The sequence below is a fragment of the Perna viridis genome, chromosome 7 (assembly GCF_037379345.1).
Source record: "Perna viridis isolate PV_CMFRI_1.1 ecotype Kerala chromosome 7, ASM3737934v1, whole genome shotgun sequence".
NCBI classification, from domain to species: Eukaryota; Metazoa; Mollusca; class Bivalvia; order Mytilida; family Mytilidae; genus Perna; species Perna viridis.
In genome coordinates this window covers 9621387-9693475 of record NC_142451.1, presented here as the reverse complement: position 1 = coordinate 9693475, position 72089 = coordinate 9621387, and the positions used below count along the sequence as shown (strand labels likewise).

General features: G+C 33.8%; 2 protein-coding genes across 7 annotated transcripts; one reads left to right on the top strand and one right to left on the bottom strand.

Annotated features, from left to right (window-relative positions):
- Window positions 1-52131: 52131 nt before the first annotated feature.
- On the bottom strand, window positions 52132-65996 carry LOC148611248 (uncharacterized). Of its 5 annotated transcripts, XM_088591580.1 has the most exons (4): window positions 65867-65992; window positions 56606-56734; window positions 55754-55803; window positions 52132-53149 (listed from the first exon to the last, which is right to left on the bottom strand). In XM_088591580.1, exons 3-4 carry the CDS (start codon window positions 55773-55775, stop codon window positions 52389-52391), a joined length of 783 nt encoding a protein of 260 aa, XP_088447706.1. In that variant the 5' UTR covers window positions 55776-55803; window positions 56606-56734; window positions 65867-65992; the 3' UTR covers window positions 52132-52388. The 5 variants fall into 5 exon arrangements, with proteins under 5 accessions (XP_088447706.1, XP_088447705.1, XP_088447703.1 ...); XM_088591579.1 differs by having other exon boundaries at window positions 55754-56734; window positions 65914-65996; XM_088591577.1 differs by having other exon boundaries at window positions 55754-56734.
- On the top strand, window positions 55356-71663 carry LOC148611247 (uncharacterized). Of its 2 annotated transcripts, XM_088591583.1 has the most exons (5): window positions 55363-55497; window positions 58542-58621; window positions 67500-68023; window positions 68298-68411; window positions 70975-71663. In XM_088591583.1, the coding sequence occupies exons 3-5, from the start codon at window positions 67534-67536 to the stop codon at window positions 70998-71000; spliced, it is 630 nt and encodes a 209-aa protein (XP_088447709.1). In that variant the 5' UTR covers window positions 55363-55497; window positions 58542-58621; window positions 67500-67533; the 3' UTR covers window positions 71001-71663. The 2 variants fall into 2 exon arrangements, with proteins under 2 accessions (XP_088447708.1, XP_088447709.1); XM_088591582.1 differs by lacking the exon at window positions 58542-58621 and having other exon boundaries at window positions 55356-55497.
- The last annotated feature ends 426 nt before the right edge of the window (window positions 71664-72089 follow it).

Below are 72089 nucleotides of genomic sequence, written 5' to 3'. Positions count from 1 at the left end.
TATGAAAAGTTGTTTGTATGGATTCTTGTGGAGTTTAGGAATCCAGTACATAGACGGTAAATCACAATCATCGTCCTTGGTAGGGAGACCAAATGAAGATAGCACAGATTTAAACACTCTGGCAGAGAATCAATGTCCTCTTGTTCTCGTTTATCCATTTTCTTGCATAGTCCTCCACGGCATCCATAAGAAATTTAAAGTTATAATTCCAATTTATGGAGCGTGGTTCACGGTACTTGGGACCTTTAAAAAGGACGATTAAATCGCCCGTAACGACGTGACCAGAAGGACCATATTTGAATGGAGAGTTTTTGCTAGAACAGTCAGGTGGTTTAGTCTTGAAGTCCTCAATCTCGAGGTTCTGCAATAGCCTTTTATAATTGAAAATTTTGGATGCAATGGGAATGAGGATCTGATTTGATTTAATACTTTAATTTAGTATCTAAAAGAAACATTTTCAATATTTTTTATATATGTTTTCTGAATTACTTTTTGTAATTTACTGAATCTTATCGACTGGTTCAATATATTGAAAACTCAGAAAAATTGTACATTTCTTGTTTTCTAATCGTATTGCGTGAAGTCAGTCCAAAGCTGTCATGATATGTTATATCTAACAAACTGGTAAAGTATCAGCAAGTGTTCATAGTTAAAAAATATATATCCACTTAGGCGTTAAATACTCAGTAAATAACTTTTCATTAATGTATATCCACCGAAGCAGTTAGGCTTTACATACTCAGAAAATTATTTGTTATTAATGAATATATTATGTAAGACGTTTTTTTTTTAGTTTACGAGAAAACTGAATTATGTTTGTGCTTCCTATCAAATTTCACCAATGCAAAGAGTCTAATGTTTAAAAAAAATGATTGAAGTTTGGTGAAACAAACCAAAAACATAAGATATGCTTTTACTAAAATGTCACTAGTTTAAATGAATTAATCCTACAACAGACATTCAGTGTTCAATATAGCCCATCTTATTACCTTTCGTTGACTATATATCTTCTATATGACGAAACTTTGTGATTAGATCATAGAGAAAATGGGGTAAAAACACATGTTTAACTAATGAATTTTGTAAATGAGCAACATGAATGGTCTCTCAGCATGTTTATCCTTAGTTATATTACATTTGACACAAAAACTTTTAACCTGTTCTATATAACAGAAATTTCTGCGACAGAAAAATTATTTTGCGTATGTGTTAGGTGGCAGCAACATTTTCCAGATCCAAATACACAGGCTTCACCGTTGTTTTCATCGTGGAAATGAATGATTACTTTGCGTTTTAAAGAAATTGTATCTTATTACAGTCTGTCACTTTTTGCACCATTTCACATTTAAATGCCCTATTGTATGTAAAAATGTTGATAATATATATACTGTTTCTGCTGATACACTTAGATACAAGAGCTTCTTTCCAGAGCAATGCTTTATTCCTCCAACAAATTCAAAATCACCGCATATATTCTTCGATTGGATTAATCGCTGTTTTTTACGGATACAAAAATAAAATACGCCCCTACAACCTCATAAGATAAATAAAGAATTTTTAAGTACGTGTCAAAGGAGGAACACAGTCGAAAACATAAAAAAAACCTGAGCAAAGACGAAGAAAAGTAACACTGCTCAAATGACCAAAATAGTGTTCAAATAATGTGCAAAACCCGAATGTGTCCGTTGAAAATTCTGTTTAGGTAGTGCAATACAGGTCATTTCTGAAAATTTGGTCTCATTTTGTTGAAATAAAGCTGTTTTGAGGCAGTCCACACAGAAATTTCTAATGTTTTGTCATAAAAAATTGCATATTTTCTAAATCCTTGGTGTGTGGAGGTTCAAGTCATTTATAAGTAATTTAGGCTAGAAACCACTAATTCCACTTCCCATAGGCTTCTATGCTAATTTCACAATATTCAATGGCTTCTCTGGACTTTACCTTAACTTTAACCTGCTGAGGACTATATATCAGCATGATTCTACATATGTCAGCTCACAATCCTCAGAATGGCATGTGGGGTTAGCATACTTTCAGTGCAGTACTGGTCACCGGAAGTGAAGTGTCTATAAATAGCATGGGAAATCCCAGTGTTTTCACAAGATAGGGGTATATTTAGAAAACATTATGGAGATTAGGCTTCACATCACAAGAAGCAAAATGCACCTATAAAATGTACAGAAATGTTTTTCCTTGCAGAAACTGTTTTTTAAATGAGATGAGAACTTTTTTCACAGCACTATGAGGAACAGGGGTAATTTCTGCGTATGACTATTTTTGCGTACGTTCCAAATGCTCATTGGTTGAATTGGTGGTCTGTAACCTTCAGTGATTATTCTTATGAAATCCAGTACCCATGGTAACATACTAAACAAAAGTATTACTGAGTTTTAGTACAAATGAGGGGTCCCCTTCCAAACTAACAGCCAAATACTATGTTTTATAAAATATCAGGCACTTAGACACTACCACAGGATGAAAGGATGTATGGAGTAGGTGGAAAAAGGGTAAAAATAATAAGACCGTTTTCGATTCATTCTCTCACAATTTTAGTACCAAACGTTCGTGCGAAATAAGGTATTTTGAAAATCAGCAATCTGATGCTGAGGGGAGAACCTAATACGACAGGGGACTGAAACATTCCGGATACCATTTTTTAATTTAAATTACACCTGTTTACCACAACATATATTACGTCTGTCTATGTATAAATGCTTATCTACATGTAATCAATATATCCGCCAAATTTCAACTTTTAATTTTAAGTTAAAATTTGACCGGGGTAACTTGGTGTGCGAAACAGTGCGCCTTAATGTAACTATATAGTGCACCCTTACTGAAAGTAAAAGGTCTACAACAAATCGGTTGATATATTGCAACTTAAATTTTTTAGAGCGTACAAAATTATAGCGACGACTACAGTAGATTTTTCAAGCGACGACCTGAACGTGTTGACATCATAATCCTACCCAAGAGACTTTACCGTAACCGCTGTGGATGAGATTATTAGTACAAATAATTTGGTACTGTGTTAAACGGTTTCTTTCTTAATCAGGTTTAAGTCAAGGCGAATACCAGTCTGTATAATTTCTAAACCTTATGAGAATGAAATACAGTGACAAATCGCTATAATTATCTGCTTTAAAATAAAACTGACATTTCCTGGTTTAAAGCTTTTTATTCGGCCATTAGTGCCAAGGGCATGCCAGGTTTTTGACAGATCTCACTCATATTACTTTGCTCTTAATTTCACTCTGCTACATGTGTCGTTAGTAAACAGTGTAAAAGTGCAAGCCTAAAGGTACATTTTATGACGAAAAGCAATGGCTTCATTTTCCATAAGAGATTTGCTGAAATAACTTTCTCTGCAAGTCATTGGATTCTGCCATATCTATAGCATTGTAAGTTACGTAAGTCTGTGACAAAGGCTGAGGTTATAACATTAGATACATTGAAATGTAAAGTACAGGTTATAAACGGTAAAAATTTAAGACATCAAAAAATCAAATAAAACACATAATATACAATAATATCACTTGCAACAAATTGTGACGAAATCCGTCAAAAGAGAACCATGTTTTGGGGAGGGGCTTAGATAAAATGGTAGTAATTTAGAGTTTGGGCCTGCATATCGCCTTTAATTTTTTAAATGATTTCCTTTAAAGTTTGGTGTATGCTTAGTATCGATAAAAACTGGGATGGAATTGATTACACAGAAATCATTCAAGAGGTCCACGTTTTGGGGTATATGGGATTACATTTTCTTACGTGTAAATATGGACGCATGGGGGATTGGGAGCGTGTTCACCGCAAATATCTATTTTTTATAGTATTTTACACTTTTGATGCAAGGGTAAAATGTCAATTTAAAAAACAAAATTACATCAAACTTGTAACAAAGATTTTATTAATCTTCCTGATTTCAAGCACACTCCTTTAGTTAAACAAGAAGTTAATTGGATCTATAACGCTAGGGTTTGACAATGCTATGGTATTTATTCTTGGAAATTATATACAATTATAGAAAAGAAACCCTTGAAAGGCAAGAATATTTCTATTACTTAATGAAAGGGAACCAAGAATATCATTCTTCTATAATATAACACGATTCATCAGGGTGACAATGCTCTTTGGCATCACAATAACAAGATGGAACTTTTCATTGATTTTTGTTTCAAAAGTTCCCCCGAAGATGAACTTAAAATTGCTGCAATTTTTTCCCATTTATTTAAAAAAAAAGTCGATTCCTTAAGAAAACAATTCTGGATTGACCTTTTGGAAAATATATGTAGTAGTTCAATCTAAGTGAACCAATTGTAAAGTCTAATTTGACATACAACTGTCATCCCCTTTAAATATACTTTTTATCATGGTTATTTGTTTCTGCATTAAAAAAAATACTCACAATATCACCGATTATTGTATAAGAGCCTCATTCGTGATATACTTTTTATCTTAAGAAAATCTACCGTGGTATCATCCAACAATAGCATTACAATGGCAATCTTCATTTACCTTTTAGTATGAGATAAATGAGAACTAAAATTTAGTGAATATTTTTGATAAAGTGAGTTTTGACAAAGGATGCGCTATTATCGTTTTCTAAAGGATTGCGATAAAGGAGAAGGCCGAATGTCAAATGGAGGCAAACGTAATCGCATGGTAGAAGCAAAATTGTTTATTACAAACCACATATGGATAAATAAGCACAACAACTTGAAAGGGGTCACAGCAATTAGAGAAACTCGTTCTACCCACACACCAGAGGCCGCAGTGAGCAGGTCATTGATTTGATTTTACTATAAATATATTTAAATTTACCTTCTACAATTTTGTTTAACCCCACATTATTTAAAATGAATCACTTCATTCTGTAGAATTTTTTGGATGCATCGTTTAAATAAACGGACAAAAATAAGTATGTAAAGTCACCGTATTAAATGCCGCGGGAGTTTTTTTTATAATCTTTTATTGTGTTGAAATGAAAATCAGCCGAGTTTGTGTTTTAGGTCGAGTATTTAGTATCTATCTCCAATATTTCTGCATAGATTATTTTAATACCCCTTTGTTATGTCGGTATAATTTGTCAATTTCTGTGCTTCCGATTTGGTTCGAGTTGACATTAAATATATTTTAAATTTTATGCTAAAGATCACTATCAAATCGGGTTTATCCTAAAGTTGTAATATTTACATTGCAACAAAAGTGACATTTTGTGGTCGCATATAAGTTTTTATGTAAACCATATATGTATACATATTTTCTTGTCAGCAGAATCCTTTACTTTTAGATATGAGTTGGTAAAGAAGTGACAGGAATCTATTGTATTACACTTTTAACCCTATTTCCTTTTATATCTATTTGTGTAATTAAAACAATTAAAGGAAAAGAGACAAAATTTTCATGTTGTAGTTAAAAAATGCACTCTGATGTCGTATGTGATATTGCGATTCAGCATCTTATTTGGCTCTGAGTGATATATTTTCATACTTGCAATGTACAAAATGATGCATTTATAATTTTTGTAATGCATGAATTTCGTTATCAATTAGTTTGGCAAATGCTAAATCTTTTATTACCTTAATTATCATTCGACCCAAAAGGTATCATGCATGCGTTTTGTACTTCCTGCATGACAAATTATGTCGTCATTCATTCAGCTGTTTCCGGTTTAAGATTTGAAACTTACATCTAAAAACGATGTCCATTTTCTGTGTAATTCAATGATATTAATAATAGTATGGCGTAACAATAGTAAAACTTTCTGTGAATGATACGTTTTGTTTATATCCGTTGATATATTTTCATGAAAGTCACGTTTGATTTAATAAAACGGAGGTGATTGACTTGCTACGACGGTTTCTGGTGATGCTGATTTGAAAAAAAAATGTTTGCTTCTCTAACAAAGACCTGTTAATTTTCTTTGATAATCATTAAAGTTGTAAAATGCAATTTTTCAATTTGATTTACATTCCTTTGCCGTAATTAAAATTTCAAAACTACTGGACCTACATAAAAGCCATACCTTCAAATGAACAGTTCATACATCAATTATAAGCTTCTACAATAATTATGTTGTTAAAAAAGTTTACATTTAGTTTTCATTATGTAAATTTGATATTCATAACTAGTTCAATTAAATATTCAAAATACGAACGACGCAACCTGGAAGTTGATATGTTTCTATGTTTCTCTACACTCCTTTAATTATATTTCTTAGGCAAACGTTTGTTAGATAAATCTTAAGAGGATAAATCATTTAGCCAAATCTTTTATTTAAACTTCCTCTCTAATAATTGAGTAGATTCATGAATATATGCGTCCGTTTGTTATTATGACATTTTGGATAAAATCCAAGTTAAATCTTTTGAAATAATGAGATAAAAAGTGTTTATAATTTCATAATTTGCTTCAGTTAATGCGCTTTTCAATACCATAGAATTAATTTAACGTCATCATTAACTATTATTAACTATTGTGTTATTTGAATGTAAAGGTTTTTGCTGTTCAAAGTGTTGGAGTTACTCTTTTAACAGTCATTTGCTTAATATGGGACAGATGAATTCTAAAAACCCATCGAAGAAACATACATTCATACCACCTTTCATTTTGTTAGCCCTGTTAAATTCTCTTAATAACCTTTCGATACGGTTTTAATCCTCCAGATATACGTTTTGAATTGTCCTAATAAACGTTCAAAATTGTTATGGTCTGAAATGACTTTAGGCCGAATTGTCCGGCATTCGTATGGTAAATGAAATTAAATCCGTCATTTCCGTTAACATTTGGATACCATCATACTGATGATTGTTCTGCCCATACTTATCTCGAAAAAGCAATGATTCGATTGGTATTTGATCATCAAAGCTAGTGAATGTTTTCCGAGACTGGTTCCTTCCTCAATCGAATCTATAACAATACACGAAAATAATAATGCCACAATGGAACATATACTACTATTGAACTCCCAAATGAAGTGCAAACCGGGTATTGATACTTTTTCTGGATATCAGTATAGCGGACCCATTTCATAATACAACCATTAATGCTCCCATCTTGAAACGTTCATATTATGTCATATTTGCGGGATGCCATTGATCAATAAGGTACTTAACTTGAGATTGGAAGGACGTAAAAACAGAGAATGGCGTTTCTCTCTATCATTCTTGCAATGACACTAGAAATAATGTCTGTCTGAACCTACAAATTGACGTCAGTAGGACCACCACTAAGGAGCTAACACTGAACATCTGTGACCATGTAAGTATATGAAATGTTTCCAATCTATCATGTATTTTTGAATCCATTTCAATTTTGCACTAAAATGCCAACATGTCATTTTGTACATTATTATTAATTAACAATACCATATGCAGAGGTTGTAGCAAGGGCCAATAATAAGCACATTTCCTCATTGTTTGTCAATTTAACAAATAATATCCACTTGTTTTGAAACTACATACGATAACTTGGCGTTTAGTCTTCTTAATGGATATCTTTATACTGCTACAGGCAAAGTTGCGACTACAATCCTTAAATCATTCAAACGACTAAGCTGGGATTTAAACCTACAGATTCCTGCACTCCAAGTATGCTACTACCAGAAAAACTAAAATAGCATTGTGACGTCATACCTTACGATCAATTTCACACTTTCAACTTTTTTGTGAAATCGACGCCAGGTGTTGTTTCCATACCATGTTTCAACAACTGCCTGACTCTTAGAGAAACTGGCACTTTAGTCCCTGGAAAATATTACTACATTGACATTTTAAGAATTTAAAATTGACGTTCTGTAAAATTTATTAAAGAGTAATCAAGGGAACCAAGGTTATAGCGGTAATCAAAAGAATGTAATCCAGGGACAAAGACCAGACATGGAAAACAGACATACACAACAAAGAACATAAAGTAACTAAAATCATACATACTAAGTAACAAAAGCAAATGAGCAACTCGGACTCCACTAAAAAAACTGGGAGCAGGTGTATCGGTAAGGTAAGCGTCCTCTGCTTTTCTAGAAACACCTTATTAGTTTCTTCTTGTATCGCTGTTACCTGTTTGTAAATTGATTGACTGTGGTTTTACTTTCTTTGTCAGTTATTTCGATCCGTCGAACAGATCATCCTTTGCACTTGTCCGACATGCCGTATATGATTTTATTGTGCTAGCCCATAAAAGCGACAACCCAAACGTTAGACCTATTTTCCGGTTCGGAAACATTTTTTTTTAATTTTGGACAACCCATCGTCACTTTCTGTCCTACATAAAAAGTGTTTGGCGGAGAAACAAATGGTATATATAATGAAGTCTTTGATGTCACTTTATTAAAGAGGTTAAAAATACACAAATACTACTCTTACCGATATTAATAAAATTTACCAATTTAAATGCAAAGCCTATTTAACATATTAAAGTCGCAACATCTGATTTCATATCTTGAAAAAAAAAGAGAAATAGACTCGTGTTTAAAGAATATACAATCAAACACCAGTGTTCTTAACGATAATTTGCAAATAAAAGAAAATCCATAACATAAGGATAACAATTACTCTATAGTTGTTGTTTCTACAGTATTCTTAAAATTATAATTTTTATTGAACATCAGAAAATAACTATGTTACCAAAATACACCGTCAAATCAAATGTTCGTCAATTAGTCTACAGGAAAAGGAAAGGAAAATTCTAGGACATCCCCGGGCTTTTCAGCATTTTAAATTCAAGACGTTTTATTAAACCGAGCCAATATATTGCATGTCATTTTCTAGTTAAGAGATAGTTTCTATGCGACTTCAACAAACCATGAAATTTTGGGGTTTCTCTTATCATGACATATTCATCAACTTAAATAATTACACAGAAGAAAACACGGCTGTAAGGTGGCTTTGTGGCAGAAAGAAATGGCAACGCAAAGGAAGACGGTATTAACGACATTATGTAAGATGTGTTGTTATCAAATACTAAGAAGTTCACGAAATATTGTCACGCCAAGGATATATCCCTGACACCAAAACAGCAAACGATTTCAAACGTTAGAAATGTCATGGAATCAAAACACAAATCAAACATAAACAATCACAAAAGACCTTGAAAGCATGGAAGAGTAGTCATTGGAACCAAGGTTATAGCAGTAATCAAAAGATTGTAATCCAGGGACAAAGACATGGAAAACATACACAACAAAAAACATAAAGTAACTTAAATCATACATACAAAGTAACAAAAGCAAATGAGCATCTCGGAATCATCTCGGACAATAAAAACTGGAGCATGGACCAGGTGCACCGGTAAGGTAAGCGTGCTCTGCTCTTCTAGAGACACCCGCCGAGTCGTTCATAAAAAAAGTAAAGTCCGTGGTAGACGAAAGAGAAACGGAAAACTATGACACGTTGAACAAATCAGATTTCATGGTGCAGATGGATACACCGTAACGATCCACGAGTTCATGATGCCGACCACTTCGGAATAATCGGTCACTTTTTTAAAATTGACATTTGGCTTAATTGCAGCAATATTTATTGGAGAAAAGGAGGGGTATTGGCAAACAATACCAGTCTCGAGAATCAATTGTTTCCCCTTGACTGGTATTTTTCGCAAATAACCCTCCTTCCATGATATATCTGTTCAACGTTTACTTCAGCTGCTGTTTACTTAAGTAAGCAAAACAAAAAGTACAGTTTGTAAATGTTCCCAAATTTTCTTGTTAGAGGTATTGTAGATGTTTGAAGCTCAGCTATCGGGTCCGCTGCATGGGGTCTTAAAAGGTGTAACAAGTGTTCTGCTTTATGCATGTATTTTCCCTAATGTTGAATTTGTATGATGTTTTTCACTTTTCAATATCAAAATGTGCTGACAACTCGATTAATTTGATATAACTTTTTTGGTAATGTTTCAACATTTCGAATAACTGCTACAAAGTCACCAACCTTACTTAACAGAGGACATGAGTACCAAATTTTAAACAAAATGAAATTGCTTCGCTTTCAAACGCTTGCAAAAATATATGTAAAATATCTCGAAAAATTGAAACAAAACACATCATACAAGAGGAAGCGATGGTTGGCCTCTTGAACTTTCAATGTAATAAAAGAAAATGAACAGAATGAACACTCGAAAGATGTATTTCCCATGAATATAATTCTAGGATATATGACAACCAGTCATTTTACAGCACGCCATCTTGAAAGGAGTTATCATATCAATGACATCAAATTTATCCTTGGCCTTATGCTTTAGTTAATTCAACTAACTTGGTATTCTTACTTAAATACCGTTTGACGAGGAAAACATAACTACCAATACCGAGAGAGTAATTACTAAACGTCTTGATTGCACTTAGAATAGTTTCTGTTCACATTACCATATAAAATTGGCAACAGACAGTTGTGTCGAAAAAAAAAGAATCAGAAACGAAACAAATTAAGGCTACTTTAATTTGTAGGGGTACCTCTCGGTATAAATGTAAAAAAGACAAATTTTATGCGAAAATGTTTTGGACTATTTACAAGTTCATGTGTTTACCGTTTCTGATTACCCCGTGGCACATCATATCCTGCTTTGCGTACGGCGACCGTTACACTGCAACTGAATCCGAAAAGAATCTGATCAACACAAGGAAATTATCCTTTGTACAGTATAGAATAGAATCATAAAGTCAAAGTCTTTTTTTTATTGCAAATGTTTACGTACTACTTTTTATTACCAACTGTTTTAAATGGTGAGTTATGAACTTAATTAGTACCTACTGTCATTCTAGACTCAAATTGTGTACTGAAGTTTTAGAAAAAAAATTTTCATACTTTAGTCGAGACGTAAGTTGTCTTGTGAAGGCTCTTCACGAATTCAAAATGCTCTTCCTATACTTTTCATACTTGCTAACCCTTTGTTTTCTTCTTTTCTGATTTCTAACGAAAGATTAATATATGGTCTATTACCCGCAGTGATTTCCGATAATTTAAAATTTTAACGACTTCTTTGGTATAAAATGAGTTGAGAAATAAGATTAATTTAAACACAGAAGGAACCTATGTCATAACGTGGTTGTACCACAGTATCGGTATCATACACTTTAATGCAACAAAGCCTAGGCAAAGGCCGGACAACACGGACAGTAGAAGAATTTTTATATTACAACTGATTCGGTAATTGTAGCGATAGAAGTCAGTGCCATTAGTTTGGCACATGTCATACACAGAAGAACAAGCAACCACAAATTAAATATTACCAAGTTTTCCTAACGTCTGAAAAGGAGATTATAATGGGAGTAATGAAAGGATCACTGGACACATACAGCTAAGAGTTAAATCATTAGTCAACATAAAAACATAACACGCTGCAAGAGATCATACGTTAACATACACCAATGAGTTGTCTTGTATTTATTATTTCATATTGTCAATAAGATTTAAGAATGGGCAATAATAAAAATGTTATCTATTGAAAAATAACATAAATTTTCCATATGCATATTGTTTATTGCGCGAAGTGGATGCGCATGGAAAATTTATGTTATTATTCAATAAACAAAATTTTTATTATTGCCAATTCTTATAAATTAATTTAAAAACATATTTTTATCTTTAATCATGAGAAAAGTAGCTCTGAATTTAACTGAATATTTTTTATCCATTGAGATTTAACAAAATTATTTTCATCAATCAGATTACAGTATATATCACAAATTAATGTATATAAAAATATTGAATAACACAATAATATGAAGTAGTGCTCTATGAGATAAAGTTTGAGATGGAGATAACGTTAGGGCTCGTTTAAGTATACGTTGTATTTAAAAGAAACAAAAAAACATGAATAATGATTCAAGTCGTTTCATGGCTCCAGCAATTAGTCTATAACTCAATAGAATAAAGAACAGATAGGGTGAAAATGCACCAATCAAAATCATATACCCTTTATAAAAATAGTAAATACTTACAGAAATCACCAAAAGGTCTTCAAAAAGTGTAAACACATCTTTCAGTAAGCTCTGAGAGGCCCGACAAAAAAGAAATAAAATCCACGGTAACATAATGATGACACTTTTTTCAAAATAAACTAAAAAATAACGACAAGAAAACACTATAATGACAAATATCTCCTAACCTGACTGTGGACAAATGCATGTCTACTGTGTGTGTAAACTGGTTTTCTAAGACCATAACCATCCCCCTTTTATATAAGAAATAAATATAACTGAAACACCAAATAAACATACCATAATATTCACTCAGTAATATATCCGAATCCCCTTCATGGCATACCTTAACATACAAAATTAACAGCATTACTACAATACAAGTGGACTAGATTTGGAGTAGTAACGTCAAGTACTAAATAGGTCAGATTTGGAGTAGTAACGTCAAGTACTAAATAGGTAAGATTTGGAGTAGTAACGTCAAGTACTAAATAGGTAAGATTTGATGTAGTGCAAAACTAGAAAAAGAATGACTTAGTTACAATAAGATGTCGAATATCAAGGTTTAGAGAATAAACAATGATTGGTTTCAAAATCGTATTCTATACGATTAAATATATTAAAGGCAGTTGATAAATCCATCAGATATTATTTTTTTTTAAATAAATGGGCTTTGGAGACTATATTTCCATAAAAAATTGAGTGAGCAGCACCATTTTTTAATTAAGAACCGGGACGTGTTATTATATTTGTGTATCAAATCGGTATCTCTGTTGCAAAAGTTTTTTTCTGTAAGGAATCTGATACGTACGTTAAAATCTGTCACTCAATTACAACTACGAGCAAAATAGGCCAGTTATGAAATGTAAATATCATAGAAAGGTGTTTCAGGAATATCACCATCTAGGAATGGAAAACTTACAACAAGAAAATCTAAATTTTTGTTATAAATTTGTGTATGAAGGCTGTCATTTTCTAATGTTTTATCTAAATCAAGAAAAGGTGTATGAGTATGGTTGATGTTAGACAATATCATTATTACCCGAGATGACTGAATTAAAAGCAAAATAACTTATCCCGAAACTGTATGAGACACAGGTATTCTGTAAAGAACAATTATATACTTTTTTGCCTATGGTATGTATGCCAATTATATAATTAAAAAAAAGAACTGAAAATATTGGGATTGTACGTTATAATAAATGCATTGATGTTAAACTATCTATTGACATCATTATGTTCTTTCTCTAACAAAGCGATTATGGAAATATGAAAAATCACATTTTCTTTCAAGGCTTGACTAGATCAGCTTATAAAATATAAATTATATTTTCTGACATATGAGTTTCCCTTAAGGGACATTTTAGGAATACAAAAATACTGAATCAATATTAGAAAACAGCTGAGACGTTACTGCAATAATTGCTGCTTAACTGGTTGAGAATAATCTGATTTAAATTACTGATTTACGATCGTAAATTATTTTTTACTGATACGGTGTTAATCAAGTTGCTTGGAATAGCTACGTGTTATGTACAAGATTTATGTTTTCCGTTTGTGAAAACGCATAGCCTAAACCATTCGAACGGATGATAAATTCCAGATATTGTAAACCTGTATGACATTAAGAGGGTAATTTACATTATACACATATATTTTAGATTAAAAGAAAATATTAGTTACGTAAATCTTTCAGAAAGTACAACTCATGACGGTGAACGTAATTCGGAATAATTTCCTTATTTAGTGCATTTTTATAACGTTATCTTCTTGATTGAGTTTTCATTATATAACCGAAATGTCAGTTATGATAGCCACACCATTTTGATATAATATTAATGAAGAAGAACTAGGGTAAAATGTAGTCTGTACTTTTTAACGTTTGATCCTAATTTAGTACAAGTCAATCAGGCATGCCATGCCTGAAATTAACAGTGATACATACATTAAATACAACTCAAGAACAATTAATATGTACCTTGAATTGAAGATTTAGGTTAGTTACTTAAAATTAAATCATGTAGAAATTGATTGAAATGTACTGTAATTCCCCAATCTTTTTCATTTCCCTATAACCAACCAAAATCATTTCATTGCGTCATTTTTTCGAAACACTATTATATATTTCTCATCGTAATGAATTTATTTTAAAATTCTGCGATTTCTTAGGTCTAACAGAACTGCCTTGGTGGTCAACATAAAGAGTTTTCCTCTCGAATGTGGGGAATCGTGGATTAAATTCACGATAAAATCATACAGAAGACTTAAAAGTTTGTGATAACTGCTTCTCTGCAAACAATACCAAAATTATTAACCAATCAACGAAAACACTCATCAATAATTCAATCAATTTTAATTTATATAATTTGTTTTATTCTTTTGCTATAAAATGGCAGTTATAAATGCCTAAGAATTAAAAACAAAGTCCTACGTCATATGACGTGTGGCAAAAATGGTAATTATTTTCTTAATACATTTGGTGTACTTGTGACACCAAATGTATTAAAAAATAATTATTATTTTATGTTGGATAAATCATTTTTTGTAAAAACAGAATATCACCAAATTTATCATACTGCGTGGATGTGATACAGTATGTTAGAACTTAATAAATTATATATACAGTACCTAGGGACAGAAGAAAAACAAAACTATTGCAGGTCTTTTTTTTTTGACAAAATTTGCTATATGATATTATTAATGCCTCAATCTAATCTGAAATGTCTATATTTGGTAACACTAAATCTTTACAAATCTGCTATAAACTATCGTTTCAAAATTCACGTGTGTATGTATGTAAATCATGGGCAAACAATAGTTTTGAATTCCACTTCGATTTATCACACACAGACTTATCTTTGTTTTCGTGAAATGCCGTTTGACGTCATATTTTTAAACGCTTCGGCATTTTGACGATATGCACTAAACTAAATAATTTTCACTAGTTGTTGGTTACACACGATATCGGTTATATTTCAGAAATGTAAAATTATTTTGGGTGAAAAGAAAAAAGTGATATTAGAATACACGTTGCCAACAGAACGGGCCCATTGCAGGTGCGGGTGTTAAAAGAATAGGCCTGCAGCAGCGCTAAGCTTGTCGTAAAAGGCGACTAAATAGTGCTCAGAACCCTAGCCGGGGGATAAGGCGCTCTGCCCACAGAGCAACTGGGATGTGTGCCCGAGGTGTTGGAATGGGGTTTTCAGGTTATAATACGGAAAACCTGACCGCAAACCATAGTGGTGCACCGTTTCTCGCACGTTAAAGAACCCTACTGTGGTATTCTCCCGGAGTAGGAACCATAGGGCTCCGCCACAGGAGGCTAAACTGCCCGACCCTACCTACCTCTCCCTATTTTCAGTGTGGCAATCAAAATTTGTCGACCCTGTTGTCCTTGTGTCCCATCCCTTTTTCATTTCATCATCATTTCATGTTCATTTTATCATCAATGTCATGTTCATCTTCTGAATATAGCTGAAATATTGCTGCTCGGACCTTAGGACGTTACATCCCAACAAACAAACAAACAAACCAACAGAACGGCATCATATATCACTCTTTGGTGAATTATTTTCACACTTTGAACTCTTTATTTTACCTCCAGAAATCACAAGAAAATTCATTATTTTTGTACAGTGGATTGTACGTTTACATAGTTTAAGAACAGACAATGATAATTGTTACATATTGAACTGACCCTGCTGATCACATAACGATGTCGTGTTCAGGCAAACTTGAAATAGTGCTACAAGTGTAACGTAAGCATACTTGTTCGACAACGATAAAACACACCTCTTACGTTTATTTCTTTAAAAAATAAAATGCAAATGCTTATATATTTTTAAATAATTACTGAAATGATCTAATCATTCGACATTTTGTTAGCGGATTTATTTTGTCAATTTTCGGTTTTGTTTTCTATAAAATTGACATTTTAATACGAAAAATGAAGTCGTTTTTTTTCAACGTGTGTCCTTTTACTATATAAAAAACTTTTTCAAATTGTTTGGTGATCGGCATTTTAATGACCACTCATTCTTAATATAGATTTTATTTCTATTACCACAAATTCGTTTAATGTCAAGCAGGTGCCCAGAACATTTACGTATTTCAAAACTATGACGAAATATTTGGAACAAGATGAAAGAAATGGCGCTTTATCTCCCTTTATCTCCTGTTCATAAGTATACCAAATCTCTTGACTCAGATCTCAGTAAAGTCTTATCCGTAGGAAGGGTATTTTAGGGAACCAAGGTTATAGCGGTAATCAAAAGAATGTAATCCAGGGACAAAGACTAGACATGGAAAACAGACATACACAACAAAGAACATAAAGTAACTAAAATCATATATACAATGTAACAAAAGCAAATGTAATATAGTCTAAACTCGCCGCTCGAAAAGGACATTTAACTCTTGCACATGTATATAATTACTCAAAGCTCCATTAAAAAAAAGTAACAAAACAAAATCAGATCATAGCAATAATTTTATTGAAAAAGCAATGCAGATGATAAGTACAACAATTAGTAAAGGAAATTAGTTTAGCCATGTACTTGCCCAATATTTTACACAGAATCTATTTCCGGGTATTTACAATCAAAACTAACCAAGAACACACAAAAAGACATATATAAGATTCGCCTTTGACTCAATGCAAAAAGCTAGTCAGGGCGTTTTTAAGACACAAATATATAAGTTGCGAAGCATTTTCGCTGGAATAATTAACGAAAGATTAAAATGAATTATTCAAATTAAAAAAAGAATGCGATCAAACATTGTTTTAGTCGCCATAAACTTAAATAGAAAAGAGTAACCTTATGAGGGTAACCATAGAAACAATTGTTTTTTGCAACTGAAATCTCAGGCTCTTGATATAATACAATTGCAATTTTACCACAGAAATCCAAATCACTTTTTTAAGATTTGCATGTAAGAGAGAATCTTAGTATTTTAACATAAGTGTTGCATAATGACTAAAACAAGTAATTTAAAACAAACAACGACACAGTTGGTACCAAATCAAGTAAAACAAACAACGACACAGTTGGTACCTAAACAAGTTAAACAAACGACGACACAGTTGGTACCAAAACAAGTTAAACAAACAACGATACAGTTGGTACCAAAACAAGTTAAACAAACAACGACACAGTTGGTACCAATGGGAATATCATATATGAAATATAAATATTTATTCTCGAACAATTGAACACGTCAAAGAAATGTTCAAAACTAAGTTTTACATCTTAAATGTATTTTCATGTCAATTGAAGCAAACCTGCATCTGATAAGGCCATTTAATTTTCTGGGGACTATGAATTTTTGTCGAGAAAAATGTTTTTACCCAAAACTAATATATTTTTACCAAAAGATGCATAGTTCACGCCCATTATCACAGAAAACCAAAGGTTGCCACCTACCGAGATGACATTAAACATTGCAATTAAGTGTTAGAAACTTGTATTCCCAAAACCAGTAAGTAGAAAGATCTGATATCTACCATAAGTCCTTAAGTGGCTCAGAATTTACTGTCTATTTAAGTTGCAGTCTTTGTAAGAATCATACAAACCCTGTAAAATGTGATACACCTCATAAAAGGATACATATTTTCTTGGTTATTAGGTTGTATAAAGGTCTTTATGATGAAATGTATAATTATTTGTTCCATTCTGTCTGCTATTTGGAGATAATTCACTTGGAAAATCCAGTAGTTTCTTTTATATTTTAGTGTCATTTACAGAGTTATCTTCCTTAATTTTGAATTCTACAGTACATTCTATATAATTTTATCTCCTATGAACAAGGGTTGTATGAAAGCCACATGTTACTTTCTGTTAACTATGAAATTTTAAACAAAATGTTAAAAAAATAAATTATGAAGGCTTTCCAAGCACGAATCATATTTTCCATGATTCTTATTTGGAGTGCTACTTAACTAGAATTAACAAAACCATTACGAAAAAACCTTCAGTATGTTGTTACTGTAAACAGGGCACATTTTTTATTTATCGATTAATTGTATCTTTTCCTATAGAACAACTTTACGCTCATTTACTGAAGAAAAAAACAGGATGCAAAACGACGACCCAAAATAATATAAACAAATATAGAGATAAATAAGTAAACTCAAGAAACCAACTCACGGCTGGTTTTATTGTACTTTCAACGGTTTAAATAAAGAACTTAAAATAAGTTTAATTCAAATGAAATAGCAATCAACTAAAATGCCACTAAAGGAGAAAGAAAGACAACATACATGAAAGAACACAACCCTTAAAGCATACAAGGAGGAAAGCTTTTGTTTTAAGGCATCAAATTTTCTTTTGTATAACAATAAAAAGACTTCCTTAAAAATGCTACACAAAAGACAGTTTATTTACATCTCGAGAAAACAATGTTTTAAATAAATTAAAGAGTTTGGCAATATAGGGCAAATTACAAGATTGAAGTCATCACTACAAAAAGTTCATCCATGTATCCATCAGCACCATGAAAACAGATTTGTTCAACGAGTCAATGTTTTCCTTTCCTCTTTCATCTACCTTGGACTTGACTTTTTATAAGCATCTCGGCCTATGTTTTCAGAAAAGCATTGTATATACACGAATTAATTCCTGTATTTTAACTTCAATTCCATAACACTATGTGGTCCTTCTTTTACAAATTTTGATACAAGTTGCTTTTCATTTTTTTGTATATTTGGAATTTTATCTTATTCTTCGAAAGTAAACACAGAATTTTAAATAAAACAAAATATTTAACAAAACAAAATAGGTTCCTTGTTTAGTAAAGCCAGGTTTCTTCTTAGACGTTCCGTACGTTGTTGGTGACACATTCGACTGAAACGGGGCTGGTTACGAAAACTTAAATGTTGCTATTAGAATGTTGAGTTATCAAAGGCAATATAGATATTAAAATGTTCGAAAATGGTTGTTGTTTTAGGATTATAATCATAAATCTTTGCAAGATGCCATAAATTGTGGAGGGAAAGCACTATTCGATCACAAGAACGTCCATTTTCATATGTGGACGGATAACATCAAGAAATGCTTGCTTCCCATTTCACCAATATATCTAAGTTGTTTCTTTGCGTATTTTGATTAAACAAACTTTTTTGGAAAGAGCAGTTTGCGCTGCCCATGATGTCATATTTTTCATGACTTTATGATGAGATCAAAGCGTATTACGATATCACAAATGTCTCCCCTTTGATGTGGACATTGTAAAAACGGAAAGAAATCGATTTAAAGACAAAATGTTAGACATTTTTTTTTAGTTATGCGAACAGTTTTTTTTAATCGGGACTTTTATTAACTATATTTAGAATTTTTTACATAACCCCAATGAAATATTGTTAAATCAACGTATTAGATGATCGTCTTAATTACATTGTACCTCTTGACAATTATTTTAGCTATAAGATATAATAAGCTGTACAAATATTGCAAAAAATATTTTTTTGAATTATTTTTTTTCAAATGGGACCAGAAATTTACCCGAATTAAATAAAGAACACATTAAAAATAGAATAATTAAAATCGAAAAAAAAAACAATCTACATGGGTTTTAACAAAACACGTAGTTTAACCCTATTTGGTCCCCACCCCGTGCAGGTCCGGGTGTTAAAAAATAGGCCTGCAGCAGCGCTAAGCTTGTCGTAAAAGGCCATTAAATAGTGCTCAGAACCCTAGCCGGGGGCTAAGGCGCTCTGCCCACACAGCAACTGGGATGTGTGCCCCAGGTGGTGGAATGGGGTACCCCTGGCGTGTTACATGCTGGGGTTTTCAGGCTATAGTACGGAAAACCTGACCGCAAACCATAGTGGTGCATCGTGTTCGGAAAGATGCCACGTTCCTCGCACGTTAAAGAACCCTGCTGTGGTATTCTCCCGGAGTAGGAACCATAGGGCTCCGCCACAGAAGGCTAAATTGCCCAACCTTACCCACCTCTCCCTATTTCCAGTGGCAATCAAAATTTGTCGACCCCATTATCCTTGTGTCCCATCCTTTTTTTTCATTTCAGCATCATTTCATGTTCATTTTATCTTCCTTCGTATGTTCATCGTCTGAATATAGCTGAAATATTGCTGCTCGGGCGTTTAATCCCAACAATCAATCAATCAATCAATCAATCAGCCTATTTGGTCCTTTTTTCTAAAGCATCAGGGGCAACAAAGTCCAAATTAAATAGGAATCTTCTTAGTTGTTGGTAAAATCATACCAACTTTAAGAACAATTCGTCAACCACAACTAAAGTTATCGCCCGGAAACGAAGTGTCCCCAGACCACGACGCCAACAACGATGTCGCCGCCGACCACGAGACTGCGCCATAACATTATACGAGCAAGTTTTGTTTCGTCGTATAATAAAAACAGGAGATTTCGCTCTCAAATTTTCTCGAAGAGTGAGCCTTGCCAAGGTTTTGTTTTCTCGAAACGATTAGCAGTGTTTTATGTTGAGCAACAGACCTTAGAATTCCCAAACGAGTACATGTATTCGGAAATATCACATTACATCTACATTAGAGATATAAAACAAAATAGGAAAGAAATAAATTCACTTTATACGCTTCCACAATTTGATTAGTTGGGGGGGGGGGGGGGTGTTACTGACTTTTTTGCTTGTAGGCGTGTTTGTTGGCTTTCTGTTTAAGTGAGGGTGTTTTACTTTTTTTTAGCGAATTACGAAATTTGTTTTCATAATTCCTAACATTTTTCTCATAGGATAAAATTTTCTTCAAATCATTTTTAAATGGTTGATGCCAAACTATTTACCATATCAGGATGTAATCCGATCATTTCAATTGACCAAAACGTATGAAAAATTAATATCGTATCGGATAATTAAATAATAAAACATTTTAAATGTGTTATTTTATTTAAAAAATTAAATAAGCACACTTCTTTTTACATGTAACAATTATAGAACAATGTACGTCGCAACACAAAAAAAAGACGTCGAAATTTTGCCGATTTCGACGTTATCAAATATGACACCAACACCGTACGCTACGTCGAATCATTTAAAATATTTTCAAATAAGCAAAGGTGAGCAATACATAAAAGCCAAATATATTACTTTAGCAATATCATCCCACGTGATTATGTTGGAAAGTTTAATTATAGCTCGAGAACAAAGAAAGCAATCCTATGCTATTTCATTCAGTGCCTGTGCAAATTTAAATGACACACCATGACCTTTTTCTGAGAGGAGCCATATGATGCCTATAATCTTCATACTAGTTTTATACAATGTTCTAAGTCAGTGTCATATATGGAAGAGTTATAACCACAACATTCTTGACGAGAGAGAAGTCTGAGTATCAATGAAAACTCCCGCTATCGAGTTTATACAAGAAGGCTAAGATATTCTTTTATGCAACGACACAAGTCATCAATTTAAATATAAGGCAATACAGTATAATAGATAAACATGAAGTCGTTTTTAAAGATATCCATTAGGGCGACATACATGAGTGAAGATCCTGCGTTTTTCTTTACGTTATTCACAATGTCATAAAAATGTATTTTTTTATTTTATATTGCTTCATTTTTCAAAATAACATATTGTGTTTTTATGCATTGCATTTCAAAATTTGATAAGTTGCGTCATGCTTTCGCTAGCGTACGTTCTGTTCGTTATCTATGCGTTTTAATGCGTTTAGATCGTTTACGAAAGGCAAAATAGGTACGTTTGAGTCCGTTCAGTACTCGCTTTCATGTTCGTCCTTCATTCGTTTAAAATCGTTCTGAATGCACATTGTTCGTTATATATTCGTTCAAAATATCAAGTCTTCATCAGACAGGTAATTGACAGTTGATTTTGCTATTTTTCAATTCGTTAGCAATTCGTTCGTTCAATTACTAATAGTATAAGAGGGCCTTTAAATATTTCCTCCCATTCTTTTACATTTTTAATGTGTATATCAAATCCCATAGCAAGAAAAAAAATCAAATTATTAATACTTACACCATATATTAACTGTACATACAAATATCGAAACAAGCTTACCCCTTTTAATGACAGTATATTTCCTGAGATAATAGCTTTGAGATCATATCCAATATCCGTACTACTGAAGATTCTGATCTGATGAACAGCTGATATGATAAAGAACAGATCATTGATAGAAAAATAAGCCACTGGTAATCACAAAAATCGTTATGGTGACTGATAGACTGTGCTTAAACTACCATATTTGATGGGAACTCTTAACTACAACACCCGATTTGGCAAAATATTGAACTACTGATTGCATAAATTGTTCTGAACTATTCAACCTTATTTCATTCCACACCTGTCATGCTAAACGCTTCATAGGTAGCTCCAGAACTGAGTTTAATTAAAACTGCGATTAGTTTGTAGGTGAAAATCTTTACACATTGTACATGTAACTTCTTGAAGTAACTAACACGTATGTCGAATTCTTTACAGATAATATAAATAAAACGTTAATGCATTGTATGTTGTTCAACCTGAGTTGTGGCTTATTAGTTTCGATTTATCAACTTCTATTCTGTAATGGTATTTGGGTACATATAAAAAAGATTTTGTCTACAGACATCTAAATTCTAGTCGCAAGCAATTTAAGATCAGCATAAAGGAATTTTATCTTTTTACCATATTAATTTGATGTAAAATGCAATGGCCGTCTACTTCTTGATTGAATTTCCTATCTGTTCTGTAAACGCCTATATAACTGAAGATACGTGTGTAATTGCTGATTCCAATGTTTGGTTGGGTTATTGCTTGAACGCTGCAGGTTCTGTGTATTAGGACGATCTTCTGGGAGTGCACTCTTGACTTAGACACGCCATACACTTATAAATATTCGTAAAATAACACCAGGTTTATAGTTTATGTTCTTATTTTTCTGATGTAACCTTATGAAATAATAAGTCGTAATTACACATGTCCATTATGTAATGTAGAAAATGTTAGCAATACCGGTTTTAGTTACATCATGCACTAGGAATCATCAGTTCGATTAAGTGCGTTGGTCAAGCTAACAATATAATATTAATTTAGTCATTAGGTCACAGGACAGGTAGTATTTCAAGGGTCCAAAACGACAAAAAAGAGGAGTGAGCTTAAACTAATTTCCGGTCTTTTAATTTATTCTCTATGTAGTTGTATTTTGATATATTTTTATTCTGTTGATGCTTTGGTATTTTGTTGCCAATCTCTATTTAAGAAATTCGCCTCCACACTTCTATATGTATTGTTAAAGTTTTTTTTCAGAAGACTATTGAAATATAAATAGAACAAATTGTGCACCATTCTTGGTCAATCTGTTTCTATACTCGTATGGCGCTAACATTTTACCATTCTTGGTCAATCTGTTTCTATACTCGTATGGAGCTAACATTTTACCATTCTTGGTCAATCAGTTTCTATACTCGTATGGAGCTAACATTTTACCATTCTTGGTCAATCAGTTTCTATACTCGTATGGAGCTAACATTTTACCATTCTTGGTCAATCAGTTTCTATACTCGTATGGAGCTAACATTTTACCATTCTTGGTCAATCTGTTTCTATACTCATATGGAGCTATCATTTTACCATTCTTGGTCAATCTGTTTCTATACTCGTATGGAGCTACTATAGAAATAAGAGGCGCGAGTAGCTGTGTTCTTTAACTCCATTTTCCGTTATATAGATGATGTATTATCTCTGAATATCCTTATTTCAAAGATTACTAACAACTAAATTGAATTTAAAGAGACAACTATACTAATGCATCTTCGTCTGCTTCAAACTTTACATAAAGGACGTTTGAAACCTTATGAAAAATGCGACCAGTTTGACATTTTAAACTTCCTCTTCCTAAGTGACAATATACCAATATACTCAGCCTATTGAGTATACATTTCATATTGATCATTTATTGTCGCGCCAGTGTTCTGTACACAGATTCTTTCTGGAGCAAAGATAGTTAAGTTTATTTTTTTAAGTCAGGATTATGTTTAGTCTTCGTTGTTATCATGTATAAGAGACAGCATAATAATATAAATCCTATATTATCCCCTCCCTTTCACTCTCGTACTTTCTCCCGCCAAAACTTCACAACATGAATATCAATCCACCGTTCACAAATATGAAATTCATTTTGAAAATAGTGCTAAATAGTGGAGGAAATCTATACAGTAAGTAGGATAATCAATTGGTTATCGTGAATAAAAATGCACTTGTGCCGAGAACGCATATAAATTTAACTCGTGCGCGGAACTTGTTCCGCGCACTCGTTATATCTAGGCGTTCTTTGGCACTTGTGATCATATTTTGGTTATTCGCTCTTTCCAATTAATTATCCTATTAGTATAAACGTGAAAAAAGCGATATTTTAAGTTTTGTATAATTGCAATAACAATATAAATATAAGATTTATTACTATGACTAAGTTGGCGTGTACACAGTTGAATTGTCGTTCCTCACATGAACATTTCTCGTCCTAGCTATATATTATTTCAATTAGTATATACTGTTATTTTAAGCATGAAGATCAGGCATTTAGTGTACAAGTGTCAAATATTTCAGTCTGCGTTGTCTGCTTCCGATAAACATCCTACAATCAACTAGATAAATGTGACTGTTGTTATAGACTTCATTTGTTTTCAATATTAAATTTTCAATTAAGTTTGTAGACTATTGTTTTCGTATTGTGCATGAAAGGATAAAACCGTTTTTTTTTTTCAATTAATAACCAGAATAGTACTTGTTTTCACATTGTATTCTTAAAATGTATTCCCCGAATTGCTATTTTTAGCAGTTTTAGAACAATTTTTATGGTCATCTGAAAGCAAATTCTTAATATAGTTTCAAAGACCCAGTTTAAAAAGAGTCATTGACTTCAAACTGTAGTTTCACTTACTGTAATTGACACTGTTGGAAATGATCTTCTAGATTGCAAATTTGTATCAAAAGCCAGCCAGAAATGTATAAATCATTACTCTTGCAACTTGCCATATTATATAAAGCAAAATAATTTTGTACTAGGTCATTCTATACCATGTTGCATTTTTCAAATTATTATGAGAATCTGATTCGTTTTTCTGTAGAAGTTATGGCCCTTGTTGTTTATGTCTTTACATATTTTCATAATTTTTTGTGGTTGTTGCTTCCTAAAAGTTTATTTGAAATCCTTCAAGAAAACAAGCTCGAGTCCTTATTCTGCAAATATCTGATCAACAGCTGCGTCCCCATTTGAAAGGATTTTTTTTCTATCTTCGGGAGACGTATTAATCATGCATAGTATTTTGTAGAAAGTATTATATGTTGTTAATAAACTTTTTTTGCAGATTATAAAAAATATCATGGTACCCTCATTGCAAAATGGAGTCAAAATGTCTGAATTCCTGAAAATTGGGAAAACAGTCGATTTCATTACATTTTCGTTCCAGATTTCGGCCAAATACTTCGACAAATTGAATATTCCTCTAAACCATTAAAGGCCACAGTATGATAATAAATGTTGACAACATTTTTAGTTTGTTGAAGCAGGTGGTCAATGTTGTTTAGAATAAAATTCAAAACTAAGGACAAAGAGCCGTTTTCTTCTCGAGTACAGTGCGATACTTTACTTTAATTTCAGTATCTTATTTTACTACTTGGCAAGCTGTTAATGACCAAATGGGGTCTGCTTTGATTAACATTGTTTGGAAAATATCCCTGGGCCAATGGCCATTTATCTATTTTGTTTTTGTATTCCTTTGAAGCAAAATTGACATTCATGTCTAAAACAATATATATATATAACACTCAAGGGCTTTTATGGGGATTATTAGCTATTGATTTGTAGCTGTTTATGGTTTGTCATTTTATATTAAAAAATGTGGAATTTTACGTCTGTTTATGGTTTGTAAACTAAAATGTTGTTTTCTTTTTGTCGAAAATAATTGCTGAATATTGCTGTAAAAAAATCAATTTAGATTTTTTTCTCATTTAGCAACAAGTCGTTAGAGGCTAAATGAATAAGATAAGGTAGTATCTATTCTAGTGAATACTATTCTTTACAGAAGTTTATGATATACATAAATAGGAGATGTGTTATGATTCATCCGCGATGTCATTTTTGGTATTGGCAGCGTTTTGTTTTCCACAAATGTTCCCTCGTCTATACTTTCATCATTGCTTATTCTTTGTGTGGTTTAATAAAAAGGAAGGAGAAAAACTACTAATCCATAAAAAAAATTTGGACACTGCCTAAGCGCCATTTTTGTCTCAATATGTTATAATTTCACAATAGTCTCTCCTGTATTCCTATCTGTGGTTTTGTTTAAATTATACATTAATTCCCCACTTTAACCAACCAAATCAAGCCAAATCAAGAACGATAACTCTTGCAAAGGACCAATGTTGTACACAATCTACATATCGAATGCAACAACCAAATGACGAACTGTGAGTGGTAATGTGGTCTGTAGGTGTTTCTGATTTAGAAATAAAAGTGAATTTAGTGGGTTTTCGGCATACATGAATCACCTCAAGTCTGATTTTCTTAAAGACTGATACTTAATAAGGGAATTGAATATATCAAGAAAATATTATAACACGTATCATTTAATTCATGATGTAGACTTGTTTATTTGTCCACGTAACTTATAATTATCTGCTATTTACGACATGTTTCGAACTGTCTCTCTAGACAGGTCCTTACTATTTTCAACATAATTAAATTTCCAGTATCTTCGAAGATGACTATTGGTTGCAACATTACTCAGGGATAACATTTTCTTCTTTAATCAACTGAAAAAAAAAAGAATTCATATGGAACATTTGTGAGTTGGTTTATTCCATTTCCTAGTAATTGTTCATCTTTCACTGTAGATCTTTATTGATTATTTATAATTCGTCAGTTGACGATTTCTAACGTTTAAACCATGATACCAGGTTTCCGGACGCGAAGTTATGCACAAGATAAGATGGATGCTGACGAGAAATTACTAAAGCGAAATTAAACGATTTATATTGATTGGTTGCTCGAGGATTTCTGGACATTAAACATGAGGTTTCACGCATTGTCGTGCTAGACATATCCTCACGAAAGGATTTATATCAGAAAGCACTCAAAATTGCTAACAATGTATGCTTCATTTAAAATCAAACCATCCATTGTGAGGAGAGATAGTTGTAACGAAATTCGGACAGACGGACAAAGGGATTCAAATATACCACACAATCGTTTTAGTGGAAATCTTTTTCACATTTCTAGCTCTTAAAAAATAATTTATCAAGTCTAAATGACTCCTCAAAGTAATAAAGATCACTCAGGGATGGTGACCAGACGACATCAATTTTTGAATTTCCGGAATGGAGTAATACTCGTCGTCGGAATTAGAAATCGTTTAATAAATTGAAGTATGAAATAGTCGCGTCTAACGTACCAGAATACTAAAAGTATCATCAACTATTTACCTATAGCCGTCATTTGAACCGTAAACTACATCAGCAAATTTGAGTTTTTGGCTATCAAATCGGATATTTAATATCCAGGCTTGAATAGTGTTCTATTGTTGTAAGTGCTCCTATTTTTTCATGAATCTTTGTGTTTGCCAGATTATCTATCACCTTCCGTCGTTATTTTAAAAGAGTACCAGTTTCGTACGGAGGTGTCATGAGCTCAATTCTATTTATTCATACTGAGGAATAGAAAATTTAGCTTCTCTACCAAAGAAGAGATTGTGGAAAACCATAAATCTGTGCTATCCTCTTTTGGTCTCTATACCAAGGACGATGATTGTGATTTACCGCCCATGTACTGGATTCCTAACCTCCACAAGAATCAATACAAACAACGTTTCATAGCTGGATCTGCAAAATGTACCACTAAACCTCTTTCAAAACTTTTAACTTCTATACTCACAACTGTCAAAGAGGGTCTGCAGTCTTACCACAACACTTGTTACATGTTAATAGTGGTATTAATTCAATGTGGATCCTGAAAAATTCGAAAGATCTTTTGGAGACAATCAGTTCAAGACTATTATCTGAATATAATAGCATTAAAACCTAGGATTTTTCAACACTGTATAGTTATATTCCCCATACTCAGTTAAAAACCCGACTTAAAAACATACATCGTTGTTTTTCCAAAAAAAGATGGTACACCTAGATACAAATATAAAGTTCGTGGTAGAGATTCCTCATACTTGTAAAAATAATTCCAAATCATCTTCCAAATATACAGAGATGTTTACAAAATGCTGGAATTTTTAATCGACAACATGTTTGTCCAGTGTGGTGGACATGTTTTTCAGCAAACGGTCGCCATTCCAATGGGAACAAATTGTGCTCCTTTGCTTGCTGACCTATTCTTTCACTCTTAAGAGGCTGACTTTATAACTGATCTGATCAGAAAGAAAGAATATTGTTTGGCTAGATCCTTCAATTTCAGTTTCCGCTTTATAGATGACGTATTATCTTTAAACAGTCCTAATTTCGGGGATTTGATACATCGCATCTACCCAAAAGAACTTGAGATAAAGGATACTACAGACACTGTGAAGTCAGTCTCATATCTTGACCTACACTTAGAAATCGATGGTAAAGGAAAACTATTGACCAAACTTTACGACAAACTTGATGACTTTTCATTCAGAATTGTCAACTTTCCTTTCATCTGTGGCAACATCCCTTCGGCACCTGCGTATGGAGTATTCATATCACAACTCATACGTTATGCCAGAGCTTGCCGAAACTAGCAGACCCTTTGTATCGCGCCAGAACAAATAGGCCTCTGGAACAGGGTTATGTTGCTACAAGATTGAAGTCATCATGAACTCGTGGATCGTTATGGTGTATCCATCTGCACCATGAAAACTGATTTGTTCAACGGGTCATAGTTTTCCTTTCCTCGTTTGTCTACCCCGGACTTGACTTTGTATGAGCAACTCGGCGGGTGTTTCTAGAAAAGCAGAGGACTCTTACCCTACCAGTGCACCTGGTCCATGCTCCCAGATTTAGAGGAGTCAGAATTGCTCATTTGGTTTTGTTATTTTGTATATATGATTTTAGTTACTTTATGTTCTTTGTTGTGTATGTCTGTTTTCCTCGTCTGGTCTTTGTCCCTGGATTACATTCTTTTGATTACCGCTATAACCTTGGTTCCCTTGATAACACTTAAAAAAGCCAGAGGCTAGCAATTTGTTGATTTACAAAAAAATAAAACAGTAATGTATGTATTATTTCTTCATCTGCGCCATTGGAACCAATCTGTTCACCATGTCATAATTTTCTTCTTTGTGAGAAACTTTACTGGTGTTACTAGAAATGCAAAAAATTGCTTACTCGATGTATCTGGTTTATATTTCCAGTTTCATTCCGAGTTGCGTATGTACGCTTATTTCTATATGAATGTTAGTTTGGTAGTTTCATATTGTCTGTGTGTGTATTTCCTTTGTGTAGTTTTCATCCCTGTCCTTTTTAACTACCATGCATCAATGAGAAATACCGAAAATTTCAAGAACATGGCCTGCACGTGATAACATGAAACAAAAGACAATCTACATACACACACAATATAGCGAACCGACTCAAGTATTTAACAAGTAAAACTGAAAATAATTAAAACAAGAATTAACACAAAATCAAAAGCACTAGCAATGTGAACCTGGGAATGATGTTAAATGCCCTGGAAGGGTAAATTTGTCCGTTGCACCAGAGACACAAATTTCATTCGAATCAGGATTCATTTGATATCCCATATTAGTAAATACAGTGCTCTCAGCTATTGTGTTCGTATTGATTTAGTAGAAAACTCGATTGATAAGAAAGGTTTTCGTCTTTAACTGAACACATTGTCTGGAAATGCACAATATGTCTGGATATACATCAATTGTCTTCAAATATATAAATTGTCTGCAAAAACGCAATGTATATGTAAATATATACCAATAAACTAAATTAAAACATTCAACTTAAGTAATTATAAAAAGGAAAGTATTTGATTGGGAGCAGTACTTTCTCCATTGACAATTCATCTAGACGCATGTTTTCAATCGACAACATGTTTGTCCATTGTGGTGGACGCGTTTTTTTTCAACAAACGGTCGGCATTCCAAAGGGAACAAATTGTACTCCTCGACTTGCTGACCTATTCCTTCACTCTTATGAGGTTGAATTTATAGCTGATCTAATCCGAAGGAAAGAATATCGTTTAGCTGTACCCTATAACCTCAGTTTCCGCTATATAGATGACGGTATTATCTTTAAACAATCCTAATTTTGGGGATTTGATACTTCGCATCTACCTCGAAAGAACTTGAGACAAAGGATACTACAGACACTGAGAAGTCAGCCTCATATCTTGACCTACACTTAGAAATTGATGGTAAAGGAAAACTATTGACCAAACTTTACGACAAATGTGATGACTTTTCATACACAATTGTCATCTGTGGCAACATCCCTTCAGAACCTGCGTTTTGAATATTCATATCACAACTCATGCGTTGTGCCAGAGCTAACAAATAGGCTTCTGGAGCAGGGTTATATTGCTACAGGATTGAAGTCATCACTACAAAAGTTTTGTGGTCGTCATCACAAACTCGTGGATCGTAACGGTGTATCCATCTGCGCCATGAAAACTGATTTGTTCAACGTGTCATAGTTTTTTTTTCCTCTTTCGTGTACCCCGGACTTGACATTTTATGAGTAACTCGGCGGGTGTTTCTAGAAATGCAGAGGACGCTTACCCTACCGGTGCACCTGGTCCATGCTCCCAGTTTTTAGTGGATTCCGAATTGCTCATTTAGTTTTGTTATTTTGTAAGTATGATTTTAGTTACTTTAATGGAGTCCGAGTTGCTCATTTGCTTTTGTTACTTTATATTCTTTGTTGTGTATGTCGGTTTTCCATGTCTGGTCTATGTTCCTGGATTACATTCTTTTGATTACCGCTATAACCTTGGTTCCCTTGATTACTCTTTAACAAGATTTGATCTCGGAAAGGAAGAAATGTGATAAAACATTATTTTTAAGTCGTTTAATAACTATTTTTTTGTATTGTTTGTTTTCCGAACATTTCCTGACTCCTTTAAGCAATTAACTCAATTAAATAAATTGTTCATCTAAATTTCGTCTTAACTCGTCCATTGATTTGACATTGGACAAAAAATACAAATCAGACTTTCTTATTTTACTATATAATTGTAGCATTGAGAAGAACTCTGTTCAATAAACAGAGCAACTGGGATGTGTGCCCCAGGTGGTGGAATGGGGTACCCCTGGCGTGTTACATGCTGGGGTTGTCAGGCTATAATACGGAAAAACTGACCGCAACCCACAGTGGTGCACCGTGTTGGGAAAGATGCCACGTTCCTCGCACGTTAAAAGAACCCTACTGTGGTATTCTCCCGGAGTAGGAACCATAGGGCTCCGCCACAGGAGGCTAAATTGCCCGACCCTACCCACCTCTCCCTATTTTCAGTGGCAATCAAAATTTGTCGACCCCATTGTCCTTGTGTCCCATCCCTTTTTTATTTCATCATCATTTCATGTTCATTTTATCATCACTTTCATGTTCATCGTCTGAATATAGCTGAAATATTGCTGCTCGGACGTTAAACCCCAACAAACAAATAAAAACTGTTCAATCAAAGTACTTCCTACATAGCAATTTTCATACACATATTTCAATAAACCGCTGTTGTTGTAACCAAAGATGTTAATTTATACATTTTCTTATATTCAGTTTTATTTGTGGATGTAGATTAGTATTTTCACCACATTGTGTATGCAGATCTCTGTATCCAGTTTTCACGTTAAGGCCTTGTTCGTGGATTTTGATTAATCTAAATTGCCCTATTACTGACGCTTCGGTATTTTTCTTGCCAATACATAGAACGTATGGACAGACAAAATGTATACATATATAAATTTATGAAACAGAAAACTTAAAAACTAATTGTAAAATATGTTAAAACTTGTTATACAACAAATAAAGATGAATACATGGTTTGATTCTTTCCCGACCGTACGATGAAGGAACGCTCCGTCCACATTTTTGTACATTGAAACAGCAACATCTAAAATAATGTTATATCATTGACTCGTTAATCATAAAGACTTCATTGCATTAACAGTAATTGAGACATCAATTTAAGTAGCAGTCTTTATAAAAATCATGCAAATATTGTAAGATGTAATTCACCACATAAAAAAGCTACACATTTTTATTTTGTCATTAATCTTCTTTATTTTAGGAAATGTATAATTATTGATCCGAATTGGTCTAGTACCAGGAGATAAATTACGCAGAAAATGCCATCGTTTTTATTTTATTTCATTGACATTGTTATATTCTTAATTTTGAAGCATTCCATATAACTTACAATCCCCAAAGACCAATGGTTATATGGAAATCCATCCATGTGCTAATACTTGTTTACTATCATATTTTAAACAAAAACAAAAAAAATATAAAATAAAAAAAAAAATGACAATATGTAGGCTTTTCAACCATGTATCCCATTTTGCATGACTCTTGGTTGAAGTGCTACTGAATTCTTTAGATGAATGATGACATTGTTCATTCCTTTAAAACAAGAAAAATCACCTTTCCGTGAAACTTCAAAGAAGATTTGTTAAACCATTAAGATTGTTATAATGCCAAATTGCAAAGAATGCTTTATATGTAATCAGAATTAACATCATTTTAGTTAGAATGATTGAAACAATTTCCAAATTTACACACTTAAACTGTCATGATAACCGGGTTTGACATTTCCATTTCGACAGCCCGTGTAAGACAGATGATAATGACCGTCTTTCTAATTACACAACAAAGGCGTGTGCTATTTTTGGACATTTGCAATAAAAATAAAAACATTTCTCCTTTTATCATTATCATTATCATTAGTAGAACTTGAAAAAAAAAATGCGGAATAATTAGGAGATCGTGCTGTCCGACAATTTGAAGTGATTGATATACACTAACGGTGTTTAATAATCGGCTTAATCACCGCCAAATCATTAGGCTTAGTTTCGAAATTTGCATAAAACCTTTCAAAAAAAAAGAACTGTATATGCAACGAGTTCAGAAAAAATATTTGGTTCCATCGTTGATCCCCATTTAATTATTTAGTCGTATTAACTTGATTTTATATTGCCATCTACATTCAATCTGATACAAGAAACAAAAATGAAAAACGAAGATAAAAATGGTTACATAGGTTATAAAATGATCTTTTACACATAATTACTCATCAAGAGCTGAATGGAAATTTATGAAACTATCACAAATCATTATTACATAATGTCTTTATGCACCGCCAATTTTGCGTTTCCATCTGAATATTTTTTTAATATCAACCATGGGAGGCCATATTTTAATCCTCAATTCCTCTAAAACCGCTGAATTATATTCAGTGAAACTTTAACGCATTCTCGATCACATGATACCACTGACACATCCTTTTTTGTTTTTCCGTCTTGATGACCTTTGGGTTTCCCATATAGTTTTAATGAGGAAAGCGGGGATATTACTACGTCAGCTTTACACAGAATAAAAAACCTACAACTGAAACTCCTCCTTATGTTCTACAGCTAATGTTTTTGTGAGATCGTTAATTTTTAAAATAGTTGATCGACGTAAATTTTACATTTTCTTAGAAAATTAAATCGTTTATCAAATCAAGAGATCCACATAAATTGGACCCCATGAACCATAGTGCTTCCACAGAATGCCAGATACATGATTCTTTTCTATCTACACAAATAAGCACTTTCAAGTCTGATGTGTCGTAATCTTAATATATGAAATGTAGTCATGAACGGAATAAAAATAATCCGACAATTTAATTTGTTTTTGCTTAACATTTTCGTGCAACAAAGAATTATTCGTTTTATGATTCAAATAAAGTGAGACATTAATGTCTCGATGTTATTTACTTATAAAGAAACCCCCAAAGAACATTTACAAACACGCGTAGTAAAAGAAATGAACGTTTTGCCTTAGAATTTATTCCTCTCTTTGTTTTATCACAAGAAACTTAAACTTGTTTTAGCAATTCCTACTTCATCAAGGATACAATGAACTGACAAACTGTGACCATACAGCTATATGTGTTGATTTTTCACAAAGCGAATACTGGAACTAAAATGTAAAATGATAATGTGACAAAAAATCATCCGAAAGTTTTTGTAAGAAAATTTGTGTAAGGGGTGAGGAGGGTATTAGGCAAACATCAAACCAAGATTTTTACTTTACATTAAGTTTACGTGATTTTTTTCTTAAATCCTTAACTCAGAAAAATCTACTTTAACTATCTTTGAGTTTTCAATCAAAAGTGGCTAATCTTATTATTGTAAAAGCAAAATGGCACATTTAACTGAAAAGTTTATTCAAAATATGTGTTCACTAATTTACTAAAGTACTCTTATTTCAAACTTTATCTAAAATATATACATACTTCGCTTACGACATATATCTCGTACCCTTTCATCATATCCTTTTTAAGTGGTTCGCGGTTGTTGTAACAAAGTAAAATTAATTATAAAAAGCTAATACGAAAAACGATATGGTTGATATTCTGTCGACCAGTATTTCATTTGACTTTTTATTACCATTATAATTAATCTAAAAACATCGAAAAACCCATTATGGAGTCTGCAGCTCATGTTTTCTCTAGTCAAATTAACAAGGAAAAGCCGTAAAATCTTAACTCAAATTAATAACTACAATCCTGCATGGCATTGTAAGGCTTAAAACAACAACGCATATTTCTTGTGGTACATGATTAGATTCATCTCATTTTATAAAATATATCTTTATTTATAGCTATCTTGTACATTCACTTTCTTCCAGTGCACCTTGTCCATGCTCCCAGCTTTTAGTGCAGTCCGAGTTGTTTATTTTCTTTATTTTTTGTGCATGGTAATACCGGTAATTTCAAAATCTTTGTTGTGTGCGTCTGTATTCCGTGTCCAGACTTTTACCCATTCATTTGGTTCCTGCAAGAGTAATTAAGGGGACCAAGGTTATAGCGGTAATCAAAAGAATGCAATCCAGGGACAAAGACCCGACATGGAAAACAGACATACACAATAATGAACACAAAGTAACTAAAATCATACACACAAAGCAACAAAAGCAAATGAGTAACTCGGATTCCACCCACTAAAAACTGGGAGCGTGGACCAGGTGCACCAGTAGGTTAAGCGTTTCTAGAAACACCCGTCGGGTTGCTCATTAAAAGTCAAGTTCAGGGTAGACGAAAGAGGAAAGGAAAACTATGCAAGAATCGTGGTTCCCTTGATTATTCTTAAAGCATTTTAAAACTGACTTGCTGCGAGGTAGCAATTATTGTTTGGTGTATATATCAAATGGGAGTGATATAAATATATACCCAACATCTCAGGTTTATCGGCACAGCCTACAACCAAGAATCGCACTTATGCATTTTTCTTACGCTTGTTAATTAAGTCTTTGAAAAAGGGAATATGGCTGATAGGGGCGAAATAGAATAGGTAAAACTGTTGTTGTTCATTAATAAAAAAAATTATTATGTGTACCGGATCTGTTAACATTTTTTTAAAATTGTTTCTTTGTTTATGAAGTACATTATGTAAATTTAAATCAATTTAAATGCTACTTGAACCTTGCATTCATTTCCCTGATCCTTTTCTGCGGACCTATCTGATACCTATTCCACTTGGCTGGACGTATATCATTAGCCTAGCACGCGTTGATCGGTATTACTGTACTAATTTGTAGGAATTACTTATATTGTTGTCGTTCTCACATCAATTTATTTGTTTATTACCTCTATTTTTCTTTCTTGCTATTTAGCACCTGAAGACACGATAATATATGATTGAAAACGAGAAATCGCTTGGTGTCTCCTCTACAAGATGCACGTCGTTCTTACGTAGTCGGCATTTCGTTTCGTCCAAAGTTATATCTTATAAATGAATGCATTTGCTGATTTGCATTATTTGAAGGTGTGCATTTGGGTCGTAACTACGTTTTAGGCGCATTTACTGTAGTTTGCAATATTGCTGTAGCCATGGAGTTTTGATTACTGTGCTACTAAAAATAATCGTCTGTGAAAGTCTGACATAGGATCTGCATTTTGCAAAAAGAGGGGGGGGCAAATTTGTTATATAGCTTTTAACATATGGAAGTTTTTTTGCAAATAACAACTGTTTTCAGGTCAGAAGAATTTAGGTTCTGTTATATGAACTTCAATAAAAAAATGCATAAATGCTATTTGCAATAACAACATACATAATTAAGATTATACTCTTTCATGAAGTATTTGATCCGTTTTAAATATTGTTGACCTGTAAACGATTCTGTACGTCAACCTATGATACTTTGGTTCTATATTTTAAAAAAATATAAAAAAAAAACAGACACAATACTGATTTTTGTTGTTTTAAAAGTGTTTCTTATCAAGTCGGTTTCATATGATTGTAATTAATACTCCTAAGAATGAATACATGTATATGAGTTACATCCGATGTATGTATACAATGTTACCATTCCATTATTTATTTAAAGGAACATAACTTTGGCCTTGTCATTGTCAAACCATTGTCTACTATACATGACAGGTATGTCGTACCAGCAGACAAAGCCCAAAACAACATTGTTTTGTATGCCATACGTATTACAACCAATGCTTATTATCAGAGGAAGACGTAGAAAGTAATAACAGTGATAAAATCTATTCTGCCAATACTCTCACCAAAGAAGAGACAGTGGATAACCATAAATCAGTGTAATCCTTTTTTGGTCTCTCTACCAAAAACGGAGATTGTGATTCACGGTCTGTGTACTGGATTTCTAAACTCCACAAGAATCTATACAAACTTTACATAGCTGGATCTGCAAAATGTACCACCAAACCTCTTTAAAAACTTTTAACTTGTATACTTACAGCTGTCAAAGAGGGTTTCAATTCTTACCACAACATTAGTTACTCCCGCAGTGATATTAATTCAATGCAGATTTTGAAAAATTCGATAGATCTTTTAGAGACCCTCAATTCAAGATTGTTATCAGAATATAATAGCCTCAAACCCTTTGCAACACTGTATACTTCTATTCCCATACTTTGTTAAATCCCGACTCAAAAACATGCATCGTTGTTTCTACAAAAAAGATGGTACTCCTAGATACAAATATATAGTTCATGGTAGAGATTCCTCATACTTTGTAAAGAATAATTCCAAATCATCTTCAAAATGCTTCATCCACAACATATTTGTCCAGTGTGGTGGACGCATTTTGGAACAAACAGTTGGCATTCCAGTGGGAACAAATTGTGCTCCTCTACTTGCTGACCTATTCCTTCAATCTTATGAAGTTGACTTTATAGCTGATCTGATCCGAAAGAAAGGACATCGTTTAGCTATATCCTTTAATCTCAACTTTCGCTACATAGATGACGTATTATCGTTAATCAATCCTAGTTTCGGGGATTTGATACATCGCATCTACCCCCAAAAAAACTTTAAAAAAAAAACATGATATTACAGACACTGTAAGGTCGGCCTCATATTTGAACTATACTTTGAGATCGATGGTAAAGGAATACTATTGTCCAAACTTAACTACAAATGTGATGACTTTTCATTCAGAATTGTCACCTTTCCTTTCATCTGTGGCAATATCCCTTCAGCACCTGCGTATGGAGTTTTTATATCACAATTCATACGTTATGCCAGAGCTTGCCGTAACTACTCAGATATCTTGTATCGCGCTAGACTTCTTACAATTAGACTTCTGGAACAAGGTTATGTTGCTACAAGATTCATCTTTTAGTCATCACTACAGAAGTTTAATGGTCGTCATCACGAACTCTTGGATCATTACGATGTATCCACCTGCACTAAGAAAACTGATTTGTTCAACGTGTCCTAGTTTTCCTTTCCTCTTTCGTCGACCCCGCACTTGACTTTTTATGGGCAACTCGGTGGGTGTTTCTAGAAAAGCAGAGTCCGAGTTGCTCATTTACTTTTGTTATTTTGTATGTGTTATTTCAGATACTTTATGTTCTTTGTTGTGTTTGTCTGTTTTCCATGTCTGGTCTTTGTCCTTGGATTACTTTGTAAGAGTAATCAAGGGAATCAGGATTTGAACAGAAAATTGATTATATGTAACAAGGATAAGGACAAAGACTGGGAAAAACACACATAACTAAGATAATGAACTAACCAAAATAAAACGTACAAAGGAATAAGTAAATGACCAACTCGGACACTGTTAAAAACTGGGAGCACGGACCGGGTAAATTGTAAATTGAAATATTTAATAAACATGTTTCGTAGTGTGCGTTGCATGAAATAACTTTTTTAAAAGGACCTACATTTACATGAAAATTTGATAACTGTCTCCTAACGTAAAGAAAGAAAGCAGATTTTTATTGTGTTTTTATTTAAAAAGACCCATAACATGCCTGGATATGCATCGCCGTTACATATTTGTCAGCACTTGAATTTCTTTAATAAGCAAATTAAACCATAATAGGAGATACACTTCTCCCTTGACTAGTTTCTCCATAATGTATAAATACTGTGCTGAGTTTAAATAATATAAAATAGGTACCCCACAATACTAAGTGACAAAAAAGGCTTAGATTTTTAACATGCTTAACATTTTGAAAAAAAAAATCAAATCTCTCCTTAATACGATATGTACATCACCCATATGTTTTGGGAAGTGGCGTGTAGATAAGAATAGTAAATAATATAGCCTATCCTGTTGATTTACTTTTTTGTCATGAATTAAACAAAAAGGATTTGTATACCTATTGTTTATCGATCAAATTAAAAATAATTAACACTTTTGTTCTTAAATGAGACAGAAAACAGTCTGTCCGGTCATTATTGTACACCTTTACCTAAAACTATAAATGGGTAATATGAAAAGTTCTTTTACCAAAGAATATGACGAGTTAAAAAAAAACTAAATGGCAAAAGTCATTATTTTCCTTCTTTATTTTCTTTTTCATAACGTAGACCTACGAGGTCTTCTTAAAAACCGTTAATGATATCGTTTATCTTTCTGCCTTCAATATAATTTTTGTATTAATTGTGTTATGTGACTACATTCCTATTTATTCAAAACCAACCGACGCGTACAATCGAATTATGATGCAAAAATATCAAGTCTATGCAATCACTGAAACAAAACGAGAGCATCCTGAAATGTGTCGTAGATTTTATTCTTTGGTCCTTAAAGCGTCTTGTAAAGGAAATGTATAAATTTGATCATTATAAAACATTAGATTTTTTTTTATAAAAGTATGCTACTCGATCGGTCACCGAGAAAACCCAATTCTGAAAACAAAACGATTATCACAAGTTATCCCTTAAAGAGGGAATCCATGCGAAATCAAGGCAGTAGGTGGCACATGACAAAGTTTGTTTTCTGAAAAATTTAATCCATTTTATATCACAAATACATCCTTACTCTAAGGTGAATGCCGATTTTTGCTTAACTGCTATGACTTAAGAGAAATCATTGAAATTTGTTGGAAAAGGTAGATAACTATTTAATTTTGTGCAAAATTCAGTTGCTGTCTTATGAAACTGTAAAATCATTTTCTGCGCCATCCATTGTCAATTTTAAAACAATGTTTGTATTATTGGACATATATAAAAAAAAATTAACATTACATTGGAACAAAAAATTCAGTGGGATTAAATTTACCCTGTGCCACCCATATCATAGAATCTGTCTGAAATTTACATGGACAGCCTCTTAAATATTGATCTTGCAACTACTTTGTTACAAAAGTAAGATCATTCGTGAAGAAAACTGACATGAGTGATAACGTCAGATACAAAATCACCATATTAAAAAGATTACTGTTAGAGTTGAACCGATTTTGTAAATCTTTTACTCTGATGATTGTCTTGAAATTTAGAAAAAAGATATATATATAAGTTTGATTAATTACTATAAATCAGCTGGTGATAAAAGTAGCAAAAATGCATATTAAAACAAAAACATACTAAAACTAAGCACAGCGGGAAACGCACCACATTTTACGTCACTTTTTCAAAGAAATAAAGATAAAATTATACTAGACTTGAATAGTCCAATTGTTAAAGTTTGTGTTGCTACGCACAATTTTAATTTATACCCAAAATTAGACAGAGGAACGACATTCTTGTACCTTAATGTAATCAGTATCACTACAGAGTTTTTCGTCTACCAGTAGGAAAAGAAAAGTCTACAGTACAGACAGTTAGACAAAACAATGAACGGTTACATGTTTAACGTTAGCAATCGTTTTTAATATAATGGAATTGCATTGCCTTGATCGAAATCGAATTGTTATAAACCTTTTATTATGTCAATTACAATTGAAATGCCTGAACCAACGTAGAATGAAAAATTAGAGTCAAAAGAAAAATTACATATATTCCAACACCAAACACTTTTATTTGAAAATCTGGTATGCCTTGTTTTGAATAAAGTCAACATAATACAATTGTTCCTAAGGATTACGATGTCTTATCTGAATAATAAAAGAACCAAATCTAATAGGTAAAGTATGGTTCCATAGACAATGCAGAGGACGATTTTTCATCTACATTGTATTTGATGTTAAAACCAAAGTTACCGTAGCCTAAATTTCATTTACTAGGCCATGATTTAGATAGCTCTAAATATATACTAAAACACTTTCACCTTTTTTGACTCTTTTTTGGTTGACAGGGTTGTGTTGTCCATTTAAGGTTTCTGGTCAGGGTATTGTTGTGGAAAAGATATGCGTGAATCACTCAATGTGTGCAGTTGCAAAAAGATATGTATAAATTACTTATTGCATGATTATAATATGCAGCTGTACTCAGTAATTATCAGATTAACTTATCACATTCATACATAATTTTGGTTTGGAAAAGTTCATATCGTCTACAATAAAGTATTCCTTAATTTTCTTATCAAAAGTATAATACAATTTTATAGTTTAACAAATATTTTAACAGAAGGGTCTCGCCTCCAAAAATTAAACACGTTGACATACTGATAGCAAAGTTATAATGCGACTAAAATTATCTAAGGAGGAAGGTCGTGTAAGATTTCCCTTGGCATTTGCTTTTGCATTTTTTTTACTTCCTTTCCTTGGAACCATTTGGTTCTTGAGAGTATACACTTAATTGAGGAGTTAAACCATTATTATAGGAAAGATGAAATAACGTATTGCATTCGTTGTGTTAATGGTGTGTAAATTTTATTATAAAGTTGACCTCGTGTGTTTAGTTTCATATTTAACTAGAAATAAAAGACAAAAGTTTTGTGGTACAACTACTAAAACAAGAACAGAAATTTAGTTGAGACCTTAAAATGATAGCATTAAAAATTACGATGGGAAATATATGATATTCATCAGTCGTCATGTATTCAAGTGGGTCAAATAAAAGACACGTCCCTGTCACATCTAAATATATAATTCTTGTTTTCACACTGGAAGCAAATATTCTAAAATGCATATGGTAACAGTAAATTATAACTAACCTTGTAGATTAATACTTTGAGAAATGTTTTGACTGATTTAAGACCTCTTCTGTTAGCTGAATATAAAAGGGAAAGAATAACACGAAATATTAATGACTAACGCTGTAGTACTGTGTTATCCTAAATTGGTTTTCATTTCATTGATTTTAAAAGTCATGCTCTTGTCAATGTGTAATAGTGAATTGAAAATAAAACCACTTTCAAGTTTATTTCATTTATTTTTACCTCTTTATTGTTTACATGTATCATGTATATTTATCTGCTGAAAACACATTTCTAGAAATCTCTATTTCTTCATTTTTATACTCCCAGTATTGCAATCATCTTGTCTTCCATTTCAATTTTTCTTAAAGGACCTCCCAGCTCCTATCGTAGGGAGCTTAGATATTTAGTATATGGCTTTTGCAAGATGATTTGTACCGTGTAACTTCGCTGATCTACTTCCTGTTAAATGTATGACTTGATTTGACAGAAATGATTGAGTGGGAATTAAATATGTTTATCACAACACATCGTGCAACACCTTGTTTACATTGCAAATATAGTTAAAACAAACATACAAATTTACTTTGTAAAGTCTTTTGACTCTGTCCATGAGTTGAAAGTATGAACTTCGAATCAATGACTCAGTGAAACAAAATTCATCATACCGGTTAATTGTTTGCAAATTATATTGTTGTAAAATAAAATACTTATAAACTAATGCCTAAAAATGTCTTAATAGACTGTTAAAAGACAATCGATTGAAACCAGAAGGTATTTATCAAACGGTATAGCTCACTAGTTTAACACCATTATTCGTTTTAAAACATTAGAAAATAGCTCATATTACAGGTAAACCCGAGTGTTTGGCTAAACAGATGGCGATGGAAATAATTTTTAAAAGCACAGCAATTGTCCTTAAATATTTTTTTCTGAATTCCCTGCGCGAATGCTTGACAAGTGCAATTAATGATAGGAATATAAATGAAACACAATTCAAACGAAAAACAATAATAGCTGCGCATGTCGTCTTATGAAAAACATAAAGAACACATGGTTGTACAGGATGTTATGTCAAGTAAATACTGACTAATTCCTTATTCCTGTTCAATAGGAAGTTTATATGAGAAACCAACAAAAATTGCTTACAGAATGCTTTATATGATACCAATTAAGCTATAATTCTAATTAAAGGAGCACAGATATTTGCATCGAAGAATTTTCATGTACATACATAATTGAAAATTTCAAAGTTCAAAAACAGAAGAGAGAAACAAAAATTGTTACAGAATGTTTCAGTGTTCATGGTATAATATTTCCCTATAATAAATTCCCCGTCATGGTTCTTCCTATTTCCATCAATAAATGTATGTGAGTGTTTGAAGGCAGTTTTTGTGACCCAATCACACATACATATTTTTTAAGGATTAATGCATCTCCTTATATGACGCGAAATGCAAAATCCCCCTTTTTACAAAAAAAAAACAAAACAAAACAAAACAAAACAAAAAAAAACTCAATACAAAATTCAGTTACTCAAAAATAAAATAAAGCATGGTCACGGAAAAGTATGCATATCTTTAAATTAATATAATTTACAAGTATTTAAAGTTTTAAGTAATAATTATAAATCGTTTTTGAGGTACGGCGCGTGTAAAAATTCTGTTTTTAGTTTCAAAGTCCTGTAAATCAAAAAGTTTTAGTATAATTTTCACAAATGTATACAGACCGTTTGAACATCATAAGAAACAAGTTGTCCTCAAGGTACGTTGCGACATATTTACGACGGACAGACGGACGAACGTACTGACGCCGGACATTTCTATACATGTTGTACCATAATATGTCCCGTCTAAATTGACAGGTGTATAAAATTAGCACATACTCAAAGATAACGACTAGACCGGGAAACTAAAATAGATACTCACAGGAGAGAACATGAAATAACAAAATTAACTCGTAAGAAAGAATCAAATTTAAATCCACTAGCGTCTTCTGCTTTTCTAGAAACGCTCATCGAGTTGCCCATTATATGTCACGTCCGAGATAGACGTGAGAGCGAAGGAAAACTATGACACGTTGAACTAATCGGTTATATTTGTCTGTAACTGTATGCCGGCAAAGCAGTCTACATAAAACGGTGTTAAAGGAAACCTTTTTCAAGGACATAACTGTGTCCAAATCCATTAATGAGATCCATCAGTTGGATAAAATCATGACAACAATGTTTCAAGCCACACGAGCGCTACATAACAACCATTAAGTTTATGACGAAAATGAATGATGATTTAATTTTTACCATGATAATTCGTCTGTGCTTGACATTGATTGAAGTCGAGCTAAAATAATGTTGACCTCGGTGGTCAATTTGTCTTATTTCAGTCAAACAGGCACTAAATTGACTACGAATAGCTACAAAATGATAACGGCTTGGGATAAAAATAACACAGAATTACAGGAATAATGAAGAGTTAATATGTGCTACAATGTAAACATTACTCTAAACATCGGACAGGAAAAGAGACCATTTCATTTCGGGAAAATAGTTCAGGTGTATAAAACATTTTTGTAAATTACAGTTCTTCACGTGAAACAGTATGATAAAAATAGAGGCTTGCACTTACGTATTAAGGAAAAGTAATCAAGGAAACCAAGATTCCAACAGAAATCAAAAGAATGTAAACCAAGTACAAAGACCAGACAAAAAAACAGACAAACACAACAAAAAACATAAAGTAACTAAAATAACATATACAAAGTAACAAAAGTAAATGATGAGCTGAGACTCCACTAAAAAACGGAAAATGGATCAGGTGCATCGGTATGGTAAGGAATTAGGCAAATAATACATCAAATAATAAAACTTCTGTAGTGATTACTTCAATCTTGTAGCAACATAACCCTGTACCAGAAGCCTATTTGTTAGAATTCTAGCGCGATACAAAAAGTCTGCGTAGTTTCGGCAAGTTTTTTTTTATGAAAACGGCAAGTGTTGTGATATGAACAGTCCATACGCAGGTGCTGAAGGAATGTTGCCACAGATGATCACAGATGATAGGAAAGTTGACAATTCTGAATGAAAGTAATTATCCACGAGTTCATGATGTATAAATTACGTATTTTAAGGGTCTTTTTAAACATTAATAATGGAATAAGCAAAATACAGAGACTAGATAGACACAATAAGACCTACCATCGATACGAACGACTCAAGTAGTATGTTTTGATCCCATATTTCATAGCTGTAAATCTCGAAATGTATTTGATTACAATAATGCCTTATATAAAGCAGATACGTCCACATAAACTAAATAATTATTCTATAAAATTTTTCCTTAAAATACTCAACAAGAATAAGGCTATTTTTGTTTTTTCTATCAATCAAAAGAAGCCGAGGTTATTAACCCTGAAATTATTTAAATGATAATGACGACCATCTTCTCTGTATGAACGGTGTACATGTTTTCTCCCAACTTGATTAAGCCCCTATAGAAATACAACGTGTTTTTCTTTGAACAATGGGGAAGCCATGGGAAAAGACAGACAACTGTAAGCGCAATTATGATCGGTGGTTCAGTTGGACTTACAGTGGTGAACGTTCTACAATGCACGGGAACACAAAAAAGTGAACCATTTACTTCTATAAATCAGCAAAAGACTTCGATCTTCCTGGTCATAAATTCGATTAATATCTTAATTATTCAAGAATGCAGTAAATAAATGTAGTTCCTGCTGTAATAATTCAATAGCAACTGTTTAGACTACCAACTTATCAACGAAATCAACAATGAATAGAATTAGATACACCGAGGATAAATCATCGTAATTGATGACAATTTCATGCATTGACAATTACATTAGCTGTACTCCGTACACAACCAAAGAAGTCAATGAACGAAAGGGGAATTTTTCAATCAGTATTGATAATATTGACGAACCATATTAAATAGAAGAAAATATAAGAAAAAGACCCCTACACGCGGCAAAATTCAGGCAGCTCTCTTTAATCATATCATGGTTAAAGGAAATACACGGTGTCAACCAGAAATTAACTTTATAAAATAGCCCCAACATAAACTAATTGATTGGATGAAGTGGATGATAAAATGAGCATGAAATGATGATGAAATGAAAAATAGGATTGGACACAGGGACAATGAGGTCGAAAAATTCCGATTGCCGCCGTAAAAAGGGAGAGATTGATAGGGTTATGGTGTGCCCCACGTTCTCTATCCTCATATTATTTCCATTGTCTTTAGTTTGTATGTCTTCTTTTTTTATTCGGTTCGCTTCATTATGTATGCAGATCGTCTCTGTTTCATATGTTCGCGTTTGGGCCTTCTTTTTATTTTAGATTTTTGCGTATTTGAACCAACCCACCACTTCTGACGCTTCGGTATTTTAGCCGATATTTTTTTTGTTTATATCTTCTTTTCCCACATAGAATGACAGTGATTTGCTTGATTGAGACCCAGAGCCATCCGACGCGTTATAGATTCCTATATATATAGTTCGTTTGAATTTTATAATCTTCGAGAAAAAAAATCTTAAAAATTCATTTTTCAAAATATTTTAAATTTTCTAGCGCATATTCTTTTCTATAATACATACAAATTTGGAAAATATTTTCCAAATTTAATCTCAATAACTAAAAGAAAATAAGGTGTATATCTATGTCATGTGACCTCTACTCATAGGAATATCTATAGATATCAACAAAACATCCTTTCTAATCCTGTATGATATCTATTGATATTCAAACTATTTGAAGTGAACTAGCTTTATTATGTAGCCTGATTACATTGACTTTTTAATTTACATCAGATATTCAAATAGCTGTTCCAACATTAAAACAGACAAAACTGCATTTAAATATTTAAAATTAACTTGGAATTTCTTAGGTCTGTTAAGAACAAATTCTCAGAGTTTGTATTCACAATAATGATTTTATAAGAAGTTTTCTTCGGAGTTTATAAAATTCAATTGGACTATACCTATTGCTAAATTAACTTCCTCAATTACAGGGAGAAATATTTTTAACTTAACAAAAATTTCTGACATTATCTTCTCACTTAACCATCGAATTCATATTAAGTTTACCCTGTTGGCCAAATCGCTATCCTTACCCATACTTACCACGGTGTTTTATATCACTGCTAAATTTCGGCTATTTACGTACAATTCTGTAAATTGTCTATGTTTTCTTTCAACGTTTGAATAAAACTGTAGGTGGCTATAAAATATGTAGACGCTATACATACGTTCCGTGAACTAATATTACGTATCAACATCTACTTTTTAGTGATAAATTTCCCCATTTTTCTCGCTAACGATGCTTTATACGGCTGTTTATTGGATATTGAAGGGATTTTCATGGCTGCCCTCTTTTGTTTATCGATGGTTTCAACTCGAATAACCTTTTTCTAATGTACTAAAAAATACCGAAAATAGGGAGGATCGTTTCGTTTGTCAAACACACCAGTTTTTTTTTTTCATCCTAACCATAACGACTTTACAGGTAATATGATTATTAAGAAAAATCAAGGGAACCAAGATTCTAGCGGAAATCAAAAGAATATAATTCAGGGACAGAAACCAGACAAGCAAAACAAACACACACAACAAAGAACAAAAAATAACCAAACAATACAAAAAAGCAACAAATGTAAATGAGCAACTGGGACTCCAGTAAAAACTGGGAGCATGGACCAGGTACACCGGTAGGGTAAGCGCCTGCTGCTTTTCTAGAAACACCCGCCGAGTTGCTCGTAAAAAGTCATGTCCGGGGTAAACGAAAGAGGAAAGGAAAACTATGACACGTTGAACAAATCCGTTTTCATGGCACAGATGGATTCACTGTAACGATCCACGAGTTCATAGTGTCGACCATAACATTCTGTTATGATGACTTCAATCTTGTAGCAACATAACCCTGTTTCAGAAGCTTAATTGTAAGAATTCTAGCGCGTTACAAAAAGTCTGCGTACCTACGGCAAGCCCTGGCATAACGTATGAGTTGTGATTTAAAAAACTCCATACGCAGGTGCTGAAGGGATGTCGCTATAGATGAAAGGAAAGTTGGCAAACAAAAACAAAACAAAAAGAACCATATATATGATATTCTTCTAAGAGTACATTGTAGAAGATCACTTATTAGTCTTCTTTCTCATAATCTCTGCTCTCAACTACTTGTTGATTCGTTGCACTAAACTTTATTTAAAACTTATAGAGCTTCTGGCTGTGTATGGTATCTATTCAAGAATAGTTGTGTAGACGTTTACTCCAAATTATTTTGACCATAAGTAGGAAAATGAAAAAGAGCTCCTTTCAGTTGTGACATATGCTCAAATTAAGAGTATGATATTTGACCGAACGGATATCGTAATGTAATTAAAAGTGTGTGCTCTTTTCGTGAAGAGCAACTGCAAAGAAAAATATGTACAGTATAATGTTAACCTAAAAAATCATTAGCAGAATCTTTTTGATTCAATTACATATACAAAAGTTGCCTCTTGCAGTGTAAAATGGTTTTTCAAGAGTAAATAATAAACGATCAATTTGTTTATCTTTTAATAATAAAAAATCGTTTCCAATGAAAATCTAATGTGATGTGAACCATCTTAGCAACTTTCCGATTTATTTTTTTTTTAATTCATCATGTAATAGCTTCAACGATTGATTGAATAATCATACATTTTATTTACGCAATTAGAAATAATATGGAGTTTGAGTTCAAGTGTTTTTTTTTAATTACTATTATTATAGTTATATTGACACCGTTACCTTAATGGATGTTTTGAAATCTCCGACTTCATCTGTTTTCAATTCTAAAAAAGGGGTTTCGTTTATATATACCAGTTATATTTCTGTGGAGTATATTATTGCTTTTTTTAAACAAAATTAATATTTTAGGTAACATGCTAAAAACGGGTCAAATTGGATAATACCAATCACCAGCTTGGACCCTATTCAGTTGTTGAAAGTCGACAAAACAATATAAAAATGTACTGTTTTCGAAGGTGTTATAATGAGTAACTTTATCCGTGCACCCTCTTTATATCAAAAACAAGGTGAGCTGACATCTGCACCATGAAAACTTATTTATTCAACGGGTCATAGTTTTCCTTTCCTCGTTTGCCTACCCCGGAGTTGACTTTTTATGAGCAACTCGGCGGGTGTTTCTGGAAAAGCAGAGGACGCTTACCCTACCGGTGCACCTGGTCCATGCTCCCAGTTTTTTTTGTGGAGTCCGAGTTGCTCATTTGCTTTTGTTACTTTGTATGTATGATTTTAGTTACTTTATGTTCTTTGTTGTGTATGTCTGTTTTCCATGTCTGATCTTTGTCCCTGGATTACATTCTTTTGATTACCGCTATAACCTTGGTTCCATTGATTACTCCTTAATGTGTTGATGTGTGGGTCGCGAACCAAAATAGCAAGATTAGTTTTTTTTAGATTTTGTAGAAATTTTGTGTATATGATGTAGTATTATTAAGATCTGTAATTTGATTCATTGTGTGTTCATGTTTAACTTTAAAAAATGCATCGATGAACGCTTATTTGATTGACTGTTCGTAATAAATAAATATATATATATATATATATATATATATATATATATATATATATATATATATATATATTGGAACTCATTCCTTACTATACCCTCAATGCCTAGGAATGTTACCTACTAACGACAACCCGGTTGTCGATCTCATTAGTGAAAGGGAAACCAACGACAACCCGGCTGTCGATCAGGTTAATGAAATGACCTACCAACGGCGACCCGGCTGTCCGTCTCGTTAGTGAAAGGGCGTATAGTTAGAATTATTCCATGGAAATTAAATCTAGTTTTACTTCGGTAGGTATCTATATGATTTTGAAAAGTTCATTTAAAAGTAACAAAGTACTAACTACGGCTCCAATAAATCGAACTTTTGAATTGCTGCAAGTGAACACTGTCGGATTAAAAAAAAAGAAGTCAAAGTAAGAAATATGAAAAAGGAATATTCAAGAATAGAGGATGGTGTTCCCAATCTCGCGGGCCCCGTGCAGGCCCGGGTGTCAAAAGAATAGGCCTGCAGCAGCGCTAAGCTTGTCGTAAAAGGCGACTAAATAGTGCTCAGAACTCTAGCCGGGGGCTAGGGCGCTCTGCCCACAGAGCAACTGGGATGTGTGCCCCAGGTGGTGGAATGGGGTACCCCTAGCGTGTTGCATGCTGGGGTTGTCAGGCTATAATACGGAAAACCTGACCGCAAACCATAGTGGTGCACCGTGTTGGGAAAGATGCCACGTTCCTCGGACGTTAAAGAAAGAACCCTACTTTGGTATTCTTCCGGAGTATGAACCATAGGGCTCCGTCACAGGAGGCTAAATTGCCCGACCCTACCCACTTCTCCCTATTTCCAGTGGCATTCAAAATTTGTCGACCCCATTGTCCTTTTGTCCCATCCTTTTTTCATTTCATCATCATTTCATCATCAATTTCATGTTCATCGTCTGAATATAGCTGAAATATTGCTTCTCGGACGTTAAACCCCAGTAAACAAACAAACAAATAGTGCTCAGGAACCTAGCCGGGGGTTAGGCGCTCTTCCCACAGAGCAACTGGGATGTTTGCCCCAGGTGGTGGAATAGGGTACTCCTAGTGTGTTGCATGCTGGGGTTGTCAGGCTATAATACAGAAAACCTGACCGCAAACCATAGTGGTGCACCGTGTTGGGAAAGATGCCACGTTCCTCGCACGTTAACGAACCCTGCTGTGGTATTCAATAGAAGTAGGAACCTTTGCGCTCCGCCACAGGAGGCTAAATTGCCCGACCCTACCCATCCCCCTTTTTCTAGTGGCAATCAAAATTTTTCAACCCTATTATCCCTGTGTCCCATCCCTTGTTTCGTTTCGTCATCATTCATGTTCATTTTATCATCCTTTTCATGTTCATAGCCTGAATATAGCTGAAATATTGCTGCTCGGGCGTTAAACCCCAACAATCAATCAATCAATCAACCCAATGCCGCGGAAAAGGACAAATTAAAATTCACAGCAGAAAAAAATGGCAATTCTACATTGCTAGACTCAATTAAACGCCTAAATATCTGACAGACAGATCAACAAATTACATTGGTTTTGATATAAAAACAAAACCAGAGTAATACTGCTTTCAATATAATGATCAGATGTTAATTGAAAAACTATTAGGTGATCTGCGAAGACTTATGTATTACTTAGTGTCATCAAACGCTTGCGCCTTACATTATACCCCCGGGACACAACCCAGTTTCTCTGAGGACAAAGCGTGCAAGCCCTCGGCTAAGGTTCTAAGCACTATTTAGTCGCCTTTTTCCACAAGCTTAGCGCTGCTTTAGTCTTTTTCTTTTGCAATGTTTTAGCAGATGACGAAGTTATTCTGTATGACAAGAAGGAGAATGTGACGATGTTGATACATTGAATCTATTCACTTTATAATGACCATGGCGATTCTGATTGATAATTGATTGATTGTTGGGGTTTAAAGCCCGAGCAGCAATATTTCAGCTATATTCAGGCGATGAACATGGTTGATTGATTGTTGGGGTTTAACGCTCGAGCAGCAATATTTCAGCTGTATTCAGGCGATGAACATGAAATGATAATGATAGAATGAAAAAAGGAGTGGGATACAAGGATGATAGGGTCGATAAAGTTTTATTGCCACAAGATAAAAGGGAGGGATGGGTAAGGTCGGGCAATTTAGCCTCATATGGTGGAGCGCAAAGGTTCCTACTCCTATCGAATACCACAGCAGGGTTTTTTGACGTGCGAGGAACGTGACATCTTTCCCAACACGGTTCACCATGTTGTTTGCGGTCAGGTTTTCCGTATTATAGCCTGACAACCCCAACATGTAACACGCCAGGGGTAGCCAATTCCACCTCCAGGCGCACACATCCCAGTTGCTCTGTGGGCAGAGAGCCTAACCCCCGGCTAGGTTTCTGAGCACTATCTAGTCGCCTTTTACGTCAAGCTTAGCACTGCTGCAGGCTTAATCTTTTGACACCGGGACCTGCACTGGGTTTCTAATAATTGAACAAACAAACACATTTCTCTTCGTCATTTTTTGTAAAAGTAAGTACGGCCATTTTAAACCTTTAAAATATTTCTGAGTTTGTCAGTCCTTATAATATGCCTATGATTTAGATAGAAGTATTATAGTCATATCATTGAAAAAAAATGATAGTTTAACTGATAAAAGTGAAAATCTGAAATTTCCCCTTTTTATTATTTGATATGAAAATAGAAGATGTGGTATAATTACCAAAGAGACAGTCATCTACCTAATTCAAGCAGTGTAGTTTAACTTCCACATGTCACCACGCAGTCTTCAATGATGGGCAAAACTCACACCTTAAAGCAAGTGGTAAAACGTCCCAAAATAAACGATGTGAAACAATTAATAAAAGACAAAAATCGACCTAATTTATGGGAAATAACGTAAAATAAATAACAATCAACATAAAAAACAAACAATAGCAACCACTGGCTACAGGCTTCTGGCTTGGGACAGGAACATAAAGTATTTGACGGGGTTAAACATGTTAATATAATGAGCGCTCAACCCTCCCCTAACCTGGGACAGTGGTGCGAAAATACAGCAATAAAACAAACTATAAAAATCTATCTACTTTAGCAAGCAACATTTCCGCTAAAATCTTGGTCCCCTAATTACTTTTTCCCGCTAGAATCTTGATTACGTTGTAATGCGTGCCTTCTATTACTGGTGTCTTCTCACTTAGCCAACATTTTGTATTTCAGGTACCTACAGGTAATTAAATTCATGTAGGCTAGGTGAGACTTTGCAATTGTTTTTACTGCAATTATTTAATTGATTGGGGCCTCTTCCATGGGGACTATAATAATTATTCAAGGTAAATGTGTCAATTTGTTGAGGTTTTTTTATAATATGCAGGGGTTTGATAGAAAAAAGTAATAAATATATATATATTTATATTTTTTTATTTCAGAAATAATAATTGATCAAATCAGAATTTCAAGCAATAACACATAACAACATATTTTTATATTAAAGCAATGGTATTTTTTTATAATCAGCACTATATTCATATAAAAAAATTGTCTGCATGTTATTACATTTAATGTATATAGCTGATAGAACATCCCAGGACATGAATAAAATGTGCCATCACCAAACACTGTTTGTGAGTTGCATAACAGTTCCAAGTTGTTGTCTGTAGCAAACACTAACATTCGCTGATGTTGGTTGTTGGTGTTGTCTATTAGAAGAAAGCGATCACCGGCTGGTGTGTTTTTGAAGTTTTCATCGAGGTCTATATCAGCCTGAGTTTTTGGTAGCTTTGGAAGCACCTTAGAACGGCTTCTGTAGAGTGCAGCTTTACAACTTTCAAACGTCGGAATTTTCTCTATCATCTCATTGACATCATCGTCAAACTCATTATTACGAAGACTACCAAGCTCCTCATCAAAAATGGAAGGTATTGGTGACACCTCTTCCCTGCAACGCTTTTTTACTTTATTAATAAAGGCTGCTGCTGCTAAACCAATGTTATCTGAGTCATGGTTGTGGTTGTTGTTTATGGTAACAGGAATATTTTCTAGTGTTGTCAGAGTAGCAGGACATTGACGTGAGACGCATCTCCAGTAGCAACGGTCGTTGCGTCTAGTTTTTATTGAATATTTGTAACCATTATGAAGCAAATAATGACCACCGCGGCCATTTTCAAGAAAGTCTACGTGTACTTGAGCGTTAGCCATGAGAACTGAAATGATAAATCTGCTAGTTGGCCCCACATTTATATACTCTTCCATAGCATCCCAAGCTATAGTGAGTATGCATCCGTCAAGTAGAGTGGTGCAAGCTGAACATATCTTATCTTTAATTATTTTATTTTATATTAATTAATATCAATTAATAATAATTATTCTCAATTAAGAATAGCAGTCATTTCATTTTATTAAATTTTATTTACAGAATTTAAAAATTAAACTTATATTTTTTTATTTTTATATTTGAAATATATATATTTATATATTTTTTTTAAAGATAATTAAAAAATGTTTTGTGTTATTTTATAAATACTTTTAAAAATATATCATTAATATTTTTTTTTATTTTACCCAACATAAATTGAGCCCTTTGGGTGGCCTCAATAAAACAGTTATAAAAACAATATTTCTAAATGTTATTTTAACACCCCAATTACCTATGTTGGCCAGATGAGACTATCAATTTTTAAAATGTTGGCTAAGTGAGAATGAACCCTATTACTTTTTATTTCAATAACAGTGTGATTAGTAGGCCTATATTAGATATTCGTTCATTTATAAGCTATTTAGTCGATTTACAAAATTATATCATATATTTAGATTATATAACCTTTCTGCATATGCATTATACATTTGTTTAAATCGTATGTCGTCTACCCTATATCACACCCCTAGACCTATATCGCCTACCTTATATCACACCCCTTCACAGACCATACTTGAAGTTTGGTTAAAATATATGAAATAATGAGCATGAACATGTTAAAATCTGTATCACATGCGGTATTAACCCTCGACTTATATCATCCCGAGGGCCGATGACCCTTGGGATGATATAGTAGTTTGGGTTGATCATACAGAATGCGATACAGATTTTGACATGTAATATTCAGTGTATATAACACCACTCAACTAATGAGTGGCATATAGAAATTCCGTCCATCCAATTTCGTCACAATTATTTCGACTCCAAAAGGCTTGATTTATTTTAAATTTGGTATGTGGTATTAAATAGGTGGTATACCGTCCAATATAAATTTCCTGTTGGAGTAAACTTAACACAACAGCGCGTTCAAATTCTTGTTTAAAAGCAGTCTAAGTAACAAGCGCTGGATCGATTTTCATATTAAACAAATCAAGTCAAAGGAATTACAAGGAAGACTTCAAGATAAAACATCTGTTTTTTTTTTTGTATAAATAATCGCAAGTGTTTCGTAATAAACATTTTCTTAAATGCGGTAATAAAAAGTACCATAATATTTTTTAAAGGACGGTTTAAAATATAAACAAGATTATGATTTAGTTTTTATTTTGTTATCATGAATGGTCGGTTCTCAGAAGTCACTTATGATGTAATTCGTGATGAGGTGCAGCAACTTATTAGTTTAGTGAAAGAAACGCAACTCTATTTCAGAATATGGTATCTTATTTCTCTCATTAGTAATTATTTCGTACTATTTAAAGACAGTGAATTAACATTGTTAATGTAAGTGTATTATGAGCTCATTTTAAATACACGTTTGCATGATTTAAAAATGTTTTTTGTTACGGTAACCTTAATATGCATTTGTGCAGTCAGAGGTTTACATGTCTGACTGGTTAAATAGATCACAAGAGGTGATGATGCACTAGAATTACAAGATTTCAGAATAATTATAATAAGACTGTGGTCTGACTTGTAGAAATCGACAGTGAACTGTTATTGTCCTTAACGAGTCCAACAGTTGTAGGAAACAAAGAATATATTGTTACATGATAAAATACAATAAAAAGGGGGAGTTTTGCACCAATACATGTACATGTAAAAATGTGACAATATTTATTGTCCCCTTGCAGTTCGCTTGTAATGTGGAAGAAACAAATTACTTTTTTTTCTCAACATTTTATGTAAAACTTAAATTTAGAAATGACAAACACAAAATATCAAGTAATTGAAAAAAATAAAAATCACCAAAATGCAATAAGAATCCAGCTACATGTAATTGCAAAATTACTTCTCATAAACTACTTTACATGTAGAAGTGAAGTACAACGCGATAGGGAAAGCCAGGTTTGAAAAAATGGGAATGGTTATTCAATACATGTTTTTCCCGGAGTCTATTTTTATATCAGGAAATAAATTTCAAAGTTTCATAGTCGATTAATAGGTTCATAACGTTAACTTATTAACTTCACTAAATCATGTATTTGATATCACCCTTGTTGGCCCCAATTAGTCTTATACTTCCTGGTTAGTCCTAAATATTTGCATGAAGTGATTGCACTGAAAAAATTCATCATCTGGTTGGGAATTGATAATGTGATGTTTTAGTAACCATTTTTAGGAAACGGATACATTCACGTGAGTAGTAATATTTGCTGTTTTTGTTGCGGACTTAATACACGTGTACATTTGACTTTCTTATCAATCAGTGTATGTAGTATCTTTAAGGTTATTTATGTGTAAAAGTATATTAAATGCCCATCTTTGTGAAGGTAAAGATCGTCTATTTAAGATATTCGATCGGTTCTAATTCATTAAAGGTGTTATTGTGCTTATTGAAATTCAATCTAGACGATGTGTGTGTGTGCAAAACCTCTACATGTAAGTTAGTCACCTTTGAAAATCATCAAGTTCATATCTGAACCCAACGAAGTGTTTAAGTTTCTGAAAAAAAAACCAGTACACATAATATTCATATTTACAGTGAGCAAAATAATGTGATTCAATCGAATACAATATACATCAACATTTTATTCAAATTGAATTTTGCGGTGTGCAAAGTTCATAATTCACGAGCGAAAGAAAACCAGTTGTGAAAATTGGTAGTTCTATGAGGGGAGTTTAATGTGATTGGTAAAATTTGTTTTGTTTTTTAATAAATTAAGTATATTTTAAATGGTTTGGAACGTGTGTCGTAGGTTAAATGTTATGAAAAATGACACCAATGTTATACGTAATATTAGATTTAGAACAAATGTGATGAGATATGATTACACAAGGATTATCATTCCGACGTTGGTGTTAATTTAGTATACTGTGTAATTTTTCATACATACAAGCTAGACAGTAGGTAAATATACGATTGAATGAAATAGTACCATTCTAGTTTTTATCGCGTTTGTTTTTTAGCCTTTTATTTATATATATATTAAAAGGCGATATATAAATCCTATTACTAGTATGACGATATAGAAAACTAGATTTAAAAGCTTGATTTGTGTTAACAGATATCATGGAAATTTATTTAAAGTTGAATGTCCCATTAACTTGTCTCTGTGTGTAGTTAACAATTACGGACAATGTTTACTGTAACCTAACAAAAAAAAAAACTAAAAACAAACACTAAACTGACAGGTTAACATGCAGCATCGGTATCATACTAAAACAGAAACTTAGACCTAACCATGATTTTATTTTCTGTAAATTAAAGTAGTGTATGCATATAGTTACACGTCAATATACTCACTATTTACAAGGTTTTCAAATATAGAGAACTCAGTCTGTGGCCATTTGTTTACATTTCATTTCAAGTGTTTCTTGATTCGCAACTCTGTTTTATCTTTAATCAAAGCTGTGTTTAACTAAAGGTTTATGTCTAGAAAATATAATTTAAAACGTCAATACACAACAATTCTCTCGACTATTTACAAGATTTTCCTAAAAACAGGTTATCTAATATATACATGTACAAAGAACAATGTATATTATAAGTGCCACAACATTTCCTTCCTTCCTTGTGTATATTAATGACTATGTATCTCTATTCAAATAAGACCTATTGTAGATGTTTTTGATGATACACTAAGGCATTTATTGTTTAATCTTTGTACACTGAAAAGTAACTGTTTGTAGCTGCAACCTGTCCTGTGGTGTGAGGGTTTCCTCATCATTCATTGAAGACCCATGTACGACCTTGAGCTGACATTTTTCATCCCGTTGGGGTTGTTGTCTCTTTGATATAAATGTATTCACCATACCCATTATCGTTATATTCCATATAGGTTATTCACGTTTAGTGGTTTTCTCTATCAACAGACCCATAATTAGAACAATTTTTTTTTTGGGTGCACATTTTAACTTAAGAAACCTGAGAAGAATAACAAATAGCATTAAGGTTAAAAAAAAAAAACAAAAAACAAAAAAAAAACACCGTTAAATTTCAAAAGCAATTCTTTGTTTGTTTTGTTTGTTTGTTGGGGTTTAACGTCCAAGCAGCAATATTTCAGCTATATTCAGACGATGAACATGAAATTGATGATAAAATGAACATGAAATGATGATGAAATGAAAAAAAAAGGGATGGGATACAAGAATAATAGGGTCGACAAATTTTGATTGCCACTGGAAATAAGGAGAGGTGGGTAGGGTCGGGCAATTTTGCCTCCTGTGGCGGAGCGCAAAAGTTCCTACTACTACTATCGAATACCACAGCAGGGTTCCTTAACGTGCGAGGAACGTGGCATCTTTCCCAACACGATGCACCACTGTGGTTTATGGTCAGGTTTTACGTATTATAGCCTGACAACCCCATCATGTATCGAATTTGATACGATATTCTCGCTACAGATGTGTTATGGTCATCATGTACTTATGGATCGTTATAGTTCTGCACCACGAAAACTGATTTGTTCAACGTGTCATAGTTCGTTTTACTTTCCTCTACCCCGGACTAGACTTCATGTGCAACTCGGCGGTTGTTTCTAGAAAAGTACAGGACGCTTACCGACCGGTGCACCTAGTCCATGCTCCCAGTTTTTAGTGGAGTCTGATTATTTTATTATTATTATTATTATTATTATTATTATTATTATTATTGTATTATTTAAGTTACTTTATGTTCTTTGTTGTGTTTGTCTGTTTTCCATGTCTGGTCTTTGTCCCTAGATTGCATTCTTTTGATTTCCGCTAGAATCTTGGTTCCCTTGATAACTCCTTAATTCCCTTGGATACGGAATTTTAGTCTTGTTTTACGATTAAGGATGTTCTGTTATATGTTTTTGACATTAACAATTAATGAAATTTGTCAAGATAGTCATTATTCAACGTAATTGTTAGTGCCTACATTTTACTTTTGTTGTCGGGGCCTTTCAGAGCTTACTAGAAGGTGTTTACACTTATTGAAGACCTTCTGGTGATCATTATTTTAATAGGGGTAAAACGATGGGGCATCAAATCTGGCCTCAGCGCCACAAAACAAAAAATACTTAAGTCTGAGAATATTCTTAACCTCCAATCAAAGTATTTGAAATTGATGACGTCATAAACAGTTAAAAATTTTCTCAGATTTAAGTAATTTTCAAATTTTGTGGCGCTTTTTTCTATGATGTCTACTTATCTAAAACTTGATAATTGTGTTTTTAATTTCAAATTATCAAGAGAATTCTAACTGTTTTTCGCTACAGGTCTGGTATATGTGTGAGGCTGTCAAATATTAATAGTTTTTGGCGTTAAATACAGTAAAAAGAGCAATTCTCATTATGATGTAAGTTTTATTTTGCATGTATGATCTCTAGGGGGACGACCATTAGATTCTTAAGGGATAGGGGGTGGGGTCGGCTTGCAAATTGTTTCAGATCAGAAATTTTATTTCCTGCCTGGCGAAACTCAGATTATTTATTTTCATCATAACCTTAACTAGATTATTTACTTTCACTACTCATAGAAGAGTCATTTTTTTCTATGACAATTTAAATGTGCATATCCGGGTTACCAAAAAATATGTGGTTTGGGTTCAATATCAAAGCATGTGTTACTTTTTGTATTTATTATTAAAGACATTATTAAATGAAGTTCATTCTCTATAACACGAGGCGTAGTCTCTAATATATCCGGCATTCCTTGACCAGAAATATGCCCAAAATTTAGCGGGAAATGTTGCGAGGAACTTTTTAGGGAATAGATTCGCATATCTATGTATATGAATGAAATCTGCAATTCTAATATTCAACAGTAGTACGTAAGCTGAGATAACCTCCCATGCACCCTCTTTAATCAACGTAAATATGATTTTCAGGTACAATTATACCTCTCATTAATGAATCTTTTTGTCGCCAGAAAATAAACTGAAGCATTTTTGTATTTTTTACTACTTTTAATATCTCGCTGAGCCATAAATCTATTTTTAAGGTTTTTTATTCTTTGAACTTCTTTCACCAGAATGAAATAAACTGAAATATATACATGTATGTATCATCATGTAGCTCAATGTCCCAGGTTTACAATGATACCAAGAAAGTTGCAGTAACACTTTTTCGTACGTAGAAAATTAAATTATCTATCGAATGACACCAAATTTGAGACGTTTCAGTTGAGCAATAACTTCTGTGACTTTGGCTTTTTGACCCAGTGGGGTACAAACTGAAAAAGAATCCGAGAATATTCTGTGCCTACAAATTTATTCGGTAATGGGAAGTATAAAGTTACCTAAAAATCACCATGAAGTTGATGAGTGGGGGTGCATGGTGGACTCTCCCAGCCCATGTACTACTACATATTACCCTATCCCAGTAAAGTCATTTATGTACATGTACTCAATATTGCCACTGGAAGCTATTATGGTGTTGTATAAAACTTATGGAGTATGTACATGTAAACATGTATACTTTTCTAATTTATAAAACGATGGCGAGCGTAGCGAGCCAATTTTTTTTAAAGGTTTTGTAGGGGTCAGAATATTTATTTTCAATTTAGTAGCCAAGATTAGAATATTTATTTTCAATTCAATAGTCAAGGTCAGAACATTTGTGTTCTAGCAATTCGGAAAGTCAGATTATTCATTTTCTGGTATTTATTTCCTAAAAATTCCAAGACAGATTATTTATTTTCAAAATCTGCTACCCCCCCCCCCCAAGAATCTTATGGTCGTCCTTAACAATCACGATCAGTTGTTGGCAGTACATGTGTTATAACAAAAAAAAACAGACATTGATGAATGGCGATAACGCACACAAGAGTGATCAGACTATGTGCAAACATATAAAAACTTGCGTTTTCTTAGCTCCTGTGATAGACACTACAGTGGAAACTCATGATCACTGACCATATTTATGCTCTTACCAGATTTGCACTAAATGTACATAACCATTGTGTCATTATGTTGAATCAAGATAGCGAAACGTTTTACTTCAAAGTTCAATCGGATACTGATACATTTCACCAATTCGTAATTGTTTAATCATCAAGTTCAACACTAACAGTTTAGTGGTAAATAGAAGCTTACTTCTGCGTATCATCCGTTCAAAACAATGACGCAATGTTCACTCTTTCGAATGCGAACAAAAAAAAAAGCGACACAAATTACTACAGAACTATTTCAAGTGTATAAATCATAATAAATATTCTACTTTCTTGCTTCAGTCATTTTGCTCCAATTAAATATCTTTCCGTTCTTTTTGCCCCGTGCTGGTCCGTGTGTCAAAAGAATAGGCCCACAGCAGCGCTAAACTTGTCGTAAAAGGCGACTAAGTAGTGTTCAGAACCCTGGCATGGGGCTAGGGCGCTTTGCCCACGCAGCAACTGGTTTGTGTGCCCCAGGTGGTGGAATGGGGTACCCCTGGCGTGTAACATGCTGGGGTCGTCAGGCTATATTACGGGAATACTAACCGCAAACCATAGTGGTGCAACGTGGTGGGAAAGATGCCACGTTCCTCGCACGTTAAAGAACCCTTCGTTGGTATTCTGCCAGAGTAGGAACCGTAGGGCTCCGCCACAGAAGGCTAAATTGCCTGACCCTACCCACCTTTCCCTATTTCCAGTGGCAATCAAAATTTGTCGACCCCATTATCCTTGTGTCCCATCCCATTTTTCATGTCATCATCATTCCATGTTCATCGCCCGAATATAGCTGAAGTATTGCTGCTCGGGCATTGAACCCCAACAATCAATCGTTCATTTAGTCTTGGTCCCGTGCATGTACGGGTGTCAAAAGAATAGGCCTGCAGCAGCATTAAGCTTGTCATAAAAGGCGACTAAATAGTGCTCAGAACAAAAGTCGGGGCTAGGGCGCTCTGCCCACGAAGCAACTGGGTTGTGTGCCCCAGGTGGTGGAATGGGGTATCCCTTGTGTGTTACATGTTGGGGTTGTCAGGCTTCGATACGGAAAACCTGACCACAAACCATAGTTGTGCACCGTATTGGGAAAGATGCCATGTTCCTCGCACGTTAAAGAACCCTGCTGTGGTATTCGATAGGAGTAGGAACCTTTGCGCGCCGCTACAGGAAACTAAATTGCCCGACCTTATCCATTTCCCCTTTTACTAGTGGCAATCAAAATTTGTCGACCCCATTATGCTTGTGTCCCATCCCTTTTTTCATTCATCATTTCATGTTCATTTTACAACAGTTTCATGTTCATCCCCTGAAAATAGCTTAAATATTGCTAATCGGGCGTTAAACCCCAAAAATCAATCAATCAGTTTAGTCTTGAACTTTATGCTAATAAATTTATTTTGTCTAAAGATTTTGGACAGTTATTTAAATTCTGTTGTTTCCAAGATGAAAATATAATTCTTTGTTGTTTAGCATAACACGATTTTAAGGATAGTCTAAGTTAAACAAAGTTTTCATTCAAGGAGTGTGTCATTGCGGCTAATGAGACAGAATACAGATAGGATAATATGGGAATTCCGGGTTTCGTCATCGTATCTACTTTAGACATAGCTCTAATAGATCCGATTTGTTATTATATTCTTGCGAGATTGAATTTCTTCAGAATCTCGTAAAGAATAAAACAATAAAAGATGTTAAATCTTATAACTTTACATACAGATATTTTGATGATGTGTTGTCCATCAACAACCCTTCTTTTGTAAATGGTTACAGTCAATATATTCACCAAAGTTCGAGATAAAGGAGACTACAGAAACAGCTTGTTCTATATCTTTTTTGGGCCTACATCTCGAATTTGACAACAGTGGTCATCTCAGTACTAAGATTTATGATAGAAGAGACGACTTTAATTTTAATATAATAAATTTGCCTCTCCTGCATATGGTATTTATATTTCACAATTAATTCGCTACGGTAGAGCAAGTACTAACTACCCTGATTTCCTTGAACGCCACAAATATCTGCGTAACAGACTTCTGAATCTGGGGTATGAGGAATGCGTCTAACCAAATTCTTTTTTTAGGTATCAGATCTTGGTTAAAAAATACTTAGTTTTTTTTTCTAAAGTAATGAGTTATTTTTTTTTTTGTTTTGTTGTGTTTTTTTTATCAATTGCATGTTCTTTGTGCTGATGTGACCGCTGATTTTTCGATTATGACTATAGCATGCAAATGCTTTTTAATCACTATTGGTATATTCTCTCCGAATTGAAAGAGGGAGGTTTTGCTCGCAATAAAACTTAGATATAACCACCGTTTCATTTGAAATGCCTGTACCAAGTCAGGACTGTTGTGGTACCAGCTTCTCTGGTGGTGTAATATCTATTTTGCCGCCCCGTGCTGGTCCGGGTGTCAATTGAATAGACCCGAGGCAGCATTAAGCTTGTCGTAAAAGGCAACTAAATAATGTTCAGAACCCTGGTCGGGGGCTAGGGCGCTCTGCCCAGAGAGCAACTGGGTTGTGTGCCCCAGGTGGTGGAATGGGGTACCCCTGGCGTGTTACATGCTGATGTCGTCAGACTATAATACGGAAAACCTGACCACAAACCATAGTTGTGCACCGTATTGAGAAAGATGCCACGTTCCTCGCACGTGAAATAACCATACTGTGGTATTCGATAGGAGTAGGAACCTTTGGGTTCCGCCACAGGAGGCTAAATTGCTGGACCCTACACATCCTTCCCTATTTCTAGTGGAACTCAAGATTTATCGACCTTATTATCCTTGTGTCCCATCCCATTTTTCATTTCATCATCATTTCATGTTCCTTTTATCATCCATTTCATGTTCATCGCCTTAATATAGCTGATATATTGCTGCTTGGGCGTTAAACCCCAATAATCAATTAATCAATCAATCTATTTTGTCAGATCAGATTTCTTTTGGACTTGAATTGAAATTGATTATGAATCGGATTAGCGTTCGGTAATTTTGTTGTTACCCTTACATTGAAACAGTTTGTTACCCATTAGTAGATAGTAATTTTAAGATGTCAAATTTGGTAAGACGTGAAATAAGGAGCTCATTCGATAGCATTCTTACTACACGAAGAATTAACAGTGTACAGTTAACAATCTCGAAAGTAGCGGCTCAACCGTGAAAAAGTATAAACTATATATGCTAGAGATGCTTAGAAAAGGGAGTTATCATTACGTTTGCCATAAATATTCGATTTCATATTTTCTGTATCATTTATGTATTAGTTAAGGCCCCGTGCAGGTCCGGGTGTTAAAAGAATAGGCCAGCGCTAAGCTTGTCGTAAAAGGCGACTAAATAGTGCTCAGAACCTTAGCAGGGGGCTAGGGCGCTCTGCCCACAGAGCAACTGGGATGTGTGCCCCAGGTGGTGGAATGGGATACCCCTGGCATGTTACATGCTGGGGTTGTCAGGCTATAATACGGGAAATCTGACCGCAAACCATAGTGGTGCACCGTGTTTGGAAAGATGCCACGTTCCTCGTACATTAAAGAACCCTGCTGTGGTATTCGATAGTAGAAACCACTGCGCTCCGCCACAGGAGGCTAGGTTGCCCGACCTTGCCCATTCCTCCCTTTTTCTAGTGGCAATCAAAATTTGTCGACCCTACTGTCCTTGTGTCCCATCCCGTTTTTCATTTCATCATTTCATGTTCATTTTATCATCAATTTCATGTTCATCGTCTGAATATAGCTGAAATATTGCTGCTCGGACGTTAAACCCCAACAAACAAAATATTAGTTAAGGTATAGTTTTATAGCAGAGAGAAGGTGTATCAGTTGTTTAGTTTTTGGCAGATCAGAAGTGAGTAATTTTTGGTGTGAGTTGATCAGATGTGAGTAATTCTTGGTGTGGGTAGATGAGATGTGAGTAATTCTTGGTGTGGGTACATGTAGATCAGATGTGGGTAAGTCTTGGTAGTAGAACTATTCATTGATAATACAACAGCTATTTAACGGAAAATGAAATTGAATGATTGGGCTAAACGTTTCTCGTTTCTGTAGTAGCACTTTAATATGAATATAGGAACCGGTTTTTCTTTTTAATTTTGACATTGTTATAAATCCAAACCTTTTGCTCGATGGTATATCCAGTTTTTCCCAAGGATTTTGCCATCCTATGTATGTACATAGATTTACATTCCTTTTAACACAATGAATTGTAACTCGATATCGAAAGTAGACTTAGGTAAATTACATTATTATACTTAAATTATTTAGAGATATTTTAATGCTTTATCATTTATCCGTGTGTACGTTTTGCCAAAAATACGACCCTCTTACTCGGATGTTTACATTTCCTGTGGTTTACATTGTTCCGATATCGTGGATGATACCTCTTTATCAGTACTTCGAAGGAATTAAAATCACTTGCAACGTTTAATACTGGATATTTACATACTTTACCACACATAACTTTATTACAGTTTTACGTGTGTTTTGATGTTTTAAAATGCTGCAACATTAAATAGATGGAATTAAAATACTTCCGTTTCGAAACAAACGTTTTCCCATTAATGTGATCAAATTCAGAAAATGGAAAATTGTGTTTATTAGAGAAATAGTTCTGTTTAATCGAAGAAAAGTAAAGAATGTCCTTTTTTCGTTGTTTTTGTTTAAACATCACATGCCTCTTTATGTTAGTAGAATGAAGGAAATCGTATACAATTAAACATTCCAAAAAATTGCATTTTTGTTCGAGTTGTTAATGTCATAATATGTGATAAAATACATGAATTAATAAGTGTATATTCGCCGATATTGTTAAGCCGGAAATCCCAGTATACATTTAATTGCTGAAAATTTAAAAGTGGTTTTTCAAAAAAGCTTTCCAAAAAAGGTATCCATCTCTTATCCGTTACTCCTACAACATGGAATAGAATTAAATGAAACTTGAACAGAATCTTTATTACATATTCCCATTGCGTATATTTCTCCGGGAGAATACCACAGTAGGGTTTTTTAACGTGCGAGGAACGTGGCATCTTTCCCAACACGGTGCACCACTATGGTTTGCAGTCAGGTTTTCCGTATTATAGCCTGACAACCCCAGCATGGAACACGCCAGGGGTACCCCATTCAACCACCTAGGGCACACATCCCAATTGCTCTGTGGGCAGAGCGCCCCAGCTCCCGGCTAGGGTTCTGAGCACTATTTAGTTGCCTTTTACAACAAGCTTAACAATGCTGCAGGCCTATTCTTTTAACACCCGGACCTGCACGGGGGTCCCGGAGTAAGAACCATAGGGCTCCGTCACAGGAGGCTAAATTGCCCGACCCTACCCACCTCTCCCTATTTCCAGTGGCAATCAAAATTTATCGACCCCATTGTCCTTGTGTCCCATCCCTTTTTCATTTCATCATCATTTCATGTTCATTTTATCATCAATTTCATGTTCATCGTCTGAATATAGCTGAAATATTGCTGCTCGGACGTTAAACCCCAATAAACAAACAACAAACATTGCGCACATTTTAATTTATATTTTGATCCTAATCAATTTGGAAGTTCCAACTAGCAAAACATTAACTTTGTCATTTATGAATACGTGGACACGGTGGTACTCTTCTATACTCGGCGTCACATAAATAAGATACTGTTAAAATTTGAATAAAAATATTTTCTACGACTTTATTGACACCTACCGTCGTTTATATTGTCTTAAATCACTTGCTCATTCATTGTTACTCACACGATTTAGCAGACGATTGTCACCGGAGTTCGACGGGAACTTACGAACTTCGTTTGTAAACAAATCGTCCCGTAGAAACCAACATGGCGGATATTAGTATAGGATTTTCCCGTAAAATTTGTTACGCACGATTTCGGCCAATAAACGACTCATTGAAACTATCACGTCATGCATGTATGCGAACTATCTTCCGATTAAATAAAAGAGAGACAACTCTAGTGGTAAGTCCCGACAGTTTAAAAAATAGAGCTTCGAATCGAAAATGTGCTGTATGTGACGTCGAGTATAGTTACTCCTCCTACACCACTGAATGAAATTTTATCAAACTTTCACAGAACCGATATTACACATTCCCAATGTACACCTGATATATAGGATTTTGATTCAATATAATTTGGAGTTTTCACAAAGACAAACATGGACTCCGACATTTATTCGAATATGGGGACACAGTGGTACCAATCTCTTACCCGTTAATTCCTCCACACTTCTGCATGGAATTCAACGAATCTTCCATTCGGCATTCACAATGGGAACAAATTGTGCTCCTCTACTTGCTGACCTGTCCCTTCACTGTTACTTGTGTATGGAGTGTTCATATCACAACTCATACGTTGTGCCAGAGCTTGCCGAGACTACGCAGACTTTTTGTATCGCGCTAGAATTTTAACAAATAGGCTTCTGGAGCAGGCTTATGTTGCTATAAGATTGAAGGCATCACTACAAAAGTTCTATGGTCGTCATCATGAACTCGTGGATCGTTACGGTGTATCCATCTGCGCCATAAAAACTGATTTATTCAACGTGTCATAGTTTTCCTTTTCTCTTTCCTCTACCCCGGACTAGACTTTTTATGAACAACTCGGCGGATGTTTCTAGAAAAGGAGAGGACGCTTACCCTACCGGTGCACCTAGTCCATGCTCCCAGTTTTTAGTGGAGTCCGAGTTGCTCATTTGCTTTTGTTATTTTGTATGTATGATTTTAGTTACATTATGTTCTTTGTTGTGTATGTCTGTTTTCCATGCCTGGTCTTTGTCCCTGGATTACATTCTTTTGATTACCGCTATAACCTTGGTTCCCTTGATTAGTCTTCCATAGAATCTTAATTAGATATTCCCATCGCACAAATCTTATTCAAGATTTTGATCCAAATTTATTCAGAGGTCAAAAGGTGCATGTTGTCAAATGAAGGAGTGGGGTTTTCAAATTAGTGAACTTTGCTAGTAGTTTCTTCTAGTTAACTTTTGTTTTTATGTGCGTGCTGTTTTTGGTTATTTTACGTTCTTTGTTGTATGTGTTTTTTTCCTTTTTGTATACGTTCTCCCTCGACCATGTTCTTTTCGATTACCGTTCGAAATCAGTGGTCCTTTTCACAAAAAATCGTAAGAGTAAAATTAGTTGCAAGTTATGACGTCATAGCAAATAAAAGTATTGTGACGTCATAACTTACGGCTAATTTTACATTAACGATTTTTTGTGAAAAGGACCACTGATGCCTATGATTTCCCTGTAATACTTTATAACATACAATATAATTTATTTACTATAAAATATCACTGTAAATCTTGTTTGAATTCGTTTGTAGATAACTAAGATATGGTTATTATGTAGAGATAACTATGGCACTCGATATTATGTCTGGACCTCCATTACCAAGTAGAAAAAATTCTTCAATCAGAGGAAGACCACTGCCATCAGCTCCATCAAACGAAGCTGTAAGAAACAGAGCATTACCTTCACTGCCTGTAGAACAGCACGTTACAGCCAAACCACCCTCACTTCGTGGTCTGCGTTACGTGGGTAGACAAGAACCCGATCCAAAAAGTAGGCCATTACCTCCACCTCCAGATAATTTGCCGGATTCATCTCAAATTGATACAAAAACGTTGCGACGTGATTTACCACCAGTGCCAAATGGAACAGCTGCTCCGACAAGCACTAATACTGGTACACTGAAAAGACCCTTACCACCTCCACCTACAGAAGATACACAACCTAAAGTAGGAGGTAATGTTCTGAGGCGACCATCGAATCTTTCCAACGAACTGCCACCACAACTTCCTGTCCGACGACCTTCTATGAACGTTAAACAGATTTCGTTTGAAGAAGGTAGGAATGTCAAAAACAAGCAATATTTTGAAAAAAAAAAAAACTAGACAGTTTAGTGGTTTTTTTACGTGTATAATTGTAAAACCCGTGTGTCGTTGCCATTTCACAAATAACCATGGTATATCAAAACCAATGTCAATTGGAATTGTTGGCTGATTAAGATTTAAAGATTGTTTTGTTTTTCTTCTTTCTGAAAGAAAAGACGACAAAATGTTGAGATATTTAAGATATTTGACTAAATATTAGTTAATAATGCCGAATTATTGTTTCTCAGATCTCGAAAAAAGATTTCGTTTCCACGGCGTTAGAGATTTTCCTCCACCTGATGAATTCTCAGGCAGCGAGAAGAGATATCCCAGTAAATACATGTGCAAAAACCCGAAACCAGGTAAGCTGCTACTATATTGATCATATTCTACTTGTTTTGTATAGGTCTAATCGAGAACATTCGGTCATTTCAATAAAAATAACCTCGGCTTTTTATAAGAAGAAATTCATGAATTATTTGCCTGAATTGTAGTGATTCGCGGATCAAATAAGTTCCATACACCAGGAGCCGCTGAATGCTTTTGTTTTGTTAGATATCACTAGGAATAAAACAGTAGATCCTTCAAATAATTTTTGAAAGAAGGGGTACTGTAAGCTTGAATAAAAAGCAATGATAGAAAATACAATACTTTAACTATAAACTCTTTGTGTGACGAGAAATACTGGTATAGGACTTCGAAGATTCATTTAACGAGTCATAAAGGTACTTCATCGCCCAAAAATATGAATGAAGAAATTAAAGAAAAAATGAGCTGAACATACTTATATGGAAGGCAATCAATGAAATAATAATAGAATTAACAAATTGTTGATATATTATCTATTACAAATGTATCACATATTTCATTGAAACAACATCGATTTTGCTTATGTGATAAAAGCATTGTTTTCTATATGTTTTCTGGCCCTAGAGCAGAAACATTTCATGAGGGCAACATATGCCTTCTCGTGAGCTTTGCTGACGTCACTTCTGCATCATTGTTCGAAACAAAAACAAATCGCAACATCTGGAACAATCTGGGTATCATTGATTTCGAGCATTGCCGGAATTGGCCAGGGATGTTCAATGTTTCAAGATTTATTAGTTAATCTCAGACACAATAAATAAGTAATAAGAGTATACAGACACAAATAAATATTACAACAAATATATCAATAATCATAGATTATTACATGGCTTTATTCACATCGGCTTTGGCATCACCCCGTGACCCTCATGTCAATCTGAGGGCTTTCAGCCCGAGGTCTTGTATGGGTTTTGGGATAGGTATGCCAGGTAATTTATTTATCACATATTTAGAAAAAAGCATTATAAAATTGTGTGTTCCATTGACTTGTTGAAATTGTATTAATTCTAATAGACAATTTTTCTTCTATCGACATATCTATATCCATTTTGATACGGATGAAAAATAATATTTCGAATAAGAATTGTAAAAGAATAGCTACTGGAAACCAAGAAAAGACATATATATATATATATATATCATCACGTTTTAAAATGATTGCTTTCTATTTCTCTATTTTAAAGACAATGTTCGTGAAAAAAAGTAAAGCGACACTCGTAAAAAGATTACTTGAATTAAAAATTCAAATGATACGTAAAACTCTTCGAATTACGTGAAATTCCTTCATATATATATTATAATATGTTTGTTTGTTGGGGTTTAACGTCCGAGCAGCAATATGTCAGCTATATTCAGACAATGAACATGAAATGGATGATAAAATGATGATGAAATGAAAAAAAATGGATGGGTCACAAGGATAATAGGGTCGACAAATTTTGATTGCCACTGGAAAAAGGGGGATGGGTAAGGTCGGGCAATTTAGCCTCCTGTGGCGGAGCGCAAAGGTTCCTACTCCTATCGAATACCACAGCAGGGTTCTTTAACGTGCGAGGAACGTGGCATCTTTCCCAACACGGTGCACCACTATGGTTTGCGGTCAGGTTTTCCGTATTATAGCCTGACAGCCCCAGCATGTAACACACCAGGGGTACCCCATTCCAGTTGATCTGTGGGCAGAGCGCCTAGCCCCCGGCTAGGTTTCTGAGCACTATTTATTCGCCTTATACGACAAGCTTAGCACTGCTGCAGGCCTATTCTTTTAACACCCGAACCTGCACGGGGCCATATATATTAAAAAGGTCACTAGTAGTTAAATGTAAAATATTTATTAAATGGTGGATTTAAAGAGGATGTCTGCAACGGTCTATATAGGTTTAGTTATCTTCAAATTATTGTATAATCATGATATTACAATGGTATTAGTATTGTAAATTCCGTGGTGGTCTTTATATCACGATCTGTGTAAGAAGTACTCTCAAAGGAGTAATTAACAGACTGTCCATTTAGAAACCAGACAGTTCCTGTGATATGTATGGCACATGGTAAATTTTATCCAACTTAATGTTTTTGTTCCATTATTATATTTTGGGCGTATGTATGTCAAATAGTTCAATCTACAATGAATGGCCCAGATTAGTATAGATTTGTAGATCCCATCATAAGGGTTTTTATGTACGCTATTTGATTACATGAGGGTTTGAGGTTATTTATTTTACCTAAAAGCGTCATATTTAACAATTCCGTACGAATTAATCTACCACCAAATATTGAAATAATGAATGGAATTTAAAAAAAACAAAAACAAAAAAAGGTATTTTTGTGAATGCATAGCCATTGTATAATTGAATTATCTCTCTTTGATTGGGTCATTGTGAACACAATGTCGAGTTAAAAACACTATCAGATGAAATTATATTTGTTCTGATCACAACTTATGATGCAGAGCTGAAAACAGCAAACACAATATATATATATTATACATAACAATAAAGGTTACGTACAAAATAGTTTCTCAATATTAAAGGTTAAAATATTTATTTGTATCTTTTCCAGGTCGACATAAAAACACAGAAAGCTAGATAACATTATTTCACGATGGGTAAAAGTTATTTTAAGTTGTTATGAACTGTGATCTATTAACTTTTTGTCTTAAGTTGCTACATGATATTTATATTATTTATTCAAGAGACGGTAAGAAATATATGACTGATATATGATTTCAGAAGATAATGGCAGTGTTCATTTGCTCGAACACCGAGAATGTACATCGATATTCTATTTGATGAACGTGATGTTTTCGATCATTTTTTGAATGGACGATTTATTAAATGGGCAGAAAAAGACAATACCATTTGAACACATTTTCTTCCAATTCGGTTTTGGAAAATGATACTCAATTCTTAAAGTGATTTGAGTGGTAGACATTGTAGAACTATTTAAGGTTTACAAGACGAACTATTTAATGATCTGATTTGTTGTGGAAACAATATAACATGTTTCCCAATAGGTCTTTTATATTACACATAATTTGCTTTATTCTAATATGCAAATGCATGATGTATTAAGTTGAGCGTTTATTTTGTATCAGTAATTATATGTCTCAAAGTACATTGTAGTAACGTACTTTCATTGTAGTATAAATATTTTATTTTCACGATATGGATGTTGCATTTGTTTGCCACGTATACAATATTGTTATTGTATTATTATAACATTTCTTTTTATTAAACTTCATATTTTAATTCAGTACTTTGTTTAATTGATAAACAAATCGGTGATTAAACGCGAAATAGTTTTTAAATAAACTAGGATCATAAACCTAATTAGTGGAAGAAGACTCAGTCGAGAAATGAGGCAAGATACACATAAATTATATCATGTAGCAAATACAGCTATACAGGACAATACATCGACCAAGCTGTAAATATGTCTACAATTTGTTCCAGAATTTTTTCCTGAAACACTGATAAAATGTATCCAATTTAAATCATACTTGCCAATTTTTATCCCCGTGCAGGTCCGGATGTCAAAAGAATAGGCCTGCAGCAGCGCTAATCTTGTCGTAAAAGGCGACTAAATAGTGCTCAGAAACCTAGCCGCCGGGGGCTAGGCGCTGTGCTCACAGAGCAACTGAGATGTGTGCCCCAGGTGGTGGAATGGGGTACCCC

Excerpts from the sequence above, each read along its gene's own strand:
- LOC148611248 (XM_088591579.1), bottom strand. The coding sequence starts at position 55,835 with ATGAATATTATGTGTACTGGTTTTTTTTTCAGAAACTTAAACACTTCG. Across the intron at positions 53,150-55,753 it reads GAACTTGATGATTTTCAAAG|TTCTCATGGCTAACGCTCAA; the intron begins GTGACTAACTTA and ends TTATCATTTCAG.
- LOC148611247 (XM_088591582.1), top strand. The coding sequence starts at position 67,534 with ATGGCACTCGATATTATGTCTGGACCTCCATTACCAAGTAGAAAAAAT. Across the intron at positions 68,024-68,297 it reads ACAGATTTCGTTTGAAGAAG|ATCTCGAAAAAAGATTTCGT; the intron begins GTAGGAATGTCA and ends ATTGTTTCTCAG. Across the intron at positions 68,412-70,974 it reads GTGCAAAAACCCGAAACCAG|GTCGACATAAAAACACAGAA; the intron begins GTAAGCTGCTAC and ends TATCTTTTCCAG.